At 25.2% G+C, this 72,089-nt stretch overlaps 5 protein-coding genes across 7 annotated transcripts; 4 read left to right on the plus strand and 1 right to left on the minus strand.

Moving 5' to 3' along the window:
• Window positions 1-13,101: 13,101 nt before the first annotated feature.
• Window positions 13,102-20,219, plus strand: Uggt (UDP-glucose-glycoprotein glucosyltransferase). The gene is made up of 22 exons (XM_011505511.1): window positions 13,102-13,321; window positions 13,550-13,785; window positions 13,889-14,071; window positions 14,146-14,315; window positions 14,389-14,584; window positions 14,659-14,872; window positions 14,940-15,160; window positions 15,242-15,463; window positions 15,543-15,901; window positions 15,969-16,212; window positions 16,281-16,472; window positions 16,544-16,799; window positions 16,884-16,989; window positions 17,078-17,263; window positions 17,377-17,583; window positions 17,787-18,179; window positions 18,488-18,665; window positions 18,735-18,917; window positions 19,126-19,401; window positions 19,730-19,846; window positions 19,923-20,073; window positions 20,136-20,219. The coding sequence occupies exons 1-22, from the start codon at window positions 13,102-13,104 to the stop codon at window positions 20,174-20,176; spliced, it is 4,551 nt and encodes a 1,516-aa protein (XP_011503813.1). The 3' UTR covers window positions 20,177-20,219.
• Window positions 20,220-27,103: 6,884 nt separating this feature from the next.
• On the plus strand, window positions 27,104-41,236 carry LOC105366909 (zinc transporter 2). 2 transcript variants are annotated; one of them, XM_011505512.1, is made up of 8 exons: window positions 27,104-27,302; window positions 31,033-31,226; window positions 31,463-31,573; window positions 31,652-31,800; window positions 33,762-33,913; window positions 36,424-36,694; window positions 39,294-39,534; window positions 41,026-41,236. In XM_011505512.1, exons 1-8 carry the CDS (start codon window positions 27,280-27,282, stop codon window positions 41,166-41,168), a joined length of 1,284 nt encoding a protein of 427 aa, XP_011503814.1. In that variant the 5' UTR covers window positions 27,104-27,279; the 3' UTR covers window positions 41,169-41,236. The 2 variants fall into 2 exon arrangements, with proteins under 2 accessions (XP_011503814.1, XP_011503815.1); XM_011505513.1 differs by having other exon boundaries at window positions 31,033-31,172.
• Window positions 41,237-44,635: 3,399 nt separating this feature from the next.
• Window positions 44,636-56,604, minus strand: pps (protein partner of snf). Its single transcript, XM_011505514.1, has 14 exons — window positions 56,511-56,604; window positions 54,877-55,001; window positions 54,497-54,757; window positions 53,135-54,427; window positions 51,416-51,856; window positions 50,964-51,041; window positions 50,720-50,847; window positions 50,115-50,467; window positions 49,819-50,033; window positions 49,140-49,577; window positions 48,639-48,775; window positions 48,102-48,456; window positions 45,877-48,038; window positions 44,636-45,297 (listed from the first exon to the last, which is right to left on the minus strand). The coding sequence occupies exons 1-14, from the start codon at window positions 56,528-56,530 to the stop codon at window positions 44,764-44,766; spliced, it is 6,540 nt and encodes a 2,179-aa protein (XP_011503816.1). The 5' UTR covers window positions 56,531-56,604; the 3' UTR covers window positions 44,636-44,763.
• Window positions 56,605-63,961: 7,357 nt separating this feature from the next.
• On the plus strand, window positions 63,962-65,222 carry LOC105366911 (pre-rRNA-processing protein esf2). Its single transcript, XM_011505516.1, has 3 exons — window positions 63,962-64,401; window positions 64,519-64,705; window positions 64,943-65,222. The coding sequence occupies exons 1-3, from the start codon at window positions 64,131-64,133 to the stop codon at window positions 65,220-65,222; spliced, it is 738 nt and encodes a 245-aa protein (XP_011503818.1). The 5' UTR covers window positions 63,962-64,130.
• A 2,736-nt stretch (window positions 65,223-67,958) lies between these two features.
• LOC105366912 (HD domain-containing protein 2) lies at window positions 67,959-69,864 on the plus strand. 2 transcript variants are annotated; one of them, XM_011505518.1, is made up of 4 exons: window positions 67,959-68,304; window positions 68,879-69,003; window positions 69,276-69,444; window positions 69,540-69,864. In XM_011505518.1, the coding sequence occupies exons 2-4, from the start codon at window positions 68,942-68,944 to the stop codon at window positions 69,768-69,770; spliced, it is 462 nt and encodes a 153-aa protein (XP_011503820.1). In that variant the 5' UTR covers window positions 67,959-68,304; window positions 68,879-68,941; the 3' UTR covers window positions 69,771-69,864. The 2 variants fall into 2 exon arrangements, with proteins under 2 accessions (XP_011503820.1, XP_011503819.1); XM_011505517.1 differs by having other exon boundaries at window positions 67,960-68,300; window positions 69,540-69,863.
• Window positions 69,865-72,089: the final 2,225 nt, after the last annotated feature.

The following is a 72,089-nucleotide window of genomic DNA, read 5'->3' on the forward strand; positions in this document are numbered from 1 at the left end:
AGAATCTTCTTGAATCTTATATGAATATATGATTTCTTGATCGGCTTCTTATATAGGAGGTGTCACTACACAAGATGCTTTAAAATCGTTGAATTGATGTTGAATTAAAAATTGAACAGGTAAATAATTACTGCACACTTCTTGTCAGAGAGTGTGAGATAATGCTAATGGTTGTCTTGTGCAGGTTTTACTGCCGGCTTACAATAATTGAATAGATAACGTGTATTAATGTACTCACAGCGATATCGTAGGTTAAATCTGATCCAAGAATGAGTTGGTCACAATTGCACGCGGCAGAGCAAATGCGTGCGGCGTGACTTTTATACTCACCAGGATGCAGTAGTCTTGCTCTGAATTACTAACACTTATTTCTGCGTTGAGTGATTTTTAGATTTGGTTTCTATGGGCAATTAGTTTCTATTACTTGTCTTTCCTTAAGATAGCCCTAGACTGCCCACTTGAACCTTTTCTTGATTTATCTCTGCGGACAGTACTTGGCTGTCCACAGCCCTTGGCTGCCCACACGGACAGCGTGTTCCAATTGTCCCCCGCGGAGAGCGACTTTTCGCTGCCTTGTTCCCATCTTTAAGGCCTCTTGCCATGAGTCCCCACTCAAGGAGCTTCTGGTCTTAGTTTTCCAATCAGGGCGCGCCGCTTTTCGGCGCCATGATGAATGTACACGCTCTTTTCCCACTTCATAAGAAATTAGGCTTAGACAATGAGAATATCGAAGGAGTGTTTCTGACGGCAATGCGTCAAGTGGAAGATTTGCCCCTCTCCGGGACTCATCGTGGTGGGGGTGATTGTTGGTCAAGCGTCTCCGCTTCGCCTATGCAAGCAGCAACATTTGTCTTGACAACAATGCATGCTTGTTGGTGGCATTGAAGGCACACGTGTGGCGCAGATTACCGAACGTTGTATTTCACTCGATTGTTTTCAAATATTTTACGCCTCAAAAATATTCTCGCCTAAACAGGCTAGCCGGTTTTTGATGGTAAGTCGCAAGGGTTTTCATTGCATTCAAAACAATTACTACGTCTGTAGTAGAGAATATTTTAAATTCCTTTTTAAAATTTAATATTTTAAAATTCTTCTTAAAATATAAATAATAAAGGTTTGAAAAATTAATAACCTTTCAGAATATGCATTTAAAGAGATATTTGGATAGATATTTATATATGCTGATTCGTTTGCCACCTTTTTTTATATGCTGTTCATTATTATTTACTATTTATTTACTATTTCAAAATTTATATAGTTGGTTGTTTATTTATGATACTTAGTCAAAATAAAATTTATTTTTCGTTATTTACTGCAGTTTTAGCACATATCTAGATGTTTGGAATTCCAGCCACCAGGGTGGTGAGACGAGCAATTTGGATGGATTAGATCGTATCTCCGGTTTAATGGTGGAGAGGGAGATGAGTGAGAGCTTACTGCAACAATTTAGTATAACACAATTGGTTTTGCTGACTTTTATTTAAGTTTATGTTACATTAGTTGTTGTTGTATTGGTAGTTGTTGTTACCGGTCGTTGTGAGAATTGTTGAGCTCGCCGCGATTCTAACAGTTGGCATTAATTGGATGGCGTCGTCCAGGTGTGCAAGGCAAGGGTGGTACTATTAGCGATATGAATTTTTTTGGACATCTAACAGTATCGGCGCCTTCTTCGGCGGTCTAGTAATACTCAAGTTGCAGAGGCTTAACCCATAATGCCCGCGAAATGCCGTAAGTATCATCGAACAGAATCGGCGACCTCTTTTTTTTTTTAATTCTGGATTTTATTTTTATAGGAATGGACTTATAAATTTAGTAACACTATACTTTTAATATACATATTTCTTTATTTACTCATATGAAGATGTTCTTTATTAATTCATTAAATGATTAATAAAAATAATTTTTTATTAAAGAGTTATTACAACGTATTATATGATTTAACAAAATATTATTACTATTTGTAATATTTAGAATTATATAATATTTATAAATTATTCACAAATCATTTGAAAGGAACTAATTAATATATTATATTAAAATAGTATAATTTAAAATATTTCTAGATTAATAACATAAAACATATAAAATAATATGTACAATTAATATATGATCATATTGTATTTTATATTTTAGAACCTACAATGTATCTTACTGTGAGATAAAATTAAATTTAATTCCACGAACAACTTATTACTAACATATATAGAGTAACTGTGACATGTTGCAACATACCGATAAGGGATCAAATGTAATAGATCCAAAGCTTAACTTACTTTTGCAGTTTTTTGGTCAATAAGCTAGATTAAGTATCATAAGTATGGATGATCAAAAGCTATTGATGTATTATATTTATGTATATTCTATAATTGGACTCAGTAGTTTTTTTTATATTTACGTCTATATTCAAACTGGTATTGAATCAATATCTGAATATTTAATAAAGTAGTAATTTAATGAGGGTATTAAAACTGTAACTGAAACAAATGATAAAAAAATAATTCAAGTTGACTTAAACCTTGTTGCTACATACTCATAATTCTACATATATGAATAAAATAAAAATTTCTATGACGTTTACATACTATACACTTATTTTTTCAGATTCATGTAATTCCATTGGCAATTTAATTTTCAAGTTATTTTTTTTTATTTCTTTGTTAGATTTATGTTAGTTAAAATTTAAAATTACATTTGTTACAAGATAGTTGTTGTAAGATACAATAGCAAATTATTGTTATATATTTATGGTTTGAAAACTAATTGTTTATTGTAAAAATATCTTTTAAGTAATTGCTAAATTATATTGAATAAATATGAAATAAATAAACCTATAAAATAGTAAAATAAACTCATTAAAAATTTACAACTTTTTAACGAGTTTAAATTATTATTAAATAATAATTAAAGATTGTTTATACAAAATAAAAGTATATTACATTCATTCTTATAGAAATATCACCGTTATTAATAATAAGTAGATTAGATAATAAATGATATAATATAGTTAAAAAAAAAACAAAGAAAAGTTAAGAACTGAACAATCAGAAAAGAATGAATAATAATAGCAATTTGCTTAAATAATATAATGTAATAATATATAAAATTAATATTATTAATATATCCGAATTCCACCATCGATTCAGCTATCAAGATAAAAGCTAAAAAAAATGAAAACACAATGTCTACAATATAACACTATCAATATATGTATCAAAACTAAAGGTACTTCAACATAAGTTATCTTATAATATAATTAAACAGATTTTTAATCGATTCAACCATCGAAATATTTGTTTCTCTCATTTACCAAATAAATGTGTTAACATGGATAAGAAATATAATTAAGCTATGTTTCATATAAAATTGGATGAACTGCCATTTTACTTTAGCAATTTTACTGTTAAAGTACTAGCTAAGATATCTCGACTTTATGAGACACGTCGGGTCATAAAAAGACCAGAAATGATTGAAAAAAATAAACTGATAACGTGAACATATAACAAAAATCCTATAGATTCTCTCTTGTAGTTATTCCAAATAAAAATAATGCTTTATATATTATCACGAATTATTAAAATTTCCCATTTAAATTAATTTTATATACTGCTTGTTGTAGGTATTTCACGATATCTTATAATGCAATCCAAAGCATTATAAGGTAGTAATAAACACATCATTATCGATCGGTAGTAATATGAATTCTTAATTTAAATAAGACTAAATTGTTTGTATTTTTCTTGTGAAAAATTTTCTTATTTATCAATTAGTCTCTTATATATATATACATAAATTAAGCATTTGCTTATAGCCCGAATAAAAACTAAAATATTAAACTATAAGATCAAAGATAAAGTAATTTACAAACATATTTAGTTTACAGAATTAAAAATTTAGCTGATTTTTATTTGACACCTTTAAAAAATGTTTTGATTTTTTTATATCAAATATTCAGTATGAATTATTAAATATTCTTACTTTTATTTTCAAATTTCAAATGCATTTTAAGTTTCTATATATGTATTTCAAATTCTGTAATTTTATAATTATACATTGAGACTGTTTATAAAAGTTAATCAATGTTTTAGTTAATTGTATTGTTTAATAAAATAATTATGGTAATTTTTATACGATAGTAATTACTATGAATACTATTTGAAAATGCGAGACTCTTTTTTAATGCAATAAAACATCTGCAAGTAACATCGTGAAATTTGTATTTAAGACTTCAAAACTTTCCTGCTCATAATTATTTACGTAATTAAGCACTAGTGTCATAAAACATCTGGAAAACTCCAGTGAAACATGCTGATGCTTCCAGTGCAGTAGAACTTAATGGGTTTATTGCCGGGAGAACCCCAAAGTAGATTCAGAACGAATATCAGATATGCGTAAAGCATCGAGTACAAACATTTCCTAAATTCACTGCAACCCAAGAACCCCGCACGCGCAACAACCTGCAATGGCCATACGTGCACACACGGCCTTTAAGACAATGCTTGCATTGTTCTTGGCTATGCCACAACTGGTCGATCGCATTGGAATATCGACCACGCCCAAGAGGACCCTTCGTCTAGCCAAGCCCAGAGAAGGGTGAGGCGACCAAGGAGAAGTGACCAATGGGAAAAGCTCCCCACTTTCCGACACTTTCCCGATTAGCATATTCGGGACTGAGCTAGGAAGGAAGTGGAAATGAAGGTATACATAATCTATTATGTTGCCCAAGATCAACCTCTGATTGGTTAATTAATTAAAAGAAGAAGGGGTCACAAGTAGAACGGGGCCAGTGAACCATTTAAGAAAGAACAACGTAATGTACCACCACTTATTCTATTCAAACACTTCACACACAATTGAAGGATAAGTCACAAATTACTCTCACGGAGGATGACCAGACAGACGAGTCGTTCAGCTGAGTCTAACAGAAGTTCTTTCTACGATTGTGAATTAGTATACAGTTGAATTGATCTCATCAAGACTAGATTGCATAGGACGAGACCATTTGTAATCTCACTTAGAGACAAGGAAGGAACGTAAGAGCTGCAATTATTATAAGGGAACTTCACATCAAGCCAAAGAAGAGAGACTGGAAAATTCATGATACACTGCAAGTAAGTCCTTACTGCTAGTACTGATTTTTTATCTCTCGGCTTACGTAGAAAACGGACGTATTGAGGTCCGACTACCGAAGCTTCCCAGACATACTCTAAAGACAAGACCAACTACAGACGCCACACAGTGGCTTTTCACTTCCTCCAACGATAAGTTGTTCCCGCCACAGGTGGCGCACAGCTTCGCATAACCTCTATTTAGGCTCTTACACGACCCATTATTTAGAGGGATTAACTGCACACGTGTTGAATTAAAACACAATAATAATTGTAGTATTTGATCAGAGCACTGCAACAACCATAACCTCAAAAGTGATAATGTTCAATAGATTATAACGTATTTATTTTTACAGTAAATCATAATCTCACCTGTTATATGCAGAGAACATGAAATTGATTATCCTCTAGTTCTCCAATAAACAGATATATCTCAACGCCATAAGATTATTAAGAAATATAAAGGTCATTTGTAATTTCACGATGGTTAATGATTCCAACTTGGAAATAAAGTGAAATAAATGGAATACACAGCAATATTAAAGATATGTGTTAATTATTGAATCAGTGCATTAACCCTTTACTTATCCAGCATTTCCCACACAACATCTGGTGGTTTTTTGTTCTAAGTTGATTTTAAACGTTTAGCTGATGAGTCAGATTTGCGAAACTATTTTTTGAACAATAGTATAAATTTAATTTTAAAATTAAATTTCATTTTAAAAATTTTATTTAATTATACATCTTAAATCTACAATCTAAAAATTGTTTTTATTCAAATAATTAAATAAATATTTTTGTATAAAGATTATTAGAATAAATATTATAGGGAATTAAGTACGGACAGAATTAGGTTGGGAAAAATTTATAGCAAATCAGTGTATTACAAATAATGAATGCAATATTAACTTTTTTTGAATATTGTTTTTTAATATTACTTTAAATATTCAAGAATAAGAATAATATTTAAGAATCTTTATTAATTAAATTTTCAATTTTGATAGTCATGTAATTCACGACTAATTTTTTTATATCCAGATGTTTTGTACCTTACAAATGTGTTAATCATGGAGGACCATACGCAATAATATATCTAAGTGTGTAATATAAAATTATCCTTATAGATATAATAATGACACTAACCTTAAGATATAGAAAAATACGTATGATTAATCACTATTTCCAAGAATTAATAATAACGGGAACATAATTACGGAAAAAGATATGAAAGGTTATGAACAATAATGCTTCTGAAATTTATTATAGAAATCGAATATCAAATTGCTTTTTTTGTAACTGTTCGAGAATGTAAGAAAACTCCCAGCTCATTAAACATCTGGAAAATTCGAGATAAGAGTTCCGAAAAAAGCAAACTCTTGACTACTCGAGGAATAAACATTCAAACGCGCCTCGGATTAACTAAATCTAAACAATTCAGCAAAACTTCTAATATCTAAAGAAAATACAATTCATAAACACATCTGGCGAGAACAAAGGTCCAAGTGTCCAACAAAAACACGTCATAAAACTAATGCTACGAGACATTTTACACGGCCTCGCCACAAAGCATCTATCGACAACAAGTCATAAAACATCTGGCGTACACAAGTCATAAAATTAGTCTGAAAAACACAAGCCAGATGATACACTCAACAACAATGCTACACCTAATCTTCACAACACTGACCGATCGCAACGCGCATGATAACAAGAAATGCATGCGACAATGCTAGGATGGAGAGGGAAAAGCGCAGCAACAATACCCCCCATCATGGAGGGGAGTTGAGTAAGACCCGCTCTCATTGGAGCCCCCATCTTGGAAAGACTCACTGGTAGGAGATCCCACCACTCAAAAGGCGCTGTGATTAGAAATACCAGAAACTAAAGAAGACTTCTGATTGAACACACTAATAAGACTAAATCTCATTGGCTACGCCATGATCGACAAGACAGCTCTGATTGGCGACACCAAAAGAGAGGGAATTCTCACCGACCACTGCGTGGTCGAGATAAGGCTTTAAAAAGGCGATGCCGGGAAGGCACAATCACTTATCTTATCTTATCTAACAGAAAAAGAACAAGCAAATTAAAACGCAGTCAAACAATTAGAAAGTCGAAGCTAATTACGCAAGAGTATTCTATTCAACACAAGTGCTAGATAATCAAATCATACACTCGCAGCGGTGCAATACAAGTAAAAAAAGGGAATCGATAACTACGAATATCAGTTCGCACAGTATACACAATCAAACTGCAAGGAGCCACACGAGGCAACTCAAAGAACAAGACAAAACATAGCTATGCACAACGTGCAGAACTACGAGGTAACGTTCCATTCCCAATGAATACATAACTGTATCAAGCCATACGCGCCAATCTGCAGATACGTAAAGCTATCTGCAAAATACAATACAAGCAATTCAAGCAACGCCACGTGCTCATATACAAGGAAGCGCGGGGGTTTACGACCTCGCTCTTCTGTGTGTATTATTCCATCTACACGTGCATTATATATAGAGGACCAGCAAGGCATCAACTTCTTCCTGTGTATGCGACGTACGTGATAACTCAGTGACAATAAAACATACAAATCAAGAAAAGCAAGCACTCAATCATAAAAATAAAACTAATTATAATTCAACTAGTGCAATTATATAAATAAAACAAAACTAAATAACAAAACTACTCTTTATTGAATACATGTACTATCTTGTTCACTAGCCTGCAATCCACCTATCAACATCGGGAGCTCACACGTAATCTTAGTTACTTGGCCCTCCTTGCCTGGTACTCTATTTTTAGACAGACACTGTGACTATACAGAAGTTTTAGTAAGTTATAATTGCTATTTTCTGTTGTCGTTAATGTTGTCCATAAAAATGTATATAATGATTACACATTTAAGGATTTTTACAATTGAAATGTGGCCTATTAATTTATTATATAATATAGACATAAAAGAAAAAAGTAATTAGCTCAATGAAAAAAATAAATAAAAAAATTATATAAATATTACATTATTAAATATATTGCACTTTAGTTAAAATAAAAATGCTATGACAGAAGTTTGCACATTATCGCTATATAATAGCTATTTTCAAAGAAACTTTAACACGAATCGACGCATTAACTAACTTACCATATTTGCAATGAAAAAAATTAAAACTTTGTAACTTCAATTGACATCAAGCTTATATTGAATGGATTAACATAATTAGTTGAATTGATTAGTTACGCAGTTAAGAAAAATGACAAAAAAATGTTATATCTTTTGTACAGTATAATAATTAAACAGTCACATAATATCTTGACAAACATCTAGCATTACAGTAATTTATCAAAATAATAAAATATAATGCACGAAAAATTGTAAACTATTACGATGTGAATCTGATATAAAGATAATAACCTAAAATATTATTTAGGATTCTGATATATAAATAAGAAAAGGGAGCAAATACATACTTGACACAGAATATCAAGCAAATTATAATTATTGTTGCGAATATAGATATATTAAATTTATGAATATATTAAATTTATAATATATTAAATTTATGAAGTGTAACAAATGTATTTTACAGTTCATTATTTTAAGAACCAATATAAATTATTGAAAGTAATAGTGTTCCATAAATTTGAAGTAGTTTGGATAGATTTATATATACATTTTATTATATATATATATTTATTTACTAAATTGTACATAAATATTCATGTATAATATATATAAAGAAACATTATACGATGAATGTCATCATTATTCTATGAATGGTAAAATATACATAAGTAATATTATTTGAATATATATTTATATATAATATGTACTACCAGTACTACCAACACAGTCCTAGCCTTGCACTCCCTGACGACGTTCTACATATTATGGTCATCTATTAAATGACAAGCAATTCTCATAACGATCGGCAACAACAACAACCTTACAAACCTAACAAAACCTTAAATAAAGGACACTAAAAACCAATTGCATTTACATTGAATTGATTCATTAATCACTCATCCCCCCTCTACTGCCAATAAACCGGGTATCTAATCCATCCACCTTGATCTGCGACCATATTGGTGGCTGGAATTCCAAACACTTACTCATTAATTAAAGATAAAAAAAACAATGTCTTATACTAGCCTAATTCGATAACATATTTTTTGTCTTAGAGATAAAGTTCTATATATTTCTAAAAAATTCGATTTATATATATATTGATTTATTTATTAATAAATATCATTTGAAATTATGGTAGATAATTCACAATATTTTTACTCATATTTTTAAACTTGCAATAAACTTTATTTAAAATATTTGAGTGAATATCAATTTATATTTACAATTACAATGACAATACAGTTATTATATTTATTCTTTGCCGAATTATAAATACACATAAAAAAAAATTGAATTGTAGTTCTATTTAGTGCAGAAATTCATTAATTAAAAAGAATTTAAAATAAACTACGTAAAATAGGCGTTGGCATCTTACATGGTTGTGCAGTTTATTAATTTTACTTGAATATAAAATTTTTATAATAAGATTTAATATAAATGAATAATATTGTTTTTAAAATTTAAATTATTTATATATACATACTTTATATATATTCTAATTATAATACCTATTGTAATATTATAAGCCTGATACATTAATAAATATTATAAATCTAATAAACAAATAAATAATACCACTTAGTAATAAACTTCGGTAATTCATATATATATATGTTCGATTTTAAAGGTTTAGTTTATGGCTCCAACTACCAATTCAATAGTTCAGTAGATTAGTCTCTCGTCAGGATAACTTTAAAGGAAATAATAAGTGAAAGGACTGAAAAATATTATGTATTTTAGCAAAACAAGGTTTATTATTTGTTAATAATTATAATAATATTGCAATGTTGTGGAGAGATAAGATTATTCTATTGTAGTAATGTGGGTGTTTCCTTGCTTTCTTGATTATCGTAGATTCTATGGATATGACTGAGTATTTGAAGTTGAGGTAATGCTGATGTTGTAAATATCAGCTGGTGTAGTTAATCAATCATGCTTGTGAGGTAGCATGAGAAGATGGTGTTTGAATCAAGTATGCTTGATGTATGGATAACTATACTTGATATGGTGTAAAATGTTTAATGGAATTTATTGAGTAATCAATTGTGTCTTTAATTATTTATGGGGGCAGTAGAAGACTCTAGTCGCAGTTAAGAGTGGTTAAAGATAAGATTTCTAACTCTTGAAGTATTTAATAATCTGTACTTATAGTATATTAGTCGATCTGTTGTTGTCCTTCTTTGACAACGTGCTTAAAGCATAGCGACACTTGTGTCAACTGTTCAGGGCTTGTACGATGTCGAAGTGTTAGTTCGAGAGAGCGTAAGTGTGCCCTATTTCTGCTAGCGGGCCTGTACGGTTTCGAAGTGTTAATTGGAAAGATCGTAAGTTTGCCCTATCGACTCTTATGCGCCTGTACGGTTTCGAAGTGTTAGTTCGAAAGAGCGTAAGTTTGCCCGACTTATTTTTGTGCGAGGTGTGACTAATTTATTAATATAAAAAGATGTACCTTGTGAGCTGCAGGCAAGGTGTATTAGTTGCTGTGTAATTAATCTCCCCTTTGATACTATTCCAATTGGCTTCACTGTAATCAGCACTAAATCTGCCGATTTTCCTTATAATGCACACGTGTATGGTTAACTTGAATACTGAATATATGGCCACGTGTTGTCTTCACAGTATACTGAAACACTGAGCGGCAGTTATATTCAATTGACCGAGAAGTAAGATTACAATGAGCGTATGAGCCTTTTGAATACGCGCACGAACCGAAGGCTAGATCATTCCGTGGCGGCTCTGCTGAAAATACCGACCGTTCTATGGTGGTCTTGCTCAGGGCAGATTGAAACCCGTTTGCCATGGCTTCTACTGGTAGATGATTAAATCGGTTCACTATGGTCGGTCACTGCGATTGAGTCACGGCAAGATTTTAGCCGCAAGCGCGGTTGAACTATGGAAGTTCGGCAAGAGAGCCGTTCAGTAAGCAAGAGGCTTTCAGCGAGAGAGATCTTCAGCGAGAGAGCGAGGCGCCCCGCGTGCTTGCCTTATATATCCACGCGGCGGCTCACTTAGCTGACAACAAGGCATCGTCATTGTTGCACTAATTCTTACACGAGGCGTAGAAAGAAAAATCTAGACCCTTCGAGAATTCGACGAGAGAAAAGTAGGCGTAATACCTTTGTGTGATCTTATAGTATATTAGATTTCATGTCGTAAAACTTGCTCAGACTTGCCGAGTTTTGTTTATAAACATTCGCCCGAATGCGCGTCCCGGTCCGAGCGTGCGTGTCGTGCGCTGTATAGCGTGTATGACCCACTTTTTCTTAAATTCGTGGAAAACGCGTCAATCTCGAACAATATATATATATATAATTCGTAAAATATATCTAGTTTTCTATCAATTTCGTTCTATTTTCTTATTTAATATTTATGGTTAATCAGAATTATATCTATTCTTCTAAAACTTGACATACTTGATTGATCGTAGTAATTTTTAAATTGCCGTAATTCATGTGTTAAAATTTATAATCAGTTTATAATTTTATTCTTTTAATTTGACTAAATGAATTTTAATTTGTGTTAAGTTGAGTTAATGTGTGTTATGTGAAAATAAACAGTTTATTAGTGTTCGGGATTGAGGCAGCTTAATTTAAATTTAAAATTGTGAAAGTTACAAACGCTTATTTGTAAACACGATACAGTGATTCCAGGAATTTTCCTACACCGTAACATCTAATGTACGACAATATTTCCGCATAGCAACAGGCAACGGTGCTGTTACCGGCGTCGCAAGCTATGCCGCGAATATTTAAGATCAGCGCACCACGCACCGAACCACTGTTCCTTTAATATCCATTCAGTCGCCACACACCTGGCTCACGGTGTTTTTTATTATCAATTCAGTTAGTGCTCATTGCAATTCTACACTTCGTTCATTGATTGTTATTATTAGTTAGTGCGTCTCACACATCAGTATCACTTGCTCCAGCACGAACTTCAATTGAAATCTCCGATAATCAAGAATACAAGAAAGCACTTATACCACTACAATAGAATAATTCTCTATCTCAATAGAAGCAACCAACAACGCTACAATATTATTATAATTCATAACCAGAATAAACAATAATTGAACACAAAATATATTACATTATACTTTTCAGCGTTTCCATTTGTGCATTCTTTCTTCCTAATCCCTATGGCGAGAGATTAATCCACTGAACTATTGAATCGGCAGTTCGAGCCATAAAATAAACATTAAAATTCGAACATTTAATTATAATTATTATAATGTCTAATAATTTTTATTCAAATTTATTTAAGAATACTTTTATTTACATTTTTTTAGCTAACTAAGCATTAGTTAACATTGTGTATAAATCAAATAACTTATTATTATGGATCATGTGTACCTTAAACTGCACATATATATATATTCAATATTAAGTTAATATTTTATCTTTTATAATTTGATTTTTATTCAGTAATTTTACTTTGAATAATTGTCAAAGTCATGGATTTCATAAATCTAGATTCTGGACAATCTTTATTAGCGATTTAACAATTTAATATGCAGGTTTAAAAATGATTTAAAACTGATACGTGATAGGTTGAGTTTACTATGTACTTGATAGGTAATGCACGCATTAGTTACACGTGGTCTGCATGGATTGGTTCAAATTATGGTATAAATATTTATAGACAAAAAAGTTACTTCTAGAAATCTAACATAGTAGATACAAATTTTCTAAAATATTACATATTAAAATTATATAAAATTATATAAAATAAAATATTAAAATACAATATATTCATTATTTTTTAAGCTTTGTTTAGTTAATTATAGTTAACCATTAAATACTAAATGTAATAGTAAACTATCTAATTTAAATAAAAGGAATTTTTATTCATTATTGTTTAAAAATATTTCAGATGTTGTTTTTTATATTATTCAGTCCATTACTTTTGAATATTAGCCCCATTTTAGCTGAAAAAAGAATCAACAAATATGTAACTACTCTTATTAATGCTAAATGGAAAGATACACCGTTAATTCTTGAAGCAGCAGAATATTTAAATGATGAAAATCCAAATTATTTTTGGAGGTTTGTCGATGAAGTATCTAATAGATCATTAGAATTTGAAAAACATGGTTTGTACATTATTTATAAGTTTAATATTTCAAACCTTTATCAAGTGAGATTTACTAAAATATATTTTTGTACAAATTTATATAATTTATATAAAATATATTAATTATATAAAACTTTAATCTAATAATTTTATTGTATAACCTTACAGTAGTGTATATTAATTTTTAATTAAGAAAAGTTATAATTTGGTTTATATTTTATTAATTAATGGTGTTTTAATATTTTAGTAACTGAAAAAGATCATTATGATTTTGTTATGTCAATATCAGAAAAATTTCTTACTTCAGCTGAGATAGCTGTTATGAAATTAGGACTTTCATTAAGAATTTATTCTCCAAGGATAGAAATGTTTTATCAAATGGCTGAAAATAAAAAAACTTCCAATATTAATTGCAATAATTTTATTGATGTTGGTGGAAAATTCGTTTGTTCTATTGATGAATTACAAAAATTTATAGATAATGTTTGTATTATTTATATGATATTAACATAATCATTAATAATTTTAAGTATTTTTATATATGATTTTGATTATTTATTTCTATGAATATGTATTTTGGTTTTAGAATGATGTAATTTTAATAGATACATACAGTGTAGATCATTTTTATCTTGAGAAGCGATATACAAATAAAACACTTGTTTTGTATGGCCAGATGGGTACGCATGGTTTTTCAGTATTACATGAAAAATTAAAATACTTAGTTACAAGTAATAAAATTAATTATATCCTTCGACATTATAGTAAAGTAAGTCAAAACGATTATTTTAAAACCAATCTGAATTAGAACATTTTTTAATTTTAAATAATTTCATGTATTAGAATAGACTCAATAAAAATCTTAGACTTTCGGGTTATGGTGTTGAATTACAAATGAAATCGACTGAATACAAAGCAACAGATGATTCGGATATCAAACATAATCAAGAGAAAAATGAAGATCTTGGCGAAGGAGTTGATGAAATTGATGGAATAAATTTTTCACTTTTAAAGTAGTTTTTCTATAATATAACTTATGTACATATTTATTATTAATATTTAAAAATATTCTAAAATTTATTTCAGAACATTATATCCTAAAGAAAAAAAAAAGTTGAATGATTTATACACTTATCTTATCGAAAATAATCATGAAATTGGAGCTTTAAAAGTTTGGCAATTCCAAGAATTAAGTCATCAAGCTGCAGAAAGAATCATGAGTTCACCAGCAGGTGAGGCAATTAATGTATTGACTGATATATCTCAAAACTTTCCAATGCAGGTAAAATTATAACATATGATTTATAAAATTATTTTTTATGTTTCAAATATTCTCAAATTACTTTTATATTATAGGCTAAATCATTAATTAAAGAAAAAATTAATAATAATATGAAAAAAGAAATGAAACTTAATCAAGAAATATTTTCTGTTAATTTGAATATACAACCTACTGAAACAGCTTTATTTATCAATGGACTTTTTTTTGATTTAGAGGCCATTGATATATTAACTCTTTTGGAATGCTTACGTTATGAATTAAGAGTTATGGAATCACTTCATAAAATAGGTTAAATATCAAAAAATTTTAAATACAAATTAATTATGAATAATAAAATAATATAACTTCCATTTAGGATTAGATAGTGAAAATATAAATAAATTATTGACATTAGATATATCAAATACTGGAGACAGTAAAGATTTTCTAATTGATATACGTGATTCAGCTATTTTGTGGATAAATGATATTGAAAATGATTTTCGTTACAAAAGTTGGTCTTCATCTTTAAGTGATTTGTTAAGACCAACTTTTCCTGGTATGCTTCGAAACATTCGACGAAATTTTTATAATCTTGTAATATTTTAGTGTAACATTTATTTTTAGTAGTTATGTTTATTTAATTGAATTAAATTTGTTTTTAATTTTATACTATAGGTAATTATCATAGATCCCTTGAAAAAAGAATCTGCACCTTTAATATCTTCAGCTGAATCTCTTTATGCTTATTCTGCACCATTAAGAATAGGTTTTGTATTTTTCACTAATTTTAATGTGAATGAGACTGGCAATACAGATCCAAGTGTAGCAATTAATAATGCTTATCATTACTTAATAGAAAGTAAAAATTCAAAAGATGCTATGAGTTTTTTATCTAGTGTTAGTATTTTGATTAAATAAGTAATTAATTTTTATATTTTATACAATTATAATTTTAAAGTAATATTTTAATATTTAGTTATATAATAATATTGGACCTAATGGGTTACAAATTAATGATGTAAAAAAGGCTATAAAAATCATAGATCCTATGGCAGATATTAATTATATTTTGGGAGAGGAATCGGAATATGATGTTGGGCGTTATCTTGCTAATGATTTTATTAAAAGAACTGGCCTTAAAAAACTACCACAAGTTCTTCTTAATGGAATTCCATTATCAACTAATCAATTAAATGCTGATTCTTTCGAAGAAACAGTGTTGTCAACAATTATAATGCAGACTCCTATGATTCAAAAAGCAGTTTATCGAGGTGAAATTATAGAAAGTGATGATGTTGTTGATTTTCTTATGAATCAGCCACATGTTATGCCTAGGTAAAAAATTTTCAAAATAGTTTGTCTACATGAAAATATATTATCAAAATATATAAAACTATTTTAGATTAAATGAGCGAGTACTTAAGACTGAAAAAAATATCTGGCTTAATTTAATAGGCTCAATACCTAAAAATAATGATTACACAAAATGGAGTTCTCAAGATATTTCATCGTGGTTAATGAAACATTTGTGTTATTTATATATTCCTCGAAAAAGTGTTTCTAGCCATGTATACACATTATGGATTGTTGCAGATTTAGAATTAGAATTGGGTAGAAAATTATTGAAAGAAGCACTTATATATTTGGTAATTAAATTCTCTAAAACTTAATGTATTGTATATATAAAATATTCAAATTTATTTATTAATTATAGGAATCTAATGCTGAAGCACGATTATCTCTTATCATATACAGTCAAAACAATAATCTGTCTGAATTTAATATAAATAAAATTACTCTTGCAGCTATTAACACATTATCCTTAGAGAAATCTTATACATATATACGAAATTTAATGAAAGAGGAGACATATAATTCAATTAAAAATGGAGAATTTAGTATTGAGGTAAACGAACTACATATTGAATTATAATTTTAGAAAATAATTTAAATATATTAAATTAATTATACACTTAGGAAAAAGCAATAAAAGAATATTTAAAAAATGAGTTTTTCTTACTAAATATACAACAACATTATGCAAAGCATATTTTAAATTTAAGCAATAATGAAAGAGCTGTAATTATGAATGGTCGTATAATCGGTCCTTTTGATGAAGAAGAAGAATTTACTAGTGATGATTTTGCTCTCTTAGAAAGATTTAGTCAAAGTACTTATGGAGATAAGTTATTTAAATATTTGAGAAAATGTCAAGTTAATAATGATGAATATGGTCAGCTATTATTTAAAATATCAGATATTATTTAAAAAACGAATTAATTCAAAGTTACCATTTATAATTTTTATTTTATTACAGAAAATGGTGATATATCTGATATAATTATGAAAATTACATCTTTATTAGTATCAAAACCTCAAACTAGAAGTCGATTTAATGTTCCTTTTCATAGTGATAAATTCAGGTATTTTAACTAAAAAATAAAAATGTTACTTAAATTTTTTAGTATAATTTTTGTTTAATAATATTTAATTACATATTTTCAATTTTAGTGTTATTAAAATCCCAGCATCAAATAGAAACTTAGTAACATTTAATTTGATTGCTATAGTTGATCCTGTTTCTAGAGGTGCTCAAAAACTTGGACCAATTCTTAATGTTCTTCATCAATCTTTAAATTGTGATATCAAGGTGTTTTTAAACTGTGTAGATAAAAACAGTGATATGCCACTTAAAAGGTTTATAAATTTTTCATTTTATATATAATTTCATGTCTATTTTTACTATTAATTTTTATCTATTTCATGTACATAGTCATGCACTTCTTTGTTTAAATAATTTTGTTTTTTAGCTTCTATCGATTTGTCCTTGAACCTGAATTGCAATTTACTAGTAATGGTGAAATTGTTGGAGCTATTGCCAAATTTACAAAATTACCAAGTTCATCACTTTTAACTCAAAATATACATGCACCTGAAAATTGGTTAGTTGAAGTTATTAAAAGTGTCTATGATTTAGACAATATTAAATTAGATAATGTTGCTATAGGAGTTCACAGGTATTTTAATCTGTTCAATTAAAATAAATCTACATAAAATTCTATAATAAATTTTTTTATTGTTTATATTATGAATGTAAATATATTTAATCATGACATATTGTTAAGTATTTTATATATAAATAGTTGAACATTTATAATTTAATTAATTAAATTAAATGATTTATTAACATGAATAAAGAATAACGAAAAGGATTTTTCAGTGAATTTGAATTAGAATATTTGCTTCTTGAAGGACATTGCTTTGAAACATCAATTGGAAATCCACCTAGAGGACTGCAAATTACATTAGGAACTGAAAAAGAACCATTGATGGTTGATACAATAGTTATGGCAAATTTGGGATATTTTCAGTTAAAAGCAAATCCAGGTGAATGGTTGTTAAAACTTCGACTAGGACGTTCAGCTGATATTTATGATATTGTAAACGTTGATGGTTTAGAAGTAATACATAACGAAAGTAAAGTAAAAGTCTTAATTAGTTCCTTGAAAAGCAATGTTCTAAAATTAAAAGTTACTAAGAAATCCGAAAAGGTTGATATTGATTTACTTGCAGAAGATGATAAGGAATCAGGAATATGGAATTCTATTTCTAGGTAATTTATTTCTTTTATAACAGCTATATTGAATATAAAATCCTCTTTTTATTAATTTCAAATAATGATTAAATAATGATACTAATAATACTAATTGAATAAAATAGTAATACTATTGCTATATTTTTGCCTATCTTTATCCTATTGGTAAAATAATTATTTACTTATTTGAAATTTTTAATTTATAAAATGTAAATATAAAAAATATTTAAATAACAATTTATAAAAACTTTATTCAAATTTATTGAATTATTTAAACTAATTTTACAAAAATGTTTTCAAATTTAAAATTAAAATTTTTTTATCAGGACTTTTACAAATGCTGAAAAAAGTAATGAACAAAATGAAAAATTGAATATCTTTTCTTTAGCTTCTGGACATTTATATGAAAGATTTATTAAAATAATGATGCTTAGTGTATTAAAACATACTAAAACAGTAATTAAATTTTGGTTCCTAAAAAATTATTTATCTCCTACGTTAAAAGTAATTATTTTATTTTTTACTTCAATTTTATAATATAATTTGTTTTAACAATATTTACTATTTTCATAGGACTTCTTACCACATATGGCTAAAGAATATGGTTTTGAATATGAACTTATTCAGTACAAATGGCCACGATGGTTACATCAACAAACTGAAAAACAAAGAACAATTTGGGGATACAAAATTTTATTTCTTGATGTTTTATTTCCTCTTGATGTTAAAAAAATTATATTTGTTGATGCTGATCAAGTACTTAATACTAGAAATTAAATATACATTAAAATAAAACCATAGCTTAATACGTATAGTTTTTACATTAAAAGTTTAATGTAAAGAAATTTTTTAATTTATTGTGTATAATAAATAAATGAATCATGTATTATTATGGTTTTAAGTTACGAGAATATGTAAAACTAAATTTGTGTTTAATCTAATTTAAAATGTATGTTCTTATTAGGTAGTTCGAGCTGATTTAAAAGAGTTGATTGCAATGGATCTAGGTGGTGCACCATATGCATATACTCCATTCTGTGATAGCAGAAAAGAAATGGATGGCTTCAGATTTTGGAAACAAGGATATTGGAGAAATCACTTACAAGGCCGTTCTTATCATATAAGTGCTTTATATGTAGTCGATTTGAAACGATTTCGTCGTATTGCAGCTGGAGATAGATTACGTGGTCAATATCAAGCATTGAGTCAAGATCCAAATAGTTTATCTAATTTAGATCAGGTAAATTTCGTGCACTTATATGCACCAATATATTTTACAAATATATTATTTACTAAGATGAAGTGTTCATATACCACATATTTAGTTATTTAATAAAGCAATTTATATCGTTTTAATTATAACATTAATAGAAACTTCTTTTCTTTATATATTATTTATAATAATACTATTCTATATTAAAAAGTAAAATATATTTTGAATAAATAATTTATGATTAATTAATTAGAATCATTTTATTCGATTTTTAATTTACACATAATAAATTTATAAAACAATGTTTAAACAATTAATCGTAAAATTTTAATTTTAAAACAATATATTTTTACAGGATCTCCCAAACAACATGATTCATCAGGTTGCAATTAAAACATTACCACAAGATTGGCTTTGGTGTGAAACATGGTGTGATGACAATTCAAAACAATATGCTAAAACTATAGATTTAGTTAGTATTTACATTTAAAAATATATTTATATTCATTTTCAATATTTATTTTTCTTGACTTATAGTGATTTTTTAGTGTAATAATCCGATGACGAAAGAAGCAAAGCTGCAGGCAGCAATGCGCATTTTACCAGAATGGATTACATATGATGAAGAAATTAAATCTTTACAACTAAAGATAATGAGAATAATAGACAATGAAAATAAGCAAACAGAAAAAGAAGAAGGTAAATGATTCATTTGAAAATGATTATTATATTATTTATGTTTAAATACATATTATTTGTAGGATTTATCAATGAGGAATCTGCTAAACATGAAGAATTATAACTATTATATATAAATAGTAAATGACGTTTTAAGATAAAAATGAAAACTTTTTAGTATAGTTGATAATAAAAATTACTTTTTATATTATATTTACTTACTTTTATTTATCTTTCATATGCTATTTAATATTAAATAAATAAAATACAAGATTTTAGGTAACATTGTTATATAATGTTATTTAATTAAAATACAAGTGGAAATTATGATCCTATGTTATTAGTAAAAATATGAATTTCTTGTATTATAAAATAATTCAATGAAATCATTGAAAAAATCACTCATTTTCTAAATTAGTTTTAATAATTTAAATAATATATATAATTTTAAAATTAGTGATAAATTAAAAAATTATAACGAATTATAATACAATTATAATTGTAATTATAATAGTAATAAGTATAAAAAATTGAGAATTAGAAATAAATTTAATCAATTTACATATTTGTATCATGATGCTAAAGTTTTTAAAACTTAGTTCAAACTTTCTAATCAGATGGTACTATATTTTATATATATTTAATTTTTAATTCTTATTTAAACTACATAATGGAGATTCTTGAAATAAATGTAATAATTACAAAATTTAAAAGATCAATAATATATTTTAATTTAAATAAGAATTTAACTTAATCCCATATAGTTTTCATTTATCAATATATTTCTTACATTTGTTCAAATAGATTTAAATATGCTATTTAAAACTATAAATAAGGCCATAAAAAAATTAATAATAGAAAAAACATTCCTACTTTACTGAATATTATAAATATATAAATAATTATTAGTAATTATTTTCATTAATTGGCATTATAATTAATAATTATAATTTATTAAAACCAACAAATATCAAGATTTTAAAAATTAACCAATCACTATCATATTTTCAATTATAATTATATAGGTAAATATAAATAATTGCTGTTCTTCATCAAAAGAAACTTTCATTACTTCTATGTCTTTCTATTATTAATTTTCTATATTCATTTAGAAATCATCATTCTATACTGTGATATAATTTTTGTGAATATAGTAATTAGATATAAATATTTATTTTTAATTACTAAATATTATAATTGCTATTATTATTTGGTATTGTTATTTTTTCTTATGGATTTTAATTGAAATTGATTATATAAATTTATTACTTTCAAGTTTTAGTTAAATTGACTTGAAGATTAATACGAAGCTTTTAGATATATTACTTATATTTTACTGTAAAATGTGTTTACTTAAGTTCCGAACTAATGATTATAATTGTTATATTTAATATTATTTTCTCTGACGTATATTTTTTTATCTATATTAATATTTTCCTTTACTATAGTAGAAAGGGAATTTCAACTATTAAGTATCAATTATTAAATTGTTATCAATTAAATATGAGCACTAATTTGTTGGTATTTAAAATATATTGACATTCTATGACCTTATATATATATATTATTTCTGTCCAACAGTGAGGCAACAATTTATATCAAATTTTAATTAGATTATAAACTGTTTTAATGCAATTATTTTATATGCTGGATAATCTATTTATTTATTAAGAATAAATAAATTCAAACTATTGTTTAATTTAAAATTACACAGTATTGTTTATTATCAAATAAATTTAATATATATTTATGACATATAAATATGTATATACACATTTTTTTAATATTATAATAGTAATGTATCTTCTCTATGACTACATTTTTATTAGTAAGTGTGTTTTTTTTTAAATAAATAACAATTATATAGAAAGAGGATGTAGAATATAGTTTTGTATATTAAATAACAAAGCTGTAAAAATTAATTCCTATCAAAGTAGCTTCATTAAACATAAAATATTTTATAAGCTTGTATATATATATAACGAAAAATAGATCATTGCCAATTCTATAAAAGTACATACAATTATTTAAATTCACACTAAAATCTGTCAAAAGTAAACAAAGAATAATGCTCTGACTACATCAAATAGGGGAAAAGAATTCTTATTAATATTACTAAGTTAATATAGTCCAATAAATACATATATATATATATATATATATATAGATTAAATAAAAACTACAGAACCGAATAAATGTAGTTATTTTATCCATGAAAACCTTTTTAAAAATATGATTCCGCTTAAATGATCACAGTGTGTAATAAAAATGGGAAGTAATTAATTAGCTATTCTATATTTTATGTTATTCATTTTAATTTATTTAAAAATAAGAGGAAACATTTTTTCATATCTTAGATTAAATAATTCGTTAATTTTAGGTATTATGTATATTCTTACAAAATTTAACTAAAAAATTAGATTTTTATTTAATTAGATTTTTAACAATAAAAATTTGTTATCATTTTATGTAATATTTGAATGTGTAATATTTGTAGAATAATGTTTCTGTAATGTTCAATGAATATTGTAATTTACAATTTATAAACTGCATGATTTAAAAATTGTTGTTGCTCTTGTTTTCTTTTCCGTTGATCTGGTGATAATTTTTTTTTCATTTATTTAAATAGTTTGAAACGTAAATTTCATGTCTAATTTTTTATGCGTGAATGATATCGCATACTTTCATAAATAATTGTATCATTTCTTAATCGTTTGCGTCATGCTCTGATTCTATATTAACTAGACTTCTATTTAATTTACTATATTCATCGACTGGAACTAAAACGTATTTTTAATAGTATTCTTCTTTAAATCTTTTGAGAAATAGATTTTATAATATTTGTAATGTTGATTTCTTGACAGTAGAGCACCTTGATACATTGAGGAATTTGAAAAGTGTTTTGTGTACTTCTATAGATCTATTTACTGTAATAGTATTTTATTTGATTTTTAAAATTTTAATACAATATTAAAAATTATTGATAACATGTATTTTTGCATTCCCTTAATTATTGTAATTTTTAGTTTTAAACTAATTCTCGACATTCTAGTATAATTTAATTCAAAATAAACCTACGATTTAGTTTTATTATTACAGCAATAATATTGTTACTGTAAAATATTAAATGTGAGCATAGAATTGGTTAAGTTATCCTACAAATGGATGAATAAAAAATTATTGTATAAATGTAAACTTAATAAGGAATGTTAAAATATTATGTTACATACCACACAGGTTGGTTAGCTTCTTAGATTATAACTTTGGTAATCATCTAAAGTAGAAATAACAGTCGATTGAACAACATAAAATCATTTTAAAAAATAAGTGCTTATTATGCTTCAACAAGAAAAAAACTACAACTGTTTCTAGTTCCGAATGAAATCTTATTAATAATTTTTGAATAATTATGCATTTATAGCCCTAATAGAGACAAAGAGGTAATTTTGATAGCTTTTTTTAATAATGCTTTTAAGATTTGCAATTAATATCAATTAGTCTCATAAAATATCCTTCGTATTGTTTACTGCGTTTTTATTATTTTCTTTATTTTTAATATCCTTTTTTTTTATTCTTTATTTTGAATAACATACATCTCTGAATATTTAAAATTAAATCATTATATAAAAGTTTAATAAGTGAAAAACAAGTATTTTAATTTTTTAAATTTTTTAAGAACTTAATAAGTAAATTTAGAAATATAATATTTAATAAAATTTTGTAAATTCAGCTAAATTTCTGCATTTATATGAAATCAAAATTTTCTACATTTATAAAAAAATAGAAATAAAATAAGTAAATTAATAATTAAAAGAATAAAGTTGAATCGAGCCATGTATTCTACAAATCAGATATATTTAAGCATTCGTTATCTTATTTAAAATAAAATTAAAAAGTAACAATAAATTTTCTTTTGAATAATAACTGAAATATGTCGAAGAATATCGAATACACTTGTAAAAAAATATATCAAATTTAAGCATCTATTTATTAATTATAACTATTAAAATATCTGAAGCGAATAAATCCTTGTGTAAAGGACAAAGATTATGAAATTACTTCCGTAAAATTTCGAATTCATTTAGATTTTACAACCTTGAAATTGTTTTAATGAACGAGTATCACGTGTCTTGTTTCAATTTTACCTTATAGATAATTCGAAAAATCGAAACAAGTCTCATATTTTTAATATATTAAAAAAGTTGGTTTTAAATATTTGATATTATTATAAAAATTTTAAGTAATATTTAAACTTAAACTACAAAACTTGTCTGTCTGAAGACACTGCACCAGTTTATTCTATTTAAGTTTTTTTTATAAAAACATTTATGAATTAAAGATTTATACTATGGGAGTATTTTAAAACTTCAAAATAAATAATAACTACAATATTTTAGACTTAAAATTACTGATAATTTAGAGAAAATCTCGAAATTATTTCTATCTAATTTAAATGATGAAAGTATAAATTTATTCTATATTTTAAAGTTTCTTAAAAATTAAATCAAAGTATATGTCAAATAAATTCGAGTATATATAAAATATTTTCGAACGGCTTCATGGTCAGTACAGTTGTTCATATTAAGTTGTATACATTTTTTTTTAATTTTTATTATTTATAAATATTTTCTTATTGTTTTTCTAATAGAAGTTAATAATAACGAATTATTGAAAGAGCTCAAGGCACTTAAGGAATAAAAGATTTTGAAATACAGGAAATACAAAATAAATGTTTTTAATCAGAAAATGATAATTAATATATACGGAATATTTTGAATAAAAAATAAATGATCTTGGAAGAAATAGCTATAACAGATTAGTGACAAATAACAATAGCATTAACAATACTTCAGGATAATACACTTAAATTTTTTAAAATATTTATATCTGTTTTACAATTTTGAATTTCAAACAATATGAGGAAAAAATTGCATATTATGCATGAATCTACAGTTATGGATTGAAAATTATTGCTTATGTAATAATTACCTTCTACAGTATCTTTCGTTATATATTTTCATCAGTCTGTAACATAAAACTAAAATGAATGATTTATTTCTAAACTCTTACAGATTTATAGATTAGCTATCTTTGTTGAAGTATAATATAAATATATTATATGTAATTATTAATAGTTGTAAAATCCTTATTAATTCTTTTAATGATTGTTTATAATAATGTTACAGAAAAATTAATTTAGTGCTAATATATAAAAATATTTCTAATGCATAAAAACTCTATAATTGAAAGCTTGTATATTTAATAAAGATATTAAAGCATTCTTTATATGTGTATATAGCCATTTTGAATAATATGGTATTTTTATATTCCTGTTATGAATTATTGTATTTTAAGCCATAAAATATGATACAAAAACCTAATAATAGAATTATGTATAACAAATACCAATGTTTGAAACATATTTTATAACAATCCTAATTCAAATTTCACATTGACCAATCTATGTATGTTTCAAATTTTATTTAACATTAAAATGACTTTAAACCTTTAAATTCGATAATTATTATTTCGCTAAATTATTTAACCAAACAATAACAAATTTTAGTTTGAATTTTATTAAAGTACAGTGGCGAATTCTGACAGAATCAGCTATTTCGCTAAAAATGAAGACAATTTTTGTATGCATTACATTTTCATTTTTCTTCTTTTGAAAGGGTAGCTTTATATTTTATTGTATTTATTACATGTATCTCAATTATTAAATGGAATGTAAATATTCATACTACATCACATATTACATTTTAAATGTATAATGATCTAGTAGTAATATAACCTGTTTCAGCAGTAATTAGTTTATTTAATTATTTTAATTGACAAATAAAACAATTTGTAACATATTTTAATTACTATGTTCTCAGTATATTTTGAATGAATATAACTTAATATATTTAAAACGTATTCAATATATTTTGTTTTACATTATTTAAATTTATTTTTTTTTTCAAAGATATAAAAATTTTAAGTAATCGCTCATTTAATTACCATCATATTAATTAAAATATTTTATTAATAATAATAATTCATCTGTTTTTAGATTTAATATCAATGGTTATAGAAAATTAAAATAATAGTTTAATTTATACTTACTAAATCAATAATGATTTACGTAGTATAACTTGATTTTTTATTTAAATTTACAAAATAAAGAAAAAAAATGAATGCACTTTTTTACATAACATACACTTAAGAATAGTAAATATGGAATTTTTCTATCAATTAAATTTATCTTTGAAAAACTATACTTTTGGTAAATATGGAATAAATAATTACAAGTTTTTAAATTATATACTTATTTTACATTCAAAATATAAATTAAATTAAAACATAAACTATCAATATTTTCTTTACTAATAAAAATAATTGAACATTTACAAATCTGCACTCTTATTAAATTTTTTAAAAGAAAACAATCCTTTAAGTAGGAATAATTAATTAAAATTTGAAGTTTGAAATTATGTTAAAATATAATAATAACGGTTTGTTTCATCTATTTAGCTGATATATTATACACAACAGCAAGCGAGCAGTTGTAATTAAAAAATTGTAAAAAAATTTATTGTATATATTGGGTATAAATTATTATTGATTACATGAATTTTGAAATCAAAATACATTAATACATTCTTTGAAATAATATAATAACACATATTTGAAATAAACAAAATTTGAAAAATTAAATATATATTTAAATAAGCAGATATTTTTATAATTCTATGAGATACACGAAAATAATAAAAGCTTAGTAGGAATATAAACTAATCAATCCTATACTTTTATTTATATCCAAGGAATGTCTAACAGAAATACTGTGACTGATTAGCCATTATTTTTGTCGTGACGCAAAGTTGAGAGTTTTTGTTTATTCAACAAGTGACGCGTACAAGACTATTTTATTCAACTTAATCACTCAGTGTTTAATCTTCGTCTTTATCAAATAGAAATATATATATATATATATACATATATATTGATACATAGGTAGATAAACGGATAGATGGATTGATAAAGAGAACATCGGTGCGAGCGTTAGGGAGGGAGAGAGCAAAAGAGGAACGAACGAGCAAGCGAGAGATAGAGAAAAAGAGAGATAGATGCATGTTAACGAATCAAGGAGCAACGTGACAGACACAGCATTGACAAGCGGCACAAATACGTTTTCATAGATAGCCTTATGGCCATAGTGTCAATTACAATCGGTCACAGGACATGGATGGAGAAAAAATAAAACTGTAAGTGATGTATATGATTATTATATATTTATTTATGTATATGCTTCTTATTATCGACATGCTCAATTTTTGCTATAGTGACAATAACTTTAATAATATACAGTAAATTTTAATTTATTAAACTCCATTTTTTCTACTTATATAAATTGTAAAATGGTTGAATTATGAAAGAAGTATGCATAATTTTGATAGTTCTATTTATTTATTTAAAATTTTTGCTTGATATATTGGGGCCTCCTATTATTTGTATAAGATTTTTATTTTTCATAATTCATTAAATTTATAATTACTTGGTAAATATATTTTTCTTCATAATACGTTTATTATAAAATAAAATTAACGGCATTTTCTGTTTTTATATAATGTCTTTCAAAATATTTTTGTTTTATAAATTTTCAATCTCCGCTTATGAAAATAATATTTATTAAATCTATATAATGCAATTTACGTTCATCTGGTATGCAATTTATCATATTTCTACTAAATTAATATTATATTTTGTTAATAAATAAATAATTTAAAAATAATTTACTTTATCAATAGTTTTCGAGATAGTAATAATAATTACACAAATTCATTAATAAGATAAATTAAAATTAAAATATAAATAACATTTGTTTATAATAATATAACCAAATTTCATATATTTAATTTAATTCAATTTGTATTTATATTTAATAAAGAATATCTAAAAAGTATTTGTATTTTGAATATCACTATGTATAAAATGATTATTATAATACAACAATGAAGATATAATAAATATAAAATTTTATGATTTAAGTTTGATAAAAGATGAATTTAAAAGATTTATTTCTTTTCAATTTCAAATTAATAAATTATAATTATAAAATAAAGATCTTTAGAAAACAATACTTTAAAAAAATTAATATAGGTTACTAGCTAAATTTATTTTTAGAGGTTATATTCTTATTTTCCACACAAATTTTAATGTTTTTAAACTATAAAAAATACTCTAGAATTATCGATAGATAACATTTTCTTATCGAAAATACGTTAATATAAGAGAATAAATATATAATTAAAATATTTGAAAATTGTGCTTCACGTAACGTCGTAAATTAACTTATGTTATTAGAAAATCTTAATGAATAAAAATAAACTTACAAATATAATAAAAGTAACAAATTTAATAGAAGTATAAAATTTTTAACTAATGTAAAGTAATTTTTTTAAAGAATTTATTGGTTAAGCAGTTATTAAATGAAATTAGTCACAGATATCACAGATAAAGTTTTTTTTTTTTACATTAAACTATATTTATAATATATTAAATTTTAATAGTTGGTAAAAAATTTAATAACATTTTATAGATATCTTTTTATAATAATAAGAAATTCGAAACGCATAGTTTATAAGAGGTTTTAGAGAATTTAAATTTTTGCATAAAACATCTTGGAATTTTCAAAATATATTTCTTTTATTGAAAACATACATTATATATAAATAATTATTAAAATAATTTTTTTTTTCTTCCAGAATTTTCAGGATAAATATTTTGTTATAAATCTAAGCTAAACAAGTTATAGAATCTATATTAATATATGTGTTATATATAAATTATATATCTCTTGTAAATAGCATTTTCATTTCAATTGTTTTCTATTTTTCATGAATTATACTATTTAAGCGTGTATATAAGTTTTTAAGCTTATTTGTAACAATATATAAAATGAAGTTTCAAAACAAATTTTATTTTCTAATAACTTGTTTATTAAATTAATTTTTGAATAAAATATATCTTTAAATTAAAGCAAATTTTTGTAGTAAAAAATTTAATAATATATCTTTAAGTTAAAGCAAAGATTAAGTGGATCGTAGCATTATTTAACTAATTTTTTAATAAAGTGAGATAATGCTTTAAAAAGTAAGATAATAGTAAGATAATTGAAATAATAAGATTTTAAATCGTTAAAGCCATTTTAGTATTATAGTAAATTGGCACGATAATGAGATATATTATGTAATTTTGTAGTTTCTGTTTTATTGATAACTTTCAAATGCACAAATATTTCTGCAGAATATAAAATAATGATAATAATTAAATTATTATAATATTTCTTAAGTAACTTTATATTTTATCATGATTTTTTATGTTTTTGGGAAAAGTAACATTATTTGTATTAGTTTAATACAGTAACGATTAAGAATATTTACATATGTATTATAATTATTCTTTCTAATATTTAAATAAAATAATAATTTGATTTTTTATTTATAATGTTATTATTTCAATTACTATTTATTGTTAAGCTAAGTATATATGGATAAACTTAATTACAAATAATATTTTTCAGTTAGATATGAATTTATCAGTAAATTAATATAAAATTCTCAATTATCTGTTAATGTAGTAGTGTAGTTTAATACACCGTAATGGTGTAATATCATTAAAAAAAATAAATTTAAAAGAATTTCACAAGTATAAATTTACATATTAACATTTTTATAGTACAAATTGAAATTGAGTAAGTAATAACAATATAAGTAAATTTTTTTTTTATTATACTATACAACAATTGTTCCTACAAGTACAATATAAAATGAATATTTAAATTCAGTATAATCAAGATTTCATTTTAAAGAAAGTTACAAATTTATTTTAATGATATTCTTATCATATAAATCTATAAAATAATTTACATAATCACTGTTATTACAATTTACAAAAAACTCTTAAGTGTCATTACAATAAACCGAAATGATAACAATTTTACACGCAATCTTATCAGATATGTAATGAATAGAAAACGCTTAATTCATTAATATTTTTGATTAATTTTAATTTTATTGCTATTATCGGTGTTGGAATTATAAGAATTATTTTCTATCATAAAATATTCCAAGTTGAAAGCGAAGCTTGCTAAATATTTCAAAATATTTTACAATGAACATTTATGTGATTGCACATATTCGCGTATCCACGCACGCATGCATGCACGCACACAGTCGGCAAATAGACCAAGTAAACATTATTATTATTTTATAGTATAGATTGAAATTAAAATAATGAAAAACTAAATAATATTTTTAGTAAATAAGAAAAATCTGACCAGCAATAAAAATAATACAAAATGTAATAATTTATAAAAAGCATTTTATTGATAATAAATTAAAATGTATTTAATATGAATGAAACTGTAGAAGGTTTTAATCGCGAAATTAGTAGCACTTAATGTAATCCGAACGAAAACTATACCATATTTAATAAATAATATAAAATTAATTGTTATTTTGTATTACCACATAATTACTATATAATATAATAAAATAAATAATACATGTAGAAATGAAATATCTGAATAGATATTGTAATACTTGATATAATTTAACTAAAATTTTCTAATGATTAATGTGAAGTTAATAGTAAACAAAAAAATAAAATAAAATTTTGGAAAATGTTTATATCAAAAAATATAAAATACATTTTTTAAATAAAAGCATACTATATAATATTTATTACTAAACCTTTATTACATATTCCGTAAATAGTTTATTAGAATTTATTATAATAAAAATATTATATTTATATGTACAGTAAAAACATATTTAAAAACAATTAATTTAAATCAATCCAAGTTGAAAAATAAAATTTGACAAATAAAAAAAAATTAGTTTAATAAGATATTTAAGTTTCAAAATTAATAAAAATTTTGAATTGAAAAATCACATTTTATTACATATAATAATAGATTGTTTCTATCTGTAGGTTTCAGGATAAAGCAACTTTTAGTTATGGAACAACTATTTTATCAAATAATAATGAAATAGATAATAAAAATACTTCGACAAAAAAAGTTATTTTCTGTGTCCATGGGAAATTATCTGGATGCTGCACGCTTCTCAAAGGTGAACCTGAAGAAGAATGTGTATTTATTGATTATAGACAAAACTCTACATATCGTTAGTAAAAATATTTTTCTGTCTTCAAATTTTGTGAAAATTTTTTAAAAATTGTCTTATACAATAAGCTTATGTTTATATAAATAATTAATTAATAAATTATAAATATTTTAAATATACTTTAAAGTAATATATTTTGCAGACAATATATCTGATTATACTATAATTAAATAAAAATTTATAACTGATATTTACTGTACTAGCAAATTTAAAAAATCTAATATTTACTTTTACAGTCGAAGATCATTGTCATATGGAGAGAAATGAGGAAATTGATAAAACAGCTAGAAGAAAGTTAACTATTGCCAGTGTATTGTGTGTAATATTTATGATAATGGAAATAGTGGGTGAGAGATTAATTTACAATAAAACTTGGATTTAATTATATCGTACATTTCATGGAATTAATCAGATAAAGATTACAGGTGGTATTTGGTCAAATAGTTTAGCAATTGCAACAGATGCGGCTCACTTACTTACAGATTTTGCATCATTTATGATTTCACTATTTTCGATATGGGTATCGAATAGACCTCCAACTAAAAAAATGCCTTTTGGATGGTATAGAGCAGAAGTAAATTTTTGTTATTTTAACAGAAATATTATTAATAAATAATATACAAATCTTATTGTTTTATTTTTAAATATTTGAGTAATTTGAATAATTATATTTCTTTTAATTTTGATAATTATAATTATAGTATATTTGAGAGTTATATATATATATATATATATATATATATATGTTCGGGATTGAAGCAGTCTAAGCAGAATTTAAAATTGGGAAAAGTACAAGCTCCGGGACGCTCATGTTTGTAAACACGATTCAGCTAATTCGGGAATTTTCCTACGCCTTAAATTCGAATATACTACAATATTTCCACATAGCAACGCCAATGAAACTTCTAGAACCTTCCAAGCTGTGTCCCTTGACGCTTCTAGAACATTCCAGAGCTTTGTTCTCTGATGTCACGACGATTTTCGGCATCGCAACAGGCATCGGCGCTGTTACTGGCGTCGCAAGCTACCACGCGAATATTTAAGAGCAGGGAGCTACGCACCGTAGCACTGTACTTTTAACATCCACTCAGTCGCCACGCACCTGACTCACGGTGTTTTTACTATCTACTCAGTTATCAATTATGACTCACTGTAATTCTACTACTCGCTCACTCATCTGTTATTATTAATTAGCGTATTTTCTTAATCAATCAAGTATCAGTTATCAATTACGATTACGAAATTTAGCAGCAAGCCTAACAATTGACCTACAACATATGCGTGCAATTATTAATAGAATCTGCAATAACAAGTTAGTAATTTAACAGTGACACCATTGGAATTGCAATCAATAAAGTGCGCCAGTCACGCAGCAATTTAGCATACCCTGATGGTAGTTCATAAGGTACATCTTTTTTATTATTTTATACAAGCTAGTCATCCACGCTCGAATCACGGTTCACATAAAATCTGCCAAGTAGGTTGACAGCAACACGCGCTCTTAGGCCTACCAAGCCGAAGGCCGTTCGTTCATCGAGCTACAGTCGACACAGGTGACAGCAACATGCGCTCTCAGGCCCACCAGGCCGAAGACCGTTCGTTCACCCAGCTACACTCGACACAGGTGACAGCAACACGCTGTCAGGCCGACCAAGCCAGAGACCTCTCCAATCCGTTTAATTACGCTATCAATGGCAGATAACAGTTATCAAATAGTCGACTATAACTACCTATTATTAAGTGCTTTCGTACTTGAAGGCTTATCATTTATCGTTATTGCGTGTGACTAGCTCTCTAATACTCCCATACTTCTTTGGAGTATCGTCGATTTACGTAACAACTGCCGCAGAGAATACCGTATTCTCTGCTTTTAAGTATGCTTACTCTCCCTACGAAGCCTTATTTATTACCATTACCATTACCATCACCATCACCATCTTCTCATGCTCGTTAATGAGCATGGTAGATTTCTCATACTGATCTTTACAACATCAGCATAAATTCAATACTCAACATCCACAGTAAATTCCATACCATCAACGACAATCAAGGACAGAAGGAAGCAACCTCACCACTGCAATAGAATTCTTCTCTCTCTCTCTCTCTCTCTCTCTCTCTCTCTCTCTCTTACTTGAAGCAATCAACAAAACTGCAATATTATTATAATTGGTAAACCAGAAGAAAACAATATCTTCATTCATAATATATATTACATAATATGTTCAGCCCTTCTACTTATACCCATTCCTCCTAATCGTTACGACGAGAGACTAATCCACTGAAATATTGAATTGGCAGTTCGAGCCACAAAACAAACACTCAATTTCGAACAATATATATATATATATTCGAGAATATTATCTATTATAAAATTGGATCGTGACAAAACTTTTACGATAAATTTCTCATTAATATTTGTCATATGCATCTAAACGAAAAATATTTAAATACATTATCTAGAAAAATATATTATTTATCATTGTCGCATACATTGTTTTAAAAAGATTAATTATGTGAAATTATTTTATTTTATAGGTTATAGGAGCTTTGACATCGGTTTTATTGATATGGGTAGTTACAGGAATCCTTTTTTTTCTTGCAATAGAACGAATAATCAATAAGAATTTCGAACTCGATGCTCCCATTATGTTAATCACTTCTGCAGTTGGAGTTGCCATTAATTTAATGTACGTATTATTTCATTTGTTTTAAAAAAGCGTAAATAATTTAAATGTAAATTTTTAATAAATAGATTCATTATATTTAAAAATTGAATATAAAAATAAAAAATTTATTGTTCTTTTTTTTCTGTTTTTTGAGTTTTTCTGTATTTTGTGTACTTTAACAACATTTTTTCTTAAGGACTGTAACTTATTGTAATACAGAATTTTTTGGCGAATTCATGTTACATAATTTATATAGGCAATACTATTTTTGGAAAAAATAATTATATATGCTTTAATTGATTTGTTAAAGAAAATCGACTATAACATAAAATACTTTATCACGAAAATAAAAATGTTCTGAGATATTCGTTATGTAAATTCAGAAATTAATGCAACTTTCCTAAAAATATTTGACCTTTATTTATTTGAAAAACAAAATCTGTTTTAAAAATTAAAACACTTTAGCAATGTTTTAGCTAGTTGAATAAGTTTTTGTAAGAATTTAGAAGAAAAGAATGAGTAAATTTAAGCAATTATATATGAACAATACAATATTTGCAATTTGATATAATATTATAGTATAATACAAAGCAAATTGTGTGATTGATCTCAAAAAGTATTTCTTACGAATTATTCTTTTCTTATTAGTCATTTCTATTTTTTAAAAATAGTATCTAAATTTCCAACTATTCTTTTACAGATAACTTTCAATATTTCTCAATTTTTTATTTTTATATTTTTTGTGTATAAATCACTAATAAGTTTATAAGGAATTTAATGAATGTTCTAAAATTTTTTTTTTATTTGTGTTTGAAGATTAATTAGTATCAGTAGTACAAATTATGAATTAGTTGTACTATGATATTTTTTATTAAGTAATTTTTCACTTATAAATATTTTCTCTTTAAGATTAATATTTTGTTTATTAAAAATACTCATATTATATTATAAAAAAGTATATTATACTTTCACGGAATTTTATCTTTAATTTCCATGTAATCAACTTGATAAAATAAGTTTATATTCAATATTGTCAAATTTGATGTCCTAACTAAAGGTATCAACTAAATTAGTTGCTTAATTGTAAATAAAGATTATATAATATCAATTTCTTGTAAATAATTATCATTTCTTAAAAAATCATTGAGATGTTGACTGATTAATACTATACTTTAAGTTTTATTTTATAATGATTTACAATGAATGAAACAGATAACATTATCAATCTGACCAACTATAATAACTACAATTACGACGAATTTTGTTTACATTTCCATACATAAATAAAAAGAAATTAGAAGTTTTACAAATAAAAATATTGCATTTTACAAACGTCAATTAATTTTAATTTAATTGTAAATTAATTAAAATGTTAATTAAATGTTAATTTTACTGTAGTTGTAAAAAATACATTAAATTATTAGCAAATATTTGTACGAATTTTCACATTGTATTTTAATCTGATATAATAAAATAATTAAAAGATGTATATATAATATATGTATTATTTATCTGTATTATACTATTATAATGTATACAATTAATACTTAATTGTTTTTAAAAACCTTCCTAACCATATTTAATAATTGTATATAATAGTAAATAAATAATATAATTAAATTTTTAAATAACGTAGAAAAAGTTTGACAAATTATTATAAGATTTCATTTTATATAAAATAGTTTAATTACCTTAAATAAATATTTTTTATAATAAAAAATTTATTTTAATAGAAGATTGAATTTTATACTATATATTACTAGCCAGTTTTATTAAAATTTATGATTTACCAATTTGAATTTTTTTTGTTGAAAACCAGATTTCATTTATAAAGCAAATGTAGAAATAATATAATAACGTTTAATATATTACATATTAATTAGAAAACATCTATTTCATAAATTTTAAATTGAAAATAGTTTTATGTTTGATATTTGAGTTATAAGCAAAAATTCGACGATTTAATATTGTTTATATTAATTAAAGTTAAGTTAATTAACTTTAAATTTATATTTTATAAAAAAAGGTGGTTCTATGTTTATTTTCAAACTTAAAACTGTATTTGTTTTTAATATATGAATATTGATATAATACTTTAATGTTTCTTTACTATTACTATCATAATATAAATATATATAGAGATGGAAAACCTACAACAAGTAAAACCAACATTTTTGATAATTTATTTTTTTCTATATCTTATCAAATTTGAAAAGATAAGCATTTAATTATTTTATTATAGGACTCTGTTGCATTTGTTCGCTACAAATTCTTATTAATAAATTTATTAATTACATATTTCAATAAGTTTATTTAATAATTTTCATATTGTGAGAAAAGATTGATAAAAACTAAGCATTTATAAACATTGATCTACAGTTATGAATATAGAATAATACAATACTGAAGAATAAAAAAAAATTTACTTCATAATAATTAATTATAAACTTAATTGTTCTACTAATTTATTTGGTGATGACCACTGTAACTAACAAATTACACACATTCATGTATATATATGCATCTGTTAGAATGGGTATGATACTCCATCAACATGGTCATGGTGGATACAGCCACACACATAATTACAGTTACGACCATGATCATAATCAAGAAAAAAATGTAATAGAAACGAAAATGAAGCAAATTATAAATAATAAGAATGGAGAAGAAAATTTAGTCACCATGATTGATAAGCATAATAAAAATAATATCAATGTTAAAGCAGCCTTTGTCCATGTTCTTGGTGACTTCATTCAGAGCACAGGAGTTTTTATTGCAGCAATTGTTATCTATTTTAAGGTATAGTGCATATTAGTTAATTATTATATAATTTATATATATATATATATATATATTTTTAAAGCATTAATGCATCATAATAATAAAGATGCAAGATAGGTAAAAATAATAAATATTCATGTATTTGTGCCAGGTTTTTCATTGGTATTTTAGGTTTTGAATTAATTTTTTTAATACAGATATTTGTTAATAATATAAAATAATATCAATACAATTCCATTGTTATTTTTATAACATGATTTAATAATTATGTAAATATATATATATAAAGATTTAATTTTACATAACATTTTTTAAAGATGTATAATGCCAAATTTTTAGACAATTTATATTTCATTCAATTTATGTACAGAAATGTTACTGTTATAATATATTTAATATTATTGACCAAATATTTTGATACCTTTTACAAAAAATGATTTATTAAAAATTTTGAGTTATGCTTGTTTTTCTCAATTTTTGTCATAAATATCACTTCATTAGCCTAAAAAAAAAGTATCTTTTCTATAATCCATAAAATACTGTATTTTTTCATGTTTATTAAAATATAATTTATGTTATAACTGTAAAATTTAATAAATGTAATATTACTAAAAAAAATGAATATTTTACTATAGAAATTAAACTTTCTCCTAAGTATGTATCAAACATTATATAATATTTTTTAAATTACTCAATTTTTTTCAACGAATACCTTAATAAAATCAAATTACCATTAATATTAAATATACTTAATATATATCGGAACTTCAGGTTAGAAGATTTAGTTTAATTTAAATTCAGTTTCAAGCCAATAATTTTTATTATTGGTTAGCACATTAAATAATTTTTTTGTTGCAATTTATGAATTAAGTCAGGTAGGATATCAACTGTTCAATTTTTTATTCAGCTTTTCTTTCGTACAATATATAATAAATTTTTCATTATGAATGAGAAATTAAATTAAATTTGTTTAAATTATTTTAAACAAAAAATAAAACTTATTAAGTATTAGAGAAAAATTATTTGTTGAACAAAGATAGTAAAAGTATTGTACAATATCTATTTATGATAACCTGAAAAAAACTATATTACCTTTTTATAATTTAACATTAATCTTATTAGAAAAATTTATAACAAATATGAAAATTTTTTATTGTTAGTATGACAAAATATCAGTATTTTAATTTGTTTTGGTGTAATCAAAATGTAACAAATGAAAAGGAAAAAATTAATTTTCACAATCCATTAATTTTTTTAGTTTTCTGTTTCTCTCGTTTTGAATATAAGTAGTTTTTATATTTTCATCCATTTTTATGTAGTTATATAGTTACAAACATCATATTAATAACTAAAAATGTTTGAAATTCCAATAATCCATTGTAATTAATGTTCTGTCCATTCTTTATGTCAAAACAATTTTTTATTTGCTACTAATTTAAATAAAAAAATTAATTTTGTAATTATGTAGTAATAATTCTATTTATAACATAAAAATCTTTACTTTTTATTATATTAGTATATAATTTAAAAGAGGCAAGTAGATTACTTGCTTCATTTTATTTAAAAATTTAAGTTTTAAAAATGTTTCGATTTATGGATTGAAATTAAAGAAGTATTTTGAAGATCAACTATTTATCGAAAAATTTTGCGAGAACCTTCTAATATGAAAATTTATGATATTTAGAATAAAAATAACTAAATAAAAAATGATTTTTTAACATTAAATATTTTATTATTAAGTTAAAAATTTTGTTATGTTATCATTGAACTATATTCTATTATCCTGATTTGTAGATTGGAATTTCACACTTGGGATCTTAAAAATAGCCTTTACCTAGTTGTATTAGATGCACTTGAAAAGCCTACCTGTATTATGAGAACCTTCCTTGCCAAAATAATCATCTAAATTAAGTATTAATTTTTTTCATTTTTTTCAAAAATCTTTTAAATAAGAATTTGTCTTTATAGTGACATGCCAAATTTCTCTGCTAATCTTGATAAAATAAAATTCTTATATTCAAACATTTATAAATAAACTTTGATGCATTTTTAGTTTTGCAAAAAATGTGATTTAATTCACATTAACTTTTTGATTAGTAAAATACAAATCAAGGAATATAATGCAATCAAGAATGATTCTGTAAGCTTGAACTTATATGCATCTATTTCCTTATTACCTTTTTTGTATATGCTTATAATTTTATTAATAAATTTAAGTGCAATTTGAACAATATTATTTTTAAAAATTAGATTGACATATTTTGTTTAACTAAAATCCTTATCTTGGCTTTGTGAGAAATGAATAAATAATTAGATGGCTTTTCTGTGGATCTTTACCCAAACATTTAACAAAATTATACTTTTTTCTAATCCATATTTTAGAAATATTTTTATTACTTTTTTATTTCATTATACTGGTTATTATCTTGATATAAAATTCATCTATATACATTTAAAGAGTGTTATCCTTTTTTTATAAGTTTTATTTCTGTTTTATTTTAACTATCTCAAGTTAAAAAATCAATTATGGGATTTAAATATTTAATTTAGTTTATTTTATCAATTATAATTTAGTAATTATAAACTTATAATTATAATTATGTATATTTAACCACAGCCAGCATGGAATATAGTAGATCCAATTTGTACATTCTTATTTTCCATTTTGGTGATACTCACAACAATTGCCATTGTTAAGGATGTCATGAACGTTTTAATGGAAGGTATTCCAAAAGGATTTGATTATTCTCAAGTGGAAAATACATTTATACAAATTGATGGAGTAATTAAAGTTCATAATTTGAGAATATGGGCTCTTTCATTGGATAAAACGGCACTTTCTGCTCATCTTGCCATCAGTCAGTACTTTTTTTTAGCATAAATGTATATAAAAAGTATTTAAAATATAGTATAATTTAATTCCCCAATTTGTATTTGGATATAACTAAAAAAAATTTAAGATTGTATGTATTTATTTTCAATTAATTTTATAACAAATTTTATTACAAATTTGATACATGGATAATGTTCAAAACTGTTTGATTTCCTGGCTTGAACTGCCAATGTTTCGATAGCTTTATAATAATTTGTCGTCCGCCCTAGCGGATGCTTGGGAAGGAGTTAAGTGGAAGAACTTTAGAAATACAGTGCGCACTTCTTCGTTAATTATGGTTTATTTACTATTACATTGTTGATATGTTAGATTTATGCGATGGAAAGGTGTATCCTATATTCAATCACGAAGATGCAGTTGCTTGGAACTGTTTTTGTGGTGAATAGTTTATCTACACAAGATGTTCCTTTATGACGGTGATGATGTTGTTGATCTTGTAAGGATCAACAACTGATTGTGCATACTCATTATTAGGCAATATGGTTTTTATGTTACTAATAGCCTTTGCTAATCTTGTAAGGATTAGCAACGATTTATGCCTTAAGCTTGTTTTACTCAGAGATACAGTAGCCTTGATCTTAATCTGTGATAATTGGTGTGGTCCGGCATTTTCTTGATAAGAAGGAAATAGTGTCAAACTCTTGTTTTGCAGCTCAGGAGAATTGACGCGTCTTCCTTCTGTTATGATGAGTAGCTTACTTGCCGACTAGCCCCTCATGATTGAACGCAAGGCTGACTAGCCCTCATAGATGAGTATCTCTAGTCCTCTGGCCCACTAGCCCCTCATGGCTGACTAACATGACTGACTGGCTTACGGACAGAAATGTTCTTTTTTCGTGGTGCGCTTGCTTTAAATATACACGCGGTAGCTTACTTAGCTGGCAACAATGCACAGATGTTGCTGTGCGAAAAGTTAAGTTCGAAAGTAAAGCTGTTGGAGAATTCCAACCAACGTTGCTATGTGGAGAGCAGATAAACATTGTAGGGCGTTCCAAAGTATAGCTTTAGAATGTTCCAGAATTCCAGGAATCAAATGTTTAGAAAAATTCCAGAGATAGAAGGCTTATAAATTTTCGAGTGTCTAAAGTCTTGGAAAATGCTCCAATTCCAAACAGAGAACGTTTTTTAAATAAAAATATCTGTTTTGTAAAATTCAAGATTATAAATAGAAAAATTTAAATATTGAAATATTTACTCGCTGAGTTAATAAACAAAAAAAAAATTAAATATATATACAATAGAATATATTGTAAAAATAACTTTTAACAATAATTTAATATAATATTTTTATTAGAATAATAATTTTTATAAAAATATAAAATCATTAAAATTGTTATTTAAAAAATAATTAGTGATTATTTAGATTATTGAACATGTTCCTTCATTTATTAAAATAATTAAAATATTGTTTATAGATAAGTTGAAGAAATACAATTCATTATTAATATATTTTTAGAATCTGGAGTCAGTCCTCAAACAATATTACGTACAGCTACGAGAAACATTCATGAAAAGTATAACTTTTTCGAGATGACATTACAAATTGAGGAGTTCAATGAAAAGATGAAGAATTGTAAACAATGCAAACCACCCACATAATAAACACTCTGTTATATATGAATATTTCACTTTTCTATATTTGATATATTTTATCAGATAAATTAACATGTTACACAATTTATAAAATTAAGTACATTGTTTATTAAATAATGTAAAGAAATAAAATACGTTAATTAAAGTATTTAAATGTAACCTTATATTGTTAAAATATTTTAAACATTATAACAAACAAAACCTAGCTAGTCATTGAAAGTGTGGTATACTTAATCATATAAGATAATTTCAAATAACGACAAAAATAGTATTTTAGATGTATCTAATATACACTATGAAAAAAATGTATACAGTAGTTTATGGAATAAATATGCATTAAATTTTTTTATTTTATATCAAATCATACTTTGTTAAAATATATAATTCAATATCTATTGTTCAGTATTTTATATTCTATCCATATTATTTATCAAATCATTTTTATATCATGTTCTAAATTTTATGTAATTTGTATTAAAACATATTTTTGCAGAATCAAAACATTGTCATTATATATCATGCAATTATATACAAATAAATTTATACATATAGATATATTTCACGATACCACACAAAACAATAATGTAATTTTAAATCGGCCAGAAATAAAATTAACCTCGTATATTATTTAATTGATAATCTGCTACTTCTATAGAATGTAAAATCTATTTGTATGTAAATAAAATATATACTTATTGGTTCTCAAACATGAGCTAAATATAATTACAGAATATAAACATACTTTATCGATCACACAAAATAACTTACTAATAGTTATATAATCTATATTCATGTAAGAGAGGAGCAAATGATAAGTTCTCACATTTATTTATTTAATTTAATTTTCACCCGATAGACAAAATTAGAATACTTTTCCTGTATTTTATGTAATTAAAGGGTTATGTTGATTGTTTTATACAATTTAAATTTATATATTTAAAATATTTATATAGAAAGATATTCAAAATATTTAAATAAAATTTTGAAAAATCCAATCATGAATTATGCATTAATAAATATACTTCATTATAATAAAAACAGTATTGTATAAATTTATATTTTAGAGGAATAGATTTCATATAATTTTATGACTTTTAAAAGCTGAGCACAGTTTTTGTAAACATGACACTTAAACAATTCAAAATTTTATTTACAATTTTATATGCCTAACACCCAACATTTTATAAATAAAATTTATATTTTACTTTATAAAAAATATTAGGATTAACAAATACTTTAATAATAACATGAACTTTATATCATGTTTTTGCAGAGTTTATAAAACTCGCTTAATTTCATATTTTTAAATTTTTCTCTATTGTTTAACAGAATATTGATATATGTAAATTTTTAATATCTACAATTATATATAGTTATTTACAAAGGCATATATGACATATGATACTGTTACAGGGTATATGTAATAATAACTTTGTTAGTTTTATGTGAATATTGTTACTATTATTAAATTTATTAAAACGGATGATGTTATTAAAGTTTACTTGATCATAAATATAAATATTTACGAAGAAATTAAATAAATAAAGGAAAAAAGCAATGAAACTAGTCAATGTTATACTGCAAAAATTAATATAATTTTAATTTTATTTTTATTCAAAATATACATCAAATAAATATTTGTAAATAGTTTAATAATTTAAATTTAATAAATTTGAAAATCGTAAATTTTATGTGTTGATACCACTGTCATTTGGATTTATTAAAATATAATATAAAACTATATAATCAAATTGCATACATTTCCATATAAAAATGAATAAGCTAGAAAATTATTTCACATGTAGAACAGGATTGTTTCCACAATATATTAGTATTTTAATGATGTATAAATAAAAAAAAGGGTAGAGTAAAAAGTGGAAGAATAGAGCAGGTAAATTAAATTAAGCATTAAAAAGCAAAATTAATTTCAACAATTTGTTTTTCTTTAATTAAAAACTAAATAATGGATACTCATAGGTGCATAAAGATTTTTTTTTAGTATTTATGTATAATCATTGCTTTCTTTGCAAATATTTTTAATACCTAAAATTTAATAGAATCAGTATGCGACTAATAAAATTCATTTTTAAATATTTGTCTGAATTTTAACTGCATTATATACTATTTGGCAATTATTTTATGTATTATAAGATCATTTGACTTTGATATAGATTGCATAAACATGGCTGCTTAATATTAATTTAATTTATAAAGTGGATATATAGTGTATCTCAATAAATAAATTAATTTTATTTGTTTCAAAATTAGAATAAGGAATGAGATTAAGGAATTAACTGCAGAGATAAGAATCTTAATAATAAACCCAAAACTCAAACATAAATGTATATCAATTTAATAAAAATCTAAACAACTATTGTTGACTAACTTTAAAAAATATTTTATTTGTTTGATAATTTAAATTTCATCATATCGTCGTATCATATATTCGCTTGTAGTTTAATTAAGTGTTTCCATTTACATACAAGCTAAATATTTGTTTAAGATTTTATGATATTGTTTAATACTGGTTTAAATCATTTCTATTAACCAAATTTGATGAAAATGTATTGTATCACAAACGAAAATTAATATTTTCTTGCGCAGAATCCAGAAAACTTGATAACATGGTATAGTTTTGCTAAGCATTTATTGTACGTAATTTGTATATTACAAAATTTTTTTTTTAATTTAACTTTGAGATGTCTAAGATTATAATATTCTATTAAAATTTTAAATGTTATATATTATTGTAGAATGCCGATCAAGTAGGTGAGGAATTTTAAATTAAATGCAATTATACAATTTTAATATAATAACCTAACAAAAATGTATATGTATGTAATGTTTAAATTAAAAAAAAAATTATAAACTATATTTTACTTAAATTCTTTTTATATATGTACGTATAAATGAAAACTTATAATCATGAAGTTGGAAAAATATATTTATTAAAAAGAATAAAGAACTAAAATCAATTTATTCAAATAATAAAATTTATTTTTATAACTTTTAAAGTAAAAAACTTTCTACAAACAATTTACAATTATGAAATGTATATATATCAATAAGAATGATTGCAATTAAATATATATAATTAAATCTAAAGTTTTTAATTCTACATATTATTTTATATTTTGAAAATTTTTATTTCTTTTATATATGTATTTTTTATATAAAATATTTTATATAATAAAAAAAAATTTTATATAGAAATTTAAGATGCTATAAATAATTTATTTTTAATATTAATGGTCAATTATTATCAATGGTTGGCATATTTATATTTATATTTATGTATGTATGAATGATATAGTTTTTGTATTGTTAATAATTAATTAAAAATTTATTTTATCAAATCCAAACTAATAAAAACAAAATCTTTTAATTCATAAAATATTTATATTTTGTTACATAAAAATGTTTTTTTTTTATTTATAGTACTAATGTTAATATTTTACCATGCACCACTACACTCCAGTCATACATTTATAAACTGTTCATTTTTTATATGTGAAACATTCAAAATTAAAAATAACTAGTATTTTACACATATCAAAGTTTGTTCGAGAAATCAATAGTTACCACTTAAATACAAATTAATTTACCGATGTATTTCAAATGATGTTCCAGGTGCATGAAGTTCAGAACAAATAGATGATATAACTGGTGGTAGGATTGTTGGAATTGATGGAACAGATACTACTGAAGAAGCTGCTAATGCTGCTAATTCTTCTTCTGCTTTTTTCATTATATCATAATCACTTAATGAACTTAAAGTACTTTTTATCTCTTTACGTGTAGATTGCATTTCCAAGCTTAACCTATTTACACTGGACGTTTTATTATATGTTGGCGAATATTTTTCAGAATTTAAATAAGTAGTGGAATTAACTGTTGTTAAAAATGTTGCACTAGGTTTTGAAGGAAGATATGAATCCAATTTAGAATTTTCTTGACGTTTAACATTAGCTAAAATTTCTTGAAGATTTGGTGGAATTGTAATATTTGAAACTTTATCCAAAATAGGCTGGGCAAATTTAGATATACCTTGTGGTGGTGGAGTGAAAGATCTTGTATCTAAAGGACTGTAAGCTTCTATTGTATTTCCATTATCTGGAGGATCAAGTCCTAAGCCCTGAAATAATATAAATAAATTTATAAATTTTGTACATTGAATATTCTTTTGTTTTATATTTATTAATCAAAATTTAATTTGCCAAAAATAATTATATTAAAATAATTTTTTTTTAATTTTATAATAAAATTATTTATAAGCATAATTTAATGATATATTTAATTAATACAACTATTTATCGAAATTTCTTGTATTTGAATATAATTTATTTATTAACTACTTTATTTGCAAATGTAATCAATAAAAAATAATTTTAGGTTTAAAATTTAATTTTTATTTATTAATAATTTAGAATATTTATCACAGATAAATCAATAAAGTATATATCATAGGTTGAACTTTATAATACTAAGTACACGTATAAATTGAAAAATAGTAAATTTCTTTCCACTATGAATTTAGAAGAATTTTCTTTATGGAACAATCAGGAAATAGGAATACAGGATGTTTATCTGAGGTCTAATGTGATTGACTGATTTTATAGAAGTTTTATTTACACCGTGATCAATGAGAGAACCAATTACTACAAATTATGTACGCATGTGCAAATTTTTAAGCCCCGTTGGGCAAGTGTCTCACCGGCAGAGTCGTAGATGTATCGTTGAGAAAGGATGAACTAATATTCTGAATTTGTTGTTTCTCCTCTTCGATTTGCCTACTTAATTCTTCCATCTTGCGTTGCAATTCTGTTGAACTTTTAATCGGAGAAGTTACTGTTGTCACTTCTGATATTGGCTGTATTTGTTTTAAATTAGAAGATGTTAAGAGAACATCTTTATCGTCGATTACAACATCAACAGGCTCTCCTGGACTATAAGGTTCATCCTCATCTTCTACCTGCATTTTATCAGATGACTTAGAAAACTCAAGACTGATTTTAGATGAGAGTTCTGGTACGATTTTTGATATAACTGAAAGATTTTGTTTAATATGTGTTGATGCTCTAATTTGAGTAGTGGGCTTTGGTGAGTTTGGAGGTGTCATACCCTCATTATTGAGTAGTAGTTGCGTTTGTGCCGCAGGTGGCGTATAACAACGGTCGGATAGTTCTTTTTTAAGTAATTTTGAGGGGACCGGGCATAAGGGAATAGAGTTACTAACAGAACGCTTCTTCCTTTGTACAACAATAATACCTAATAACAAATGGTGACGATGCTCCTCTAAATCTGAAGTATCTAATGGTAATAACACAGATGGTAATTTACTACCATTTGAAAATGGCATAATGTAAAAATCTTTAATATTAGGTGAAATGTTACCGAGTACTCCTAATCTATTACGGCTGTTTAAATAACTATAAAGAGTAATGTAGGGAATTTTTTCTTCGTCGTTAGTTGCTGTTAATTTGATGATAAGAATTTCTTTTGTTGCATTTTTTTTCATTTTACCTATGTAATCCCAAACGGTAATGGGATTTATTCTACCAACAACATCAAAAGTATCAGGCAAGTCTTCCATGAGATCCTTGGAGTTACCACTAACATTTTGAGCGGTTACAAAGAACTTAGCAACATCAGCCATATAAACAAAACCGCGCCATACAGTTGTCGAGGTTTGTGTTTCCTTTTTCGGATTGGGTTCAAAAATATCTTTGTCGAGATCGTTAATGTCCGGTGTCTTGATTGTTACCGTCGAGCTAGGCTCTCTATCAGAGACATCTGAATCGTTACCATCTAAAGTATTGGTTGTTGTCTCATCTTCAATATGTCTCCAAAGTCTTTCTTCTATTGCTTTATCCATATTAACTGTTGACATGTCATTATTTCCGGTTTCTTTTCTTAATTCTTCCTCCTTTTTATGTTTTTCTTTAAGTTCTTTATATCTACTCTTGTTATGACTTTTTAAACTATTTCGAGCTTGTTTGTGTTTATCTTTTTTCTCTTTGTTCTTATCTTTCTTCTCTCTCTCTCTACTCTTATCACGCTCCTTATCCTTATCTCTTGCGTGATCTTTGTATTTACCATCCTTCAACTTTTTTTCCTTACTTTTATCTCTGTCCTTATAACTATTTTTGCTTATGCTTCTATTATGACGCTTTTCTCTGTCTCGCGATCTACCATGACGCTTCTCTTTGTCTCTCTCTTTCTCTCTCTTTTTCTTTTCTTCTTCAAGCATTTTTATCTTTTTAAGATCGTCTATTAGTCTCTTCTCCTTATCTTTAATACTCTCTTCTACTGTAGAACTTATTGTTTCACCACAATTAAGTGCTGTAACAATGTCCTGTACAGGTGTTTTAGGATCAACACGTTCCATTATTCCATCATTTTCTATTAATAATTCTCCTTTATGTGTCTTTACAACAATAGACTTGGCTTGGGTCATCAGATCCAATTCATTTTTCTTTATCATTTCTAGTTGGTGCTTATTTTCCTTTTCACGCCACTCTGCTAATTCTTGACTCGCCATTTCTTCAGGACTGAGTTTAACAACAGCATTTGGGCTTAGTGATCGATTTGCAATTTTTCGAAAAAGAGTTAAATTTTTAGTATCCTTTATATTAAAAACAAGGCTACGATATTTAGCTTTATATTTAGCGCCTGTTTCTTTAAAAAATTTATACATTTCGAGTTCAATTTGCAAAGCTAGTTCAATGATTTCATCGGTATTTAAACTTAAATCATTTGTCTCTTTTATCCTTGTGCTAAGTAATTCTGCCAGTATCTTTCTCACGTTTAATCTTATAGGTTCTGTTTCAGGCTTTTTTAAAAGAGTAACATTCACCGTCGCATGTTGTTGTTGTTGTTGTTGTTGTTGTTGTTGTTGTTGTTGTTGGTGGTGGTGGTGATGATGATAGTGATGTTGATTTTGTTGTTGCTGTTTTAGTTGAGAAATTGACGCTTTAGCATCTTGTAATTTTTTAAAAGTTGGTTTTGGTATTGATGCTGATACTGATCTTTGAGATGATTGTTGTTGTTGTTGTTGCTGTTGGAGTGAGCTTTGTATATTTATCTGCTTAAGATACGGTGTTGAATTTCTTCCAGTTTTTGAAGTAATTTGTTTAACTCGAGATTGAGGTGAGGTTATAGAAGTTTGCCTTGATGGAATATCGGTCAAAAGTACAGTCTTTTTTGCACTTGATGCTAAAATGGTTTGCTTTGAACCAATTACTTTTGAGTAAATCATTTTGGATTGAATCGATTTGCCTTGTATTAATTTATTCTATAAAAAATAAGATAAAGTCAAAATTATAAATCAAAATCAAATATACAATCACTAAATATAAAGAATAAAAAAGCTAAACACAACAATACTAATTAAGTCAATACATTTTTTTTAAAGTTTTGAATTATTTAAAACTTATCTTTTGTTTTTAGTTTTATATATAAAAAATTAAAACATACAGTTTTATTTCCTTGAGTAATGGCTGCAGTTTTTTCTTCAAAATCTATAGCATTTAAGCTATTAGATTTAACAACTTCATAAGTTGGATGTTCTTTAAGCCAAACTTTTAAATTTAGTGCAGAGGGAGCATCTGTACCTATATAAAATAAATTCAATATTTTATAATTTAACTTTTTTTTTATTATACTTATACAAATTAGTACTATTAATTAAATAGTACATTTAATAAAATGAAAAATTTAATAAATTTGAAACTATATATATAGCAAGTTATCAGTATAAAAATACAAATTAATTAGTTGAAAATGTTAATCCAATAATTTCATAAGATTTGTTTTTGAGAAACACCAGAAGCTTTGAATTTTATATTAAGTGAATTTAATAAATAAATTAATAACCACGAAAAAAGAAAATCAATCATAATAATATTAGTATTAATGTTCACGTTAATGTTAAATTACATTAAAAATATTTGACTTTTTTTCAGACATTTTACTTACCCGTTAAAACTTTCCCAGTTTTTTTATCAAATACAACTATTCTAATATCTGATTTTAATTTGGGTACTGACATATCTGATTTTGACGTTCTTGTTTGCATTAAAGATGGTTTTTCTTTTGTAGATGTTACTTCAGCGTGTGCTAAAATGCATGCATCCGAGCAATAAATACTTGATTTTCTTGCTTCTTTTTTGCAAACAACGCAATGAGTTATACCTAATGATGTATGAGCACTTTTTCCACAATTTGTTGTAACTTTTAAATCACTTGTTCTTGAATTTAAGGAAGTAGGTAGAGTTCGATTGCATTCATTTGACATTGCATCTACAATGTTACTTTTCTGTTTTTTAGACATAGACGTAAATTTGCTTTCTTCATTCTTTTTTTTTAAGCAATTGGGACAAACCCATTCAATGCCTTGATTTTCCATTTGCTCTCCTATTTAAATAATTATTTTAAAAGGTTTCTTTAAGATTTTTTTTTTAAATACATTAATACAAATTATTTAAAATCAAAACAAAGTGACTAAGAATTATCAGTATTTTATATTTTTTGCAATTTACTTACACATTTGTTTTTATTACTATAAAACTTATTAATGGTATCTCAAAACATATAAATACTGAAAACGATTTAACTAATACTTATCTACTTTATTTAGCATAAAATTATTTCATACCCATTGCTTTTGTAACATGTACACATTTTCCATGGAACCAATCCTGACAAATATCACAGCATATCATAAAACGATTGTTATGAGGTTGTCTACAGATACACCATAATCTATTTGGATCATCTTCAGAATCTGAATTAACTTCTTCCTCTTCTTCATCATCTTCAATATCATATATCATGTCTTGTTTTTGTAAACTAATGTGAGATGTAGTTCTACTGAAAATTATATTTTCGATTTTACATAAATTATAAACAGTTGTACAAAATTATTAACGATTAGATACGGAAAATACATACGATGTTCTTTCGGTTTTAATAATAAATGGCTGTACTTTTGATTGATGTTGTTTTGTTTCATTTTTTATTTTTTCATTTTCTGTTTTTGCTTGCAATCTTTTGCTTCGTGTTGCTGGAGCTTCTATTGGTGGTAATGTTATTACTCGTCCACCACGTACAATTTGTATTGGATCTTTTGTATCTTTTTTATTAACTGGTTCAACTTCTGCTTCAGGTTCCTGTGATGTTATATGTGAGACTGTAGATATTGATTCTCTTTTTTTAGAAGATCCTATCATGGTAGAAGTAGATGTCATTATTGATGAAGATAAAATTGATTCAGGCATTTCTATTGTCTGATCAGTTAATCCATTCTGAAATTAATTATTGCAATTTAATTTAAATTTTTTTAATATTTGATCTTTCAGTTCACTAACTGTTTATATGTTAGAAATTGTTTTAATAAGTATGATGAAATTGATTATATCTCTTTTATTAAATATTATTAACTCTTTTTTTTATATTGATATATTTATGAAGCATAATAGTGCAAGATTAATATAAAATAGTAACTTACTGATATATACAATAAAAAAATACAAATATACAAAAACGAAAAAACTTACTGGATCTAATTCAACACCAAGTGTTTCTTGCAACAATAGTGCTTCTGCTAATAGTTCTTCATCGTTTGGTAACTGTTTATCAGCTTCGATTTCTAATGTAGCCAATAAATGATCATCACCTTCAATATCTAAATTATTAATACGCATACATAAATAATAATTATTAATTAAACTTTGAAATAAAAAATAATAAAGATAAAATAAATATTTAAAAATTTACATAGAAAAATTAATTTAAACTTACTTTCAGAAGCAATGGGTTTTAAGTTATTACTTTGTTCCATTAGTAAAGGTATTTCCTTAGATGAATTTGATTTAAACGCTAATAAAAATAATTAAAATTTAAAAATATGAACTTAAAATAAATTGATGCAAAGAAGTATTATAGTTGTACTATAAGATAAGTAAAAATAGTAATTGCACTAAATTTTAATATTTGAAAATAATATTTTTACATTAGATGACAATTTAAAAAACAATGATTTTTTTAATGATTAATTTATACTTAAGTTATATATAATTTAGTTCACTATGAAAATAAACTATAAATTTGAATTTTAAGCCAATATATATTGAAAGATAATTGGTATGATATATTACTAAAGTCATATTTTGTATTAATTTTATAAATATTAAATATATTTTAAGAATCTATAAATAAAATTATAGTGTTTATAAAAATAAAAATGCACTTACTGGAATTTGCAACTGGTTGAATTATCTCTGCTATTGCAACTTTACTAGTCACTTTATCTTTTACTAAAGAGTCTGTTAATATTAAAGTATTAGCATTATATTTGGTAGATATTGCTTCATTTATAGGATTATTATTATATACATTCGTATCCGTTGAATCATTTAACATATTTATAACACTTATCGTTGTACTTAAATTTGAATTTGAGATTGTAGAAATATTTGTTGCAGTGGACATTACTGGAGTACTCACACTAGTATTACTGATAATGGATGATGAGATTGCAGCACTTGATATAATTGGATTTTCTGTAACTTTGGTTTCACCAGCAGAACCAACTCGACGAATAATATCTGGAGTTGAAAATAAAGCAGGACCTAAAGCTTCAACTATAAATGTATCTGATTTACGTTGCTCTTTTTTTACAGTTTTCCTTTGTGCTGTAACGAACATTAATGAATAATAAATAAAAATCTACTGAAATTAACTTTTATTTTATTTTATTAAATTTTATCAAAGAATTACTAAGATTAATTAAAAATATTTCATAAAATAAAGCAAAATAAAATGTTAGTATATTGTTAATACTTCTATAAAATATACGCACACACACATATACACACAAGAGAGTAAAATAGTACTTCATTTAATTCTTTATATTATTTCTATTGAATTTAGATAATATAAAATAAAATATGATAAAATAAATTATTAATATATTTTACTTAATTTTTAGAGTAAACATTAAATGTTTTCAAATAGTATGGTTTAATTTCAAAATTTATAATATATAAATAAATAAACAATTAAAGTCAAAATTATTATAATTACATATGAAAAAATTCAATTTGATGAAACAAAAGTTAACTTTGAATTAACATTACATTATACGTAATACTGAATAATGTTACTCAATTTATCCTTATGTTTCTAATGCTTAATACTAATACTATTTACATTTATAAAGTATCGAAATCTAAATTTATCAATCATTTATATTATTTTTGATTCAAATGCATATCATTAAGCTTTTACCAATTCATGATAAACAGGAAAAAAAATATTTTATCTAATTTTTTTTTATAAAATAAAAAATTATTGTTTTTTAGGTAAATATCTTAAACAAATTAAAAAATATATGATAATTAATACATTTTATAGAGATAATAATTTATATTAATTTCTAATTTTTTGTATAAATTGTATATTAATATATAATTTATAATCATTACGTTGATCGCAAATTTCTATAAGTTTGCATACAAGTTCATTAGCCAGTGATTGAATTACTCTTATAATAAGATACTTAAATCAATCATTTACGGTAATATAAGTTTGTGAAAAGTTATTGTTGAAAAATAGTAGAAATTATATTGTTTAAATATTTTGGTATCATATTAAAAATGATTTATTACTCTAGATTTTTTACCTATATTATTAAATTTACTTTACTTTTATGGTATGAAATTTCAGAAACGAATGTTTCAGTGAAATAAGAAAATGTTAAAATATTTAAAAAATAAGGTTATTCAATAACGTTCATTTCAGTTTTTAAATTATTGAACGTCTCAATTATTAGCATATGGAATCATGAATGCACATATAAATTGTATGTATATTATTTAAATACTTTTCTAGATTAAAATAAATCAAGCATTTAATATTTAAAAATATTTATATCTATATACATTAGGTAAATAAAAATGATTTAAACATACCAATAAATGTTTTAATTTCTACAGATTTTGAAGAATCAACTACAGGTTTGATTAAAGTCTCTAAAGTTGTTTCAGCTTTTTTTTTTTCTTTTTTAGTCTCTGTAGATTTCATCTTTAAAATAGTGGGTGATCCAATTTTTTGAATTTGTATTGAACCTTGAACCGATTCTATTTGCATTTCGACGGGTATCATATTTTGTTGAATACCTGTTGATTGTTGCAAAATCGACGCTTCTTTTAATAATGTCGAAGAAGGCATAGTTATATCTTTATTATTATTAAGTTTAGAATTCTGAGATGTTATAGTTTTATTTTTTTGAGCTGTAAGTTGTTTTTTATTATTAATGGGCTTAATATCATTTGAATTCATCGTAAGTTGTTTTTGAACAAATATTACTTTTTGATTTTGACTTTGCCCTGGTTTTGTAAGAATCATATCTCCCTTTAACATATTAGTATTTATAAGATTTGCTTTTACTTGATTTGTTGTTTGTAAAATATTTTGCTCAATTGGTAATATTTCATTAATCAGAGAAACTGGTGTATCTAATTCATCTTTTTTCTTACAACCAAAACTTTTTTTCTTACTTTTTCCAGGACTTTGTTTATCAGCTTTTTCATTTTTTTCAGGACTTTTCATTGCACTGACAGCAGCTGCCATTTCTAAATCTAATCGTCGTACTTGTTCACTATCCATTTGTTTATTATAACCCCGTCTTCGCGAAGCAACCATACTACCACCTCTTGTAGTAAGACCTCTTCGACCGCCTCTGGCCCTGACACCTTTCCTGTAAGATTTAGGTCCAAAATCACTGTCACTATCCGATTCCTCCGATTCAGAAGATTCAGAGGATAAGAGTAATTCATCTTCTACTTCGTTATCAATTTTGACATGAAGTTTATTTTCTTGTATTAAATTTGATGCTACACGTGCATTAACTGTCAATTTTGGAGTACTTGTAATGGTATGCAATGCAGTAGAAGCTCTTCGAAGCCTGCTTCCCATTGAAACTGGTTGTTTCACTATCTTTGGAAGTGTAGAAGTAAGTTTTTGTTTAAGTGAAGTCATAGAAGAATTATTAACATTAGTAGAAGATATTGGCAACAACATAGGAGTATGAGATCCTGATTTGTTTAAATCTATGCACATTGATTCATCAATATCAAATGTAGTAAAATCAGGCAATGAAGCTGTAAGCTTTGATTCGGATGGTGAAAACCTACTGGTGTAACAGTGATCTAATTCTATATTATACCTTATAGAATGTTGTTGTTCTTCCACTGTTAACATATCTTTAAAAATTAAAATAATAAAGAAATATTTCATCATAACATAATCAATAAAAATATATATCTACATACCGAGCATTGCAGTAACATTTTCACCAAGTATTTGTTTAGCTTCTTCACTCTGTAAAGCTGTTTCTAATCTTTCTAATTGCTCTGCATCCATTTCCATGAAAGGATCTACTAAGGGAGTTGAATCTGTTGCATTATTTATAGTATTTGTTTCACTTGGTATAAATGAAGGTGGATCAACAGTTAATGTTATATTTCCTTCAGCAGCATCGTTTTCAGTTTGGCCTAACCGTACAACACTTACAGTGGCATTTGATTGATTAACTGCAAAATATTATGATCGTCTCACAAAACATTTGAAAAATATATTTTACATCATATTCATGATTAATATTTAAAAAATGAAATATTTGTATTTATAGTTATAAAATCTTAATACATACGTATAAGACTTTGTAATGTGTCTTGATCTACAGAAATTACACCATTATCATTTACCATTAGAATAAGAGTATTATCCTTTTTACCCTCTTCGGGATCAACAACGTAAGAACTAGACATGACCAATCTAAAAAAATAAAATATTTGTAGAATGTTCTAATTCTGATCTTTTTTCATTTAAAAATGATTTTAAAATTAATTTTAAATAATTATTTAATCATTATAAGTACACTATTTTATTCAAATACAAAAATCATGTAAATGTTCCATATAGTTCATATAAAAAATTAACAAATTTCAATTTTTGGAAGTTTGTATGTTATCAATAATATTAATAACAAAGGTTTATATTGTTAACTTTTAAAATGTAAAAATAAATAAAACAAAAAATATATGTACAAAATAAATTAAAATTATCTCAAGATGAATAAAATCAGATTAAAGTTATAAAAATATTTGTTAACAATTTAATGTAAAAAACTTTTTATATATCATTTTTATTTAATGCAATATACAATAGAATACTTTATATTTTATAAATTAAAATTAAAATATTTGTAGTTTTAAATTAAAAATAAAATATTAATATAATATAATTTACAACATTATTGACTAAAGTTTTATGATACATAACTAGAATTTGATGTATTTAGACTATAAACTTTTTTTAATAAACAGACGATCTTTAATTATTTAAATCATTAATATTAATACATTAAAATAAATTAAAAGATACTCTGTACTTTTTAATAATTATAGATTTCTAGACTTATCTAAAAAATGTATGTATTTTACAAATCAATAGATAATGAAAAAACAAATATTAATAAAATAAATAGATATTTCATTGAACACCTTAAACTAAAAGACATAAAAATATATGCTTTATTGCATTCAGCTAATTCCTTAAATTAATTATATAAATTTTCTTTCATTTAATTGATTTAATCTATTTTCTAGTTATATCTTTTATTTGTCAGGTTTCAACAAATATTTTAATTATTAGGATCTTTATTCACAATCTATATTTTCTATTTTCGAAACTTTAATTAAAAATCTTAAATCAAATTAATATATATCTGGAAATATGATTACTTAATTTGTTCTATTTATACTTATATTTCATTATTAACATCTAAATACCCTTTACAATACTTGATATAATTATATAAAAAAAAATTTAACATTGCTCATTTCATATGTAAATTGAAAATTTGTTGTACAAGCACCTATTTAAGATTGTTTAATCTCAATTTTAATAAAAACAAGGACAAAGGGACAGTATACTCAAACATTTACATCCATGCATTTTTAACGATTTGTTACTTTTCTGCATCGACAAAATGTGCTTGTGCAATTAATATTGCTTCCCGCGTAAAATTCTTCAACCATAAGAATTATAATAAAGTTACAACAAATAACAACCGATAAATATTTTGTTGAGCATACCTCAACAAATCAGATAAGTTTAATATATAATATGATGTATTGAATTAACTTGCGAGGACAATGAGTTAGCAAATTTTTAAGTAAACAAGGTTCGTAAACGACCGATAAAGGTAGAACGCCGCCATTTTCTTTTACACTAAATTTCCTTGATTTGTAATACAACTACACAGTTGAGAAAGACACCTACACAGAATTTCGATCATGCATTCATAGATGATTGATTTGTTTTAGAAATGGGTAAGTGGTTTGTAAAGTATCCAAAAAGGTTCGACCAACATTACAAATACAATGACGCGTTATTTCTATTCTACTATAGAAATCTCATTGCTACAACAGCAAAATATCTAATTAAGTCAGAGTATTGACTAGCCTAAGTGTTCTAAACTGTTATATTAAACTTCGAATATAAATCTAGAGGAAGTAGCAGTATAAAAATACTTAAATTAGATTCGCCATCTAGTGGTGTAAAATTTATAATACACGAAGGAGCATGCGCATTATAGTCTCCAGTTATTTAAACTTCAGATTCATTAAAAATAATATTTGGTTTAATAATTTAATAACAGAAATTAATTAATGAAAAGTATTTGGAAACTGTAAATATTTGATAATATGCTTTTATGTAAATACGGAGAATATTTTGTTTTGTATATAAATTTGTTAAAAACTTTATATATACCATTTTAATAAACATATTATAAATAAGAGTTTATGCTTATATATCTTTATATATATATATCTTTAAATATATAGATTAATAGTCATATCATTTTTGGAATTATATTTTAAAGGGCTTTGAGGACTAAGCTACATTTTGAACGTTCATATTCTTAACATTTTTATTCTATATTTTATTTCATTTCATGTCGCTATGTGAATTGAAAGTACAATTCACTTATTGGCGAATAACTTAACCAGGGTTACACTTATCATAATCGTAATCTCAGTCATGTATTAAAAAAATAGCTATAGTTTTTTTTTATATGTGATATTATCAATACTAGAATGCTAACCACGTCCATAGTCAAAACGTTGGCTACCGTTTAACATTTTGTTTAGCTAGTGTCTGGGTGAGAATGGCTAGGTGTTTTCGGTTTTCTGATATTGACGCATTCATTAGTCGTTCACCGACTCTTATGATTCCGTGTGCATCGATGTAGGCAGTGAGTCGATGGAATGCGTGCAATGAGGTTATACCTGTTGTTTACATCGCTCGTAATTCTTGGAAAACGTATGTTTTTTTTAGTCAGCCGTATCTACTGTGTTCTAGCCTGATTTAATTCAGCGTGTGTAAGCTGATTTGTTGAAGGGCGTTTTCCCTTTAGGCATGCGATGAATATAATGCATGTTGCCGTTATTCTCAGTAGCTCAGTCAGCGTTGGGTAATCGTAAATAATGTCCCAGTCGTAGTCTGATTTTTTGATAGTGGCGATTAACGAGATGCTTGGGCAGGCTTCCTGGTTGCATTGGTCCTCTTTGTCAATTGGTTGTGTTGGCTACTGGAGTGAGTGTCCATGCAGGACCAGTCCACCATAGAATGTGGTTTTTGAGTTGTTGGGTGTTGAGTCCTGTAGATGCGAAGTCGGCTGGATTTAAGGTTCCGGACACATATCTCTATTGTGCTTCTGCTGTGAGTTCTTTAATTTGTGTGACCCTATTACAAACAAATTCCTTCCATCGTGATGGGTGAGCCTTGATTCAGGTCAGGGTTACTCGTGAGTCCGTCCATAGATGTGTGGCCCTTATCTTTAGGTTCGGTGATGTTTTAATGCTTGCAATGAGCTTGATGTTAATAATGCGGCTGTTAGTTCTAATTTAGGTATTGTTAGTTTTTTAAGTGGGGCTACTCTTGTCTTTGAACATATGAATGTGACGGTCGGTTCATTGTTTTCATTGTATATTGCCATATAGATGACGGCAGCCATTGCTAATTTCGACGCGTCAGCAAATCCATGTAGTTCTATAATGGATGATTCCTTTGTTTTGAGCCACCGAGGTGTGGTTAGTTTGTTTAGTGTTTCTAGTTCTCTCCTGATGGTGTGCCATCGGTTGACGACTTGAGCTGGGAGAGGGTCATCCCATCAGACAGTGTGGAGCCATAGTTCTTGAAGTAGTATCTTGGCTCGTATTACAACGATGCGAATCCCAATGGATCAAAAAATTTTGCAATATCAGAGAGAATGGTACGTTTTGATATGGTGGTTGCTTGGGGAGCCAATGATGTTGAGAATGAGAAGATGTCTTCGTGGGGCCTCCATTATTGTCCTAGAATTTTGGTGGCATCTTCGGTTAAGTTTACAGACTGTTCCGGATTCGGTGGTGCCTTGATGGCGGTGATTACTTCCTCGTTGGTGGAGTGCCATTTTGCCAATGCGAATCCGCCCGCCATGCAAAAGTCCCTTAATTGTGTTGCTGTCTCCACTAATTGGCTTAAATTGTTTGCACCGCCAAAGATGTCGTCCACATATCTTCCGTATTTGATAAAGGGGTACAGCGAGTGGATAGTTATCTCCTTCGACCTGTATGAGTTGAAGGAGTGTTCGTACGGCTAGGAATGGAGCCGCTCTGGTCCCATATGTAACAGTGGTTAATTGATAAACGACTTCGTTGCCCTGTTCATCTATCCACAGGATTCGCTGTAGATCCCAGTCGTCTTGGTGGACCAATATTTGTCGGTACATCTTTGTGATGTCTGTAGAGGGTAGGTACCTGTGTTTGCGGATCCAAATTAGTACATCTACAAAGTCTGGATTTAAATTGGCACTGGTGTGCATTATGCCATTCAATGATCGTCCAGTTGATGATGGGCTTGATCCGTTAAAGACGACTCTCAGCTTGGTCGTAGAACTGTCTGGTTTTAGTATACCATGGTGCGGCAGATAGGCAGATAGTTGGACTGGTAATTTGCTGGTAGTCTTCGCATATGATTCATGTTCTCATATTCTGTCATGAATTGAATATATAGCGTGCGATAATTGTCGTCCTTTGTGAACCGTTTTTGGAGGCGTACCAGGTATTGATGGGTCACGTTGTATGAGTCGCCGAGTGTTTCTGGTGATTCTGAAAGAGGGATTTTGACCATATACCTTCCAGTGCCTACGCGTGCTTGGTTCTGTATGTAGTACTGTTCACACAGTTGATCTGGATTAAGTTGACCGTTTGGTTCCCTTGGTACTTCTTCTAGTATCCAAAATCTTAGCAGTAGATTTTACAGGCTATCTTCTAGCTCTTCTGTGAATATGGTCATTGATGTTACAGTGAGAGTGTAGTTGCCGGCTGGTCCAATAATTACCCAGCCAAACATCGACAATTGTGCTATAGGTAAATGTGGTGAAGACTTGATGATGTTGGGTTTTATTACTTGTCCATACGGGTCGGCTCCCAATTCAATGTCTACTGGTCTGGCCTTGCCGTAATTTTCGTCGGCCAGTGGCAGTCCCTGGATGTGAGGCCATGTACATTGTGGGAGATCGTGGGACGGTAGGAGTATGGATAAGGACTTGAGTATGTGAGCATGGATAATGATTGATTCTCTTGAATGTAATGATTGTATAATAGTGAGCGTGATAGTCCCTAGTGGTTGTATTGGTGAAGTTCTGCCGATTCCGAGTACAAGTATTTCAGACCTTTTGGGGGCCACATGAAATAGTCGCGCCAACCTTTCCGTGATGATTGTGATTTCAGAACCAGTGTCTATGAGCAGCCGGGCTTGATGTATGGTTGATTGTATGATTACCTTGGCTACTGCAGTAGCTAAGAATGTCATTGGTTGCTGGTGCTCAATTGCACTGGTGTGCTTCGTGTCTAGTCTTGTGGTGTGTAGTGACTGGACGTTGTCGTTTGGTGTGGTGTCTTGTGCATCATGTAGTAATGTGTAGTATGCTTTGTTGCATAAGTGGCACTTTCTCTTGACTGGGCATGGTTGTGGCAAATGATTGTCGAATTGAATGAATGATAAAATGAATAGATGAGAGTTTCTTCAATTAATATTAGCGACAAGAATCCTGTAAGTGTATTCTTGGTAGCTTGGTGCTTGATTCTCCTACTCGTAGTTATGAACTCGCAGTGGTAGTGGGAGATTCGCGCTGATAAGGGGCAGCGATGGTGCCGCCTTTGCCGCTGCCAAGAAGAGCTGTAGCGGCCTAAGTGGGAGGGGGGCGCCTGTGTGACGTCACTGATGCGGGGCAGTGATGATGCCGAGTTTGCCGCTGCCGAGAAGAGTTGTAGCGGCCAGAGTGGGGGGTGCCTCTGCGACGTCAATGATGCGGGGCAGTGATGATGCCGTTGCCCCTAGCGAGATGTACATTATAGCGGTCTAGTGGAGGGAGGATATCCGTGCCACGTCACTGCTTGACGGGTGGGAGTATTCCTCGTACCGTATACCTTATTAGTGATCCGTAAGAACTTGTGTAATAGCGTAGCTTACATGTGTGGAGTCGATATCAGTTACATTGATGGTACGTAAGTACGTGTGTAATAGCGTCGCTTACGTGTGTTGAGGTCGATTTCTGTAGCAGCGTGGGTAGGCGGAGTGAGCTTGGCTTCCGTTGAACTGGAGTCGATCTCTGCAGCGTTGGTGGGCTGAGTGATTGGCTTCGGTTGGGCTGGAGACGATCTGTGCAGTGTTGGGTGGCCGAACTAACTTGGCTTACGTTGAGCTGGAGTCGATCTGTAGCACGGCGAACCGATCTTAATGAATGCTTGATTGAACTAGTAAGAGCGCGAGAGCGTCAAGCGCGTCTCCTTAAATATCCTAGTACAGGCTTGCGATTCTGATGAATTCTGGATCACTCTTGTCATGCTAATTGATTGAATGACGTCACTAGAGTCTAGCCTTGGAGAATTCGTCGGCCCTTGTTAGTTGGAATTGTAATATAATATTCGAATATTTTGCGTAGTGAGGTTTCCCGATTTCGCAGAATTGTGTTTATGACTCGGCGCGCAAATATTTCTAACTAAGCACAGGTGTTTTTACCTCTCCCACTTCGTTTACCGCGTAAAATTGCTGTAATCCGTAACAGCTAGGAACTCTTCTAACTATTTTAAACGCAACTTTACTCTTTTTTTACATATTATCCTTGTAAAATTGTTAAAACCTTAATTTATTTACTGTAAATACATATAATATTGAAACGTTTATATACTGTTTTTCAGCCATATTTGTATACCTATAGCAATACAATTCATCTTTGCATAATATATGCTTCGAGTATGGAGTTTTTTAAATTCATATTTATATAGAGCAGTAACCAATGCTTTTGACGTAGAAGAAACCATTAATGTCTAGTAAATTGAAAATATTTCAGTAGGCCTGAATAAAATTTAGAGGTCTTAATTTTGAAACAGAGATTCTGTATAAATTTCTTCGTAGCTTTATCTATCTTATCTCATCTGAATATTGATTTTTTCAAATACAATATTTATTTTGTATTCATTTTGTTTATTATTATTGTCGTAACTACATCCATTTCCTTCATACGTATTTTCATATTTTATTCATTCTTCAAAACAGTCTTCAGCCTACAAAACTGTTGATTATTGCAAACTAAATTTATTTAAGAAAAATTATTCTTGGTATCAAATGGTGACACATGCTAAGAATATTTCTTTGCAATACTTTTCTTCAATTTTTTTTTATTTTTATCATTCATGTTAAATATCCTACATTCATCTATTGCATGCCTGTATTATTACATATGCAATATAAAATTTTAAAGCTAAGTCTTTTATTCGTACGTAAGCATAATCACTTCTACTAATTAACAATTTTTATTTTATTTTTATTTCTTTATATATTGAGGCCTGTAAATTAGTTGATATTCAACACTTAATATTACTTTTATTATGAATTTTTTTAAATATTTCTTTCTCGCTATTTACTTTATTTCTTTCTAATTGCATTTTAATTTTTTTAATGCGTATTTAAAGTACTTGCAAGATAAGATTGTCAATTTATGTTACGATTTTCACTCTCTTTTGAGTAAAATTATTCAAAATGTTTATATATATATCATATCATAAGTTAATATATCACTGATTGAATTCTAAAGTCTTCTTTCAATCTGTTGTCAATACTGTTCACTTAGTGAAGTCATTGGATTAATAAACTAACAAATTTCAACAAGTTCTTTATTCTTATACTGATGGCACCAATTTAACAATTTTCCTATTTTAAGTTTATTGTAAACTCTATATACAAATTTTTAAATAGTACATGCATCTTGATCCTGACATAAATATTATAAAAAAAAAATTCATTGAATAAATCCCCGATGTTTTGCCTATTATTATTCCTTTCAATATTTTATTTCCTTTTATTTAGCTTTTAGTTCTCATACATACTAAATTTTAGGCATTTGCTGTTCATGCCTATTTTGTATAGTCATACTTAACTCCTAAACTTTGTCTCATAGTTCATTAAAGAACATATTTGTGGATTCATATATTGAATTATTTTTACATAAGATCTTCTTACTCTATTTTGGGAGTAGATTGCCAATGTGTAAATCGAGTGCCCTAAGATTTTCATAAATGACTCATTTATTTACATTTTAATACTTATATTTAATTCACATAAATTATTATACTCATAGCATTACTTATTTTCAAAATCACTTATTTTATTTCTTATTTAGCCATCCAATTAATTTACATAGATAAGTCCATTTTGTATATCTAGTAGTGAATCCAGATCTACAGATGAGACTATAAAAAACTGATAATATATGCAGCTGTATAAATGTTTATATCCTTAAGAATAAATTAAAGACAATTCTGGAATTACCCAATAATAAAATAGTCATCACTAATAACAGTCCATTGCCATTATTATAGTTACATAGACATGCCCGACGAAAATACCATATACAAATTATTATTTCTGATCAATACTATCTGAATTAATATTAGTTTCTTAGATATTTTAGGATAGAAGAAATACGGTATTACTATTTTCTTTATAATTTGCCTTTAAGAGGAAATTTTACACTATTGTTTTTAGTCATGGGAACCCTCAATTCATCATATTAATATATGTTTGAGGGTTAATTTCTAAGAGCATAATTAAAATCAAATATTAATCGAGTATAAAATGGTATAATTAAAACATTTTCCATTACGCTTTTCTTTAAATTATTAATTATCTTTAAACAAGTAATTAAAACATTTAGGTTATATGCACTATTTGAATATAGTATTTGTACTTATAATTAATAATTAATCAAAACGAAATACAGCCATAAAGGTATTCTAAATATTAACTTTGTTGCAGGTACGAAAAAGTTTAAACCTTATTGATCTCTAACCCTTTATAAAATCAATATACAGTTTTATAGAGCATTGAAACTAATATGAATACTTGTTATTGCAAAGTATTAATACAGCAATATTTTTTCTTTTTTTCATGAATAATGATAATCTTTAAATAATTTATTTATTATTTTAAGTTTTTCAATTATATTTTCAATTGATATTTTAAAAATATAGTTTTTATATAATTATGGAATAAAGTTAAATAAAAAATATTATTTAAAAATTACTACGATTATACAGATTTTAATTAAAGTATTTTAATAAATTTATCTCGAAAAATAACGGGAAGTTATTTAATTTACGTTATTATGTATGGCACGTTATTTCTATTGTTATTTTTTTAGATATAATTTGAATTTCATGTTAAGGATGCTGGAACCCAGAAGCTTGGATTTTATCTATGGTATATTCTTAATGGCCTATTGATTTTTAACTGTAAAAGATCCAAACTATTTAACCTTTGAAAGTGAGAATTCGGTTTGTGATATAAAGAAAAATGTCCAACCAACGTTCAGAATTTCATTTATCAAATAAAAATAAGAAGTTCTTTGATTTGATTAAAGCAAATAGTAAAGATAACAAGATTAATAAAGTTTCTAACCTCAATGATAAAATTAATAATAAATTTGACATTAAAAAGCCTTTAATGAAAAAGCGAGGTATTATTTACTTGGCCACAATACCAAAGTATATGAATGTAATAAAAATTCGTGAAATTTTTTCTGCTTACGGAGAAATTGGTCGTGTATATTTACAATTAGCTAATAGTGGTAAAATAATTTTATATCTATATTTAATTGGTTTTAATTAAATAATGAAATATTGTAATATTATGTATGCATACATTGAATAAATTTATGTATGCATAAATTTCTGTTTTATAGAATTGGAAGGTAAAAATGCAAAAAAAAAATTAAAAACACCGGTAAAACATTTTACAGAAGGATGGGTTGAGTTTGAAAAAAAAAAAGTAGCTAAGTTTGTTGCTAGCACATTAAATAATTGTCAGATTTCCTGTCAAAAGAAAAGTAAATTCTATGATGTTATATGGAATATTAAATATTTACCTCGGTAAATAATAAATGTTTTTAAAATATTAAATATGTGTACTTAATAATATTATGAAATGATTTGATCCAAATATGAATGTTTATAAAAAAGATATTCATATATAAGGTTTAATTTATTTACTTATTTTTATAATTTATATAATATATATATAAATATGGAGATTTTCAACTTTATAATATTAATTTATTTGTTGCTAGGCATTGATTAATTAAATTAACGTTATTTTAATTACTACAGATTTAAATGGACCCATTTGAGTGAAAGATTAGCATATGAAAGAGCTATTTATAAACAAATATTAAGAACTGAAATTTCTCAAGCAAAAAAGGAAGTAAATTTTTTTTCATTTAATATTGATAGAAGTAAAAAATTAAAAATAGGATCAGAACTAGGAAAGTCATCTAACTTTGCTTTACCTCAAATTTACCAAAAAGAGACAGATATCAAGATAAAAGAAAATGAAAAAAAACTAAAGTATAAAGACAGAGAAGACTTTTTAAAAGCTTTATTTGGATAAACTTTAAATAATTTTAATAAACATAATTTTTATAAAAATATTTATAGATGTTTAATTTGAGTTATTTTAACCAAAAGTTTTATTGGAAATTGACTATCAAGTATCTTTATTTTATTTATAAGTAAATAAGCAGTGTATATTATTAAATTATAAATTATGAATTTTTCAGTATTGATATAGAAAAATTTTCAATTAATTTATTAGGAAATATTGATATTAACCATTTAAAAAAGAAAGTTAAAAAAATTTAATGAAAATCTAAGAGTAAATAAATGAATTACTATATATTAAACTTAAAATATATATTTTACTTTTACTTATTGTATTTCTGATTCAGTATTATTTTATTTATAATATTTTTTCTTTGTGCTTCATAATTAATAATTTATAAAATTTGAGGGTAATAACAATACCTAATATTAATTATCTATATCTAATATTTATTCTTTCAACATTCTATAAAATTTATTGTTAATATATTTTACAATTTATTTGTTTTTATCCTTCATTTTATTTAAATTATTATCATTTGCATTTTAACGTTTGTTATCTTATTTCAAGTTATTGAATTTACAATTGTATATCATTTAAAATATAAATATGCATATCTTGAAATACGATAGAAAATAAAATAAATTACTAAATTAGTAAGCATCATAACTACCAGAAATGTACTTTTTGTATTTTATAATGAATTATGTTATTGGATACAGTTCTAATGATAGACATTCCATAGATAAATAAGAAAAGTTAGTAATGAACATAATTTCAAATATGTTTATGATTAAAAATAAAGCACTTTTTTTCTTATAAAAAGTTATATATATGTATATATATATATAAAATATAAAGTATTTTAATCTGTGTTTTAAGAATATATTTACTTTTAACATAATATAAAATTTATAATAAAAATATTAAGTTTTATCATTAATGTACAGAAATATGTCGAATTGTTAATATTTTAAAACTTATTTCAATACTTCAATAGTATTTTAAATTTAGAATGCTTCAGAAATAATCTCATTATTTTTATGTACTTTTCATATTAATTTTTAATATAGATGTAATATAACGAGTTAATTAAAAACAAATTTGATCAGTATAATTTTAATTTATTTAAAATAGACTAATTATATGTAATAAAACAAATAACATACTATATAAATTTAATAATTTGTTTGCTTTATTTAAGGATAAAACACAGAATATAAATTTTTCAGTTAAAATGTATTTAAAAATTTTTTAAACAAATTTCAATTAAAAAAATTACTGAATATTAAATTTATCAAGTAAAAATTATATTATACTGTAGAGAAGGCTAAATTTTCAAGAAATCATTCAACTAGAATAACTTATGCTTTCATACTTACATCATGCAAGGTGTTCATATATAAACCAGAGTTTGTAAAATTAAATATTTATTTTAAAAATATATTTTTATCTTGCAATGAAATATTAACTTTTATATGCATAATAATCTATTTATTAAAACATATTCTTATACAAAATTTATGAAATATCAAATAATTAACTTCAATTTAAGTTTTCAAAATATATATAATGAAAGTATATATAATGTATACACTAAAATATACAGTATATATTAAAAATTAATTAGCATAATTTGCAAAACTTGTTGAATTTGCTAACTAGATATATAATTGAAAAACTTTCTATAAATTTATTGTAAATTTTAAATAATTTAGGTACTTGTAATTTTTTAAATCTTTTATTTGTTACTAACATTTGTTCATTAACATTTGTTTTGAAAATGTTTAATCAAATAAAGATTGACATGTTGTTAGTTTTCTTTATATTTAGAAAAATAAAAATTATTTTTCAAAGAACATCTCGACATATTTATTTAATAATTATAATTGAAAAGTTTTATATTATAATCCAATTTCAAATTTATTTCGAAATCCATTCAAATTAGTTCTAAATATTTAAAAATAAACAGTAAATAGTAAAATAATATAAATAATTTGTATTTTTATGAATTTTCTGTTTTTTTATATTTTAAACTATGGGTAAATAATACTTGTATACCTACTAAATTTTACACCAGTAGAATTAGAATACAGTATGTAGATATATACTATTAATGATAAATAAAGAATAAATTATATATAATACATAATTGAATGGAGCTATATATTTTGTATATCTAAATATAGGATAATTTAATTTTTCAAAATTTTGCTTACAAAAAATCAATTTAAACATTACAGTATGGTAGCTATTACAGTTTAAATATTGTTAATTTGAATATTAAAACATTTGGTTCTGGCTTTAATATATCCTCTATTTAAAAAATTTATTATTGATATATTCCATTTCAAAATGAGTTTTTAATAATGAATAAATTCTTTTACCTTGATTTAAAAATATCTTATTTCATTTAATTTAGATCAAACTTATCAAGAATGAATTAAAAATAATTAAGAGTTTAAAAGTTATAATTTTATAAAATACTTGTTTATTTATTCAAATTTCTATAATGATTGCGTTTAAAATTAATCTAATTTTACAGTAATATAGAAAAATAATTTTTATTAAAAAAATGTCAATATCTATCATTAAAACCATAAACAGTATAATATTACTATCGTGATAATTTAACTTTGAACAAGGGCGAACAAACATATATTTATGTATAATCAACTTGATAAAATGAATGCCGATTAGTTATTTTGGTGGGGTCTAGATTATGTTTAAAGCGGAGAATAGCAAAAATATTGGTGGGGGTATCACGTGGTCTTACGAGTGCAAGTGCAATATAAATTTCCTATTTCTCTATTATATTATTGTTCAGCAAAGTAGTATCTAAATTTAGTCAGGAATTGCACAATGAACCAATGATGTACTGACATTTTAATACGATAAACGATAATTCACATTCATTGCAGTTTGCTTTTTTACAGTGTCTTTTCAAACATAAAAGGGCTGTTACTCCTTTTTCTAGTTTCTGTGAATTTCATAAGCAATACATCATTTTTCAGGTGAATAACAGCTTACATTAAAATGGATGTAAAAAAAATTATGGATTTTATGGAATTAATTGGTCGATTAAAGGTAAGTAAGTTAACTTTTAATTATTCAAAAATATATAAATTCATTCATTTTTAATTCAAGTTTTTTAAAAATTTGTATCATTTTAAATCTGTCATAGCTTAATATATATTTTTAAAATATAAATGAAGTATGTGTGTCATTTATCAATTATTAAGTACTTGTTATAGAAACTTATTTAAATATTTTATAAATAATATTTTAATTATTGTAAAACTCTTAGTTTAATAATTAAATATACACTTTGTTATTCATGCATTTAATTTTATTCTTAAAAATTCTATTTAAATTATTACATATAATTTCTCATAATTGTTAGAAATATAATTAATTAACTTTTAAATTGCATGTAAATAATTTGCAAGTTCAAAATTGGACATTAAATTAATTGTACAAATTTTTATTTATATAATTTATATATTATACTTTCAATCTTATAAAATTTATACATTGATTAATAAAAATTATTTTTAGTTTAGCTGTAATTTGTAATTATATACAATAATACTATAAATACCTAATCAGCGAATGAATAGTTTTATAACATTATAATAAAAATTTATATATTTAAATTATTTCAGCATCTCAAAAGAACAGGTTGGGTAATTAGAAATATTCCTGACCCTGAAACTATTTCAGGGCATATGTACAGAATGGCTATGTTATCTTTTCTAGTTGATCCTAAAGAGAATTTAGATAAATCCAAGTGAGTTAATTTATATAAAGTACATATTAAAATTTTTGTTTTAATTGTTTTAATTGTTTTAATAAAGTGCAAATATATTTACTTGTATAGTAAATATTTAAATAATATATTGTATTGAATAATTAATTCTAAACTATTTTATTTAATACTTTTTAAATATCTATAATTTTTTTTATAATTTTTTTTAATTCTCAAAACAATATTTTAAAAATTAAATAGAATAGTATTCATTAACAGTATATTAAAACACATAATAAGTATGTTATTTTTAGACTGATTGAAATGGCATTGGTTCATGATTTAGCTGAGTGTATAGTTGGAGATATTACACCGCATTGTGGAGTTTTACCAGAAGTTAAACATAGGATGGAAGATGAAGCAATGGAACAAATTTGTAAAAATCTAGGAGATAGAGGATCTGAAATATTGAAACTGTTTAGAGTAAGATAATTTATTACAATAGGTGCTTGTTTTTAAAAATAATAACTTAAGTAACAATTGTATTGTAAGAATTAATTATGATTAATGTTTTGTAGGAGTATGAAAAACAAGAATCAGCTGAAGCCAGATATGTTAAAGATCTTGATCGAATTGATTTATTAATGCAAGCCTTTGAATATGAAAAGCGTGATAACAGTCCAGGTCATTTACAAGAATTTTTTAATTCTACACAAGGAAAAATTAAAGATCCATTTCTTGGAGACATAGTGAAAGAAATTAATAGTCAACGAGAAGCACTTTTTAAAGTAAGAGAAAGTGGTAATTAATATACCATTTTACTTAGCTAAAAATAATTTGAATACTAAAATAATAGAATAAAATTTTTCTTATGCCATTCGTGTAATGCAAATGTGTTGTTTCGATAATTTTAAAAAGTATTGCAAGCCCTACAATTAATGAACTTTTGTTGATTAAATTAATTTAACAATATTTTATGAATAAAAATAATTAAAAATTTGCATAAGATATATTTATTTATTGTAGATTTAAAAATTAACTAATTTGAGCTAAATGTTTTGAGCATGTATATTATATTATACATCTCATCATATTAATTTACTGCTATAAATTTAATTTTGTTATTTAAATATGATTTAACATAAGTAAACTATATTTTATAATAGTATTTATTATATATAATTTATTTAAACTAATAAATTTCAGTAAAATAGAATTATAAATAGCTTATCGAAGGCATGAATTAAAAATTCATTGCTGTATGAGAGCAATGTTTATTTGAATTATTTACTTGTATAAATGAAAATTTATTTACTTCACTATTATTTAGTATTTAAAATATTTATATATATTAAAATTAATATAAATTTTATATATCATGTTCATTATTAGAATTTAGATTAAAAAAATTATTAATTTTAGTTATTTTTGATAAATTTTTGTACAAAATTACAGTTTTTATTTTATTCATTTTTAATGAATGTTATCATTTGAAATTTTTTCAAATTTTATTTTTTCATTTTAATAAAATGTAAAAATTTATTCAGAAATAATAAATGGATATTTGAAAACTTACTATTCATTTTTCTTACTTTCTGTTTTTATTAGTACATAAAGATAGTTATATATAAGAATTCTCCAAAAAATATTTGTAAAATAGTAAGATGACTATACTATTTACTAAATATTTTTTCAATATACTATGTCCAAAATAGTTTTATAATTTTTTATGTAAAGTTGATCAATAAGTAAATAATTAAGGATAGTTGTGGAAATAGTATATACTGAATAATGTAAATTTCTTATTCTAATGAAAAAGGATATTGTATATTATTTATTGTAAACAAAGAAAATAAATTTTTGTTATAATTAATCTCAATGTATAAACTATATGATTTTTAATGATTTACTCAATCGTATTATTTTATCCTCTACTATTTAAAGATGCATTTATAATTTGTATATAACTATGAATTTAAATAAATTAAATATTTAAATAAAATAAATTTTAAAAAAATTAGTTTAAATCATAATTTTTTAATTAAATGAATTCACATGATAAGCAAAATCTTATTGGCTCTCTGTCAGTAAAGACCAAAAATAAGATCAAATTCATAGTTTTTATTAAATTCTTATTCCAAAAAAAATTTTATATTTAATTAATTTATAACCAAAGATTTATTGTTTTTATATTTAATTAATTTTACTTGTATTTTTAATAGATTTTGTGTTACGTAAATGTTTATAATTATAACCAATAAAAAATATTTTACTTGCTAAAATTTATTAAGTTTAATAAAATATAATTAATAGTTATTAAATTTTATTTTATTAATTACAAATGTTATTTATTCAATTAATAAAAAGTAATAAACAATGTTAAAATTTCTAAAATTCAGACCATTTTTAATTTAAATTTAATTGCTAATACTATAAATTGAAATATAAAATTACTTTATATTTTATTATGAATTTAATATATTGTCAAAACGCCAAATGTTTAATTATTATTATAAGTGACAATTTCATCAAGTAAACAAATGAATTGTCTGTTTAAAATATTATTGTGATTAATGTATTGTTAAGTACAACAGTTAATACAACAGAGTAATAGAATGAATAGTTTTTCAGTTTAAGATATATATACTTAAAAATGATAAATTTATATAAATGATTATACTTATACACAATATAAAAAAAAATAAAAAATTTTAAGTAGATAATTTTAATATATAATCAATGTACACAAATTTCAACAAATACAAATAATAGTGGTTTTTCTTTTTATGAAGTGCATTTTATTCCTTTTTTTTATTAATTGTAACAAAATATTCTATAAAAATAAATAATAATTTTTTAATTATATAGTTGATAATAAAAAAGAAATGTAATATGATAAAATTTTCATAATGAAAATATCAATAGGATTAATAATAATTATTGAACATATGTATATTTATTTATGTATATATTTACTTGATTCATAACATAATTGAATATTTTAAATTCCAATATTATAAAATCCAATGTTTTTATTTCTTGTAGTTAGTACAATTTATAAGTTATTGTTTATACATGTATAAGACAATACTGCAGGTCATTAAGTCACTAAGCTTACTGACTTGCAG

Source organism: Ceratosolen solmsi, unplaced genomic scaffold (assembly GCF_000503995.2).
Source record: "Ceratosolen solmsi marchali unplaced genomic scaffold, CerSol_1.0 scaffold108, whole genome shotgun sequence".
Lineage (NCBI taxonomy): Eukaryota > Metazoa > Arthropoda > Insecta > Hymenoptera > Agaonidae > Ceratosolen > Ceratosolen solmsi.

Bases quoted from the DNA above. Each gene is read 5' to 3' on its own strand.
- Uggt (XM_011505511.1), top strand. From the start codon at position 13,102: ATGTTGTTTTTTATATTATTCAGTCCATTACTTTTGAATATTAGCCCC. The intron at 16,473-16,543 runs GTAAACGAACTA...TTATACACTTAG, and splicing joins ATGGAGAATTTAGTATTGAG to GAAAAAGCAATAAAAGAATA. The intron at 20,074-20,135 runs GTAAATGATTCA...TATTATTTGTAG, and splicing joins GCAAACAGAAAAAGAAGAAG to GATTTATCAATGAGGAATCT.
- LOC105366909 (XM_011505512.1), top strand. From the start codon at position 27,280: ATGGATGGAGAAAAAATAAAACT. The intron at 27,303-31,032 runs GTAAGTGATGTA...TTCTATCTGTAG, and splicing joins GATGGAGAAAAAATAAAACT to GTTTCAGGATAAAGCAACTT. The intron at 36,695-39,293 runs GTATAGTGCATA...ATTTAACCACAG, and splicing joins CAATTGTTATCTATTTTAAG to CCAGCATGGAATATAGTAGA.
- pps (XM_011505514.1), bottom strand. From the start codon at position 56,530: ATGCATGATCGAAATTCTGT. The intron at 54,428-54,496 runs GTATGTAGATAT...TAATTTTTAAAG, and splicing joins AAATGTTACTGCAATGCTCG to ATATGTTAACAGTGGAAGAA. The intron at 50,034-50,114 runs GTATGTATTTTC...TATAATTTTCAG, and splicing joins ATTAAAACCGAAAGAACATC to TAGAACTACATCTCACATTA.
- LOC105366911 (XM_011505516.1), top strand. From the start codon at position 64,131: ATGTCCAACCAACGTTCAGAATTTCATTTATCAAATAAAAATAAGAAG. The intron at 64,402-64,518 runs GTGGTAAAATAA...TCTGTTTTATAG, and splicing joins ATATTTACAATTAGCTAATA to AATTGGAAGGTAAAAATGCA. The intron at 64,706-64,942 runs GTAAATAATAAA...TAATTACTACAG, and splicing joins AATATTAAATATTTACCTCG to ATTTAAATGGACCCATTTGA.
- LOC105366912 (XM_011505517.1), top strand. From the start codon at position 68,250: ATGGATGTAAAAAAAATTATGGATTTTATGGAATTAATTGGTCGATTA. The intron at 68,301-68,878 runs GTAAGTAAGTTA...AAATTATTTCAG, and splicing joins AATTAATTGGTCGATTAAAG to CATCTCAAAAGAACAGGTTG. The intron at 69,004-69,275 runs GTGAGTTAATTT...TGTTATTTTTAG, and splicing joins GAGAATTTAGATAAATCCAA to ACTGATTGAAATGGCATTGG.